We start from the raw sequence: 72,089 nt of genomic DNA on the forward strand, positions 1-72,089 counted from the left end.
CGGCCACATCATTGGAAAACAAAAGAGGACAAGTTTTAATCAACAATTAAAACTTCCTAATTTGTTTCCGGAAATTTTAAAAAATAAAATTTCTCTTTAAAATCTCTTCATGGTTGATAAAAGGAAATTTCTATAATTTTAATTTTATCAACATGTGAATAATTTTTAAAGAGAAAATAAAACATCTCTCCAATCTACAAATAAGGAAAGAGATCTAATCTCTTTCTTTAATCTTTTGTAGATCTTTTACAAGAGAGATATTTTAATTTTAATTCTCTTTTAATTATATCTTCCACATAATAATAAAAATTAAAATTAAAATTCTTTTCAAATATAATAGGGTCGGCCACCTAAGCTTGGGTTCAAGCTAGGGCCGGCCACCCATGGATCAAGGCTTGGCCGGCCCTAGCTTGGTCCTCAAACTAGCTTGGCCGTCCCCTACAACATGGGTATGAAGGTGGGTATAGGTGGGTATAGCACTCTATAAATAAGAGGCTACGATAGGGACCGAGAGGAGGAATTGGTTTTGGTCTCCCGATAAAATTAAGCATCCCGTGTTCGCCCCGAACACACAACTTAATTTTATCAATAACAATTCATTCCACTAGAGAACTCTTATTGAACTACCGCACCAATCCCAAATTACATTTTTGGGCTCCTTCTTATTATGAGTGTGTTAGTCTCCCTGTGTTTAAGATATCGAATGTCCACTAATTAAGTGAGTTACTGACAACTCATTTAATTAATATCTAAGTCCAAGAATAGTACCACTCAACCTTATTATCATGTCGGACTAAGTCCACCTGCAGGGTTTAACATGACATTCTTTATGAGCTCCTCTTGGGGACATTATCAACCTAGTATCTCTAGGACACAGTTTCCTTCTATAATCAACAACACACACTATAAGTGATACCATTTCCCAACTTATCGGGCTTATTGATTCATCGAACTAAATCTCACCCATTGATAAATTAAAGAAATAAATATCAAATATATGTGCTTGTTATTATATCAGGATTAAGAGCACACACTTCCATAATAACCGAGGTCTTTGTTTCTTTATAAAGTCAGTATAAAAGAAACGACCTCAAATGGTCCTACTCAATACACTCTAAGTGTACTAGTGTAATTATAAGTCAAGATAAACTGATACCTAATTACACTACGACCTTCTAATGGTTTGTTCCTTTCCATTTTGGTCGTGAGCTACTGTTTATAATTTATAAGGTACTGACAACATTATCTTCTGTATGTGACACCACATACTATGTTATCTACAGTATAAATTAATTGAACAACTACAACTAAATGTAGACAATTTGACCAAATGTGATTCTTTATTCAAAATGAATGTTTACAAAGCTTAAGCTTTCAGTATACACTCCAACAATCTCCCACTTATACTAATGACTAAGCTGCTATATCTTCTACCATACATCTGATTCTCATTCCCTCCACATGCCGATCAAAAGCTTTTGCCGGAAGGGCCTTAGTGAAAGGATCTGCCTGCCGATGCAATCTTGGCGATGACAACTTCTCCTCGCTTCACGATATCTTGTATCGGGTGGTACTTGCGCTCTATATGTTTACTTGCCTTATGAGCTCGTGGTTCCTTGAGTTGAATCGCTATTATCACAATAAATTGTGATAATTTTTAAACCAGAATCACATCTAAGTCCATTAGAAAGTTCTGAGACTGCTTCTTTAGCTACCTCAGAGGTTTACATACTTCGCTTCCATGGTTGAGTCCGAAACGCATTCGCTAACACTCCTCCATGAAATGGCTCCACCTCCTAAAGTAAACACATAGCCCGATGTAGACTTACTGTTATCCCTATCTGATCTGAATCCGTGTAACCCACAGGGAGCAGATCGTCTGCTTGGTAAACTAGCATATAATCTCTTGTCCTTCTCAGGTACTTTAATATATGCTTTACCGCAGTCCAATGTCCTTGTCCAGGGTTACTCTGATATCTGCTGACCATGCCCACGGCAAAACAGATATCAAGTCTCGTACATAGCATTGCATACATTAGACTTCCTACAGCCGAAGCATAAGAACTGCTTTCATGTCTTCTATCTCCTTTGATGTCTTCGGAGACATCTCTTTAGATAGAGTTATTCCATGCCTAATAGGTAAGAAACCTTTCTTGGAATCCTGCATACTAAAACGAGCAAGGATTGTGTCTATATATGAAGCTTGGGACAGACACAACATTCTTTTCTTGCGATCCCTTATCACTTTGATCCCAAGAATGTGTGCACACTCTCCTAAGTCCTTCATATCAAATTTTTTGGACAACCATACCCTTATACGATAATACCTTGACATTGTTGCCAATTAACAAAATATCATCTACGTATAGTACAAGAAATACCACCACGTTTCCGTTACACTTCTTGTATACACAAGACTCATCCGGACACTGAATAAATCCATACGACTAGATTACTTCATTAAACCGGATGTTCCAAGACCTTGAAGCTTGCTTCAGTCCATAAATGGACCGATTGAGCTTGCACACTAGATGCTCTTTGCCTTTTCAATGAACCCTTCCGGTTGCTTCATATGAATGTTCTCTTCAAGACTTCCATTAAGGAAAGTCTTGACATCCATTTGCCAAATCTCATAATCCATATGAAGAATGGATAAGAGTATCCGGATAGACTTAAGCATGGCTACGGTGAAAAGGTTTCCTCATAATCGATTCCCTCTTTCCGAGTGTACCCTTCGCAACAAGCCTAGCTTTGAAGGTCTCTACATTCCCGTCTGTCCTCTTTTCCTTTGTAGATCCACTTGCATCCAACGGCTTTTATATCATCAGGTGGTTCTAGCTCCCAGACTTTATTAGAGTACATAGACTCTATTTCGAATTCATTGCCTTTTGCCAAGATCTTGCATCTATATCTTGGAGTGCTTCGTCGTATGTTCGTGGATCAGTTCATGTTTAGCAGGATCAAGTCCAAGACTCTCCCAAAACATGAATCTTTCAGTTTGCCGGACAACCCTCCCACGACACAGTCTCGTGGTTGTGTATCATGTGTGACACGTGTTGCAGTCTCTTGTGGTACTTCATCTTGTACTGTTGGTAATGAAGTAGACATGTCCTCTCTAAGTTCTTCTAAAACAACTTTGCTACTGGGCTTGTGATCCATTATATAGTCTTCTTCAAAAACGGGCATTGGTGCTAACAATGACCTTCTGGTCTTTAGGACTATAAAATAAACCACCTTTCGTTCCTTTGGGATATCCTACAAACACGCGAACTTCTGTACTAGATTTCAACACATGCTCTGGACTACCCCAAATCCGAATATGTCTTAACGGGCTTTCGCCCATTCCACAATTCTATGGGAGTAGAAGAAACTGTTAGAAGGTACTAAGTTTAGAACATATATTCTTTCCAGAGCATATCCCCAAAACGAATTTGGTAATTCTGAATAACTCATCATTGATCTAACCATCTCCATAAGAGTCCTATTCCTTCGCTCTGCTACACCATTCGTGTTCCAGGTGCGAACAATTGGGATTGAATCCCTCCGATAAGTAATTCCTAAACTCTCCTAAGAGGTATTCGCCACCACGATCCGACCGTAGTGTCTTGATACTTTACCTAGTCGTTTCTCCACATCACCTTGTATTCTTTGAACTTATCAAAGCACTTCGCATTAGGTAAATATATCCATATCTTGAATAATCGTCTATGAAAGAGACAAAATATTCAAACCCCCTCTTGCCACAGACATAGGACCACACAAATCAAAGTGAACCAACTCTAACACTTCTTTGGCTCTATACCCTTGGCCTTGAACGGCCTCTTGGTCATTTACCTTCAAGCAAGATTCACAAGTTGGAAAATTTTCCAACTCAAATGAACTCAAAGTCCATCGGCTATAAGCCTCTGAATCCTACTTGTTAATATGACCAAGCCTTAGATGCCAAAGATATGCTTGGTTCATTTGAAGGTTCTTTTCTCTTATTAGAGTTAGAAGATGAGTTATAAATTTCCATATTTTGCTTTGTGGAAGAAATTGGATTTAAAGTATACAAATTGCCAACTAATGCACCGAGCGGATAATCACTTTATTTCTTTTAATAACTACATCATTCTTGAAAGAAACGAATATCAATCTAAAAGCAGTTTAGAAACCGAAATTAAATTCTTTCTAAAACTAGGTACATAAAGACAATTTCTTAAAATCAAATTTCTATTTCTACTAAAAGATAAGTAGACGTCTCCCACTGCACCTTAGTAGCATTGCCCATGTAGACGGTAATTTCTCCTTCAGATAGTCGTCGGGTTTCCTGGAACCCCTGCAAGGCATTGCAGACATGATCGATGGCTCCGTATCTACACACCAGGTCTTGGTAGATAACACCGCTAAACATGTTTCAACAACTAGAGTATGAGATATACCTTTGTTTTGGTTCTGCGAGGACAATCCGCCTTCCAATGTCCACCTTGCAGATGAAGCACTTGCCCTTGACTTCTTCATTCCAGCTTTAAATCCCGTACACTGAGATTTATTCACTTTCTTTCTTGAACTTGTTTCTTCTTCTTCTTTCTTTCGGTTTAGAAGTAGAACCATTTTCATAGTGAATTTGAGCATTGTGACGAAATAATCCTTCTCCTGCTTGAAGTAGTTCCGCTAATGAATAAATTCTCTTATTCATATTATAGTTCATGGCCCAAAACTTCTAGGTAGCGTTTGGAGGATATATCGATCTGGGTTTCCCATCAATTTCTCCTCCAAGGATGTATCTCGTTCGGATAAGCCATCATCTTTAGGATATGATCCCTACAGGAGTACCCTCTTGCATGGTGGTCATTATCTTTCTCATGGCTTCTTGCCAGAAGCCCTATCCCGATGACCAAAGAGTTCCTTGAGATTGTTCATAATATCATAGGTCGTTGGTAAATTGTTGATGTTGCAATACATTTGACATTGAGGCCAAAATGTAACACCACGTCATCTCATACGCTTTTACCCATTTCCTATGATATTCAATCTCCTCTTGGTAGATTCACCAGTGGGTGCATCGCTCGGTCGATACATATTTATAGCTTTCAGCAGTAAGAACAAAGTCCAGGTTTCTTTTCCAATCTATGTAGTTTGGTCCAGTAAGTCTATTCTGTTGAAGTATGATGGACAGTGGGTTGAAAGACATCCTAAGAATCACAAATAACTTTTAGTCAGAACTCTAAATTTAGAATAATATTGATTCCTCAAACAATACTATTTTAAATTAACCAACACCTCATAACACCGTAAATTTTGTATGCCACGTTAGTGTGGACGTATACAAATTCAACATTTGTAAAAAGGAGGGTTTTAACCCATTAATTTTATTATCTTGTCAACCTAACTTTTTGACAAATAAAATTAATAGTTGGTATCATTTGGTTACACAAATAATAGCAGTGACTCCGATGGGGAGGATACTATTAGATGTGTCTAAGTGTATACCATTACTTGACACTAAGTCCATTAATAAGATTATGCCCCTTCAGTTGGGGAAGATCACACGCTCTTAATTAACTTCCTGTAGTCATCCAAAAATGGAAGTCTGTTTTAGTGATCCACAAACAAGCTCATCCGTTATGGAGGAAGGCACTCAGAGCCAACGCGCAAGCTTGTTTGCATCACTTACAAACCAGTAATGGAGACCATGGGATTTACTTAAAAATCCCTCTCCCACTTAGTTATTTATAAATGAGGAATTTTAACTATGCTAGCCTACTTTACTTGTAAACTAACATGCACACACAGCATAATATAAAAGCAATAGAGAAACTAATTTTCAACTATTATGGCTTTTATCTCTAGTTGTCCTCCGTGTGTTGTCATCCCAAGCTGCCATATTTGGCCACCGCGCATCCATCTTGCTCCTTGTTCCGTTGCGCCTCTGGTCCTTAGAAGGTTCCACGCTTTGCAAGATTCGATCCGCGACATAAATAGAATTTTACATTTTGATCCTATATTCCATAAAAGGAATGTACATGTATCTAGATCAAAAATAAAATCCTAATAAAACTAAATACAGCTCCTGCTGTATTTTAATACAATCATGCACACACATATAAATGCCCTTGACATGTCCAAGGGTCCAATCACACACATAATAACTAAAAGCCATAATAGTTGGATCCTGCATCCACAAAGTTAGCACATCCTACTATTATCCTGCCTAAATTATGTATGACATGTGCATAATTAAACTAAATACCAAATACACAGAGGCAAAACCCTAGCTCTGATACCAATTGTTGGTTGCTACTCGGAAAACCTATAGGTTCCACTGTACAAAAATTTTGTACAAAGGTCTGAACCTTTTCCTAGCTACCATGTGTTCTTTTAAATTAAATTTTGGATCGCCTGCGGAACTTAACACGTTTGATCCAAAACTTAATCTATTTGTTCTTTTAGGTTTTGACTTGGATCTCCTGCGGAACTTTACACGTTCGACCCAAGTCTCCTTAAGTTATTAATTCCATTAAATATTAATTTCCATAATTGGTTCCCAGTACTGACGTGGCGAGGCACATGACCTTCTTGGATATGGGAGCAACCACCACCGACTAGACAAAACCTTTTATAGAAAGCTAATATTTAATTTCCTAAAATAACTTTAGGTTAACCAAAGAGAACAATCAAATCACAAGGAAAAGAAAAACAAAAGAACACAGCATCGAAAAAAACATATTCGAAATTCTAGAACGTAAGCCTCTTGTATTTGGTATTATTTCCATAAATAACTAGCATGATGCGGAAAGGTAAAATTACTAGTTATACCTTGTAGAAAAACATCTTGATCTTCTACCGTATTCCTCTTCTAACGTTGTGTGGGCAACGATCTACCGAGATGAGAAACCACCAACCACCTTCTTCTCCTCCAAGCAAGGTTCGGCCACAAAGGAAGAACTTCACCAAAGAAGAAAACCAAAATACTAACCAAGCTCCAAGAGATGCTAGCTTTCTCTCCTTCTTCTTCTTCTTCTAAGTAGTATCCGGACACCACAAGAACTCCAAGAGGGATGAAGTATTCGGCCACCACAAGAGGAAGAGAGGGAGAGGATGATGGCCGGCCACAACACCAAGGAAAATAGGGAGAGAAAACAATAGAGGTTGTATCTCATGAAGGCACCCTCACCCCTTCTTTTATATTCCTTGGCCTAGGCAAATTAGGAAATTTAATTACAATAAAATTTCCTCAATTTCCTTGACATGATTTAATTTGAGAAAAATAAAATAAAATTTCTCAAATAAACCAATGGTCGGCCACATCAATGAAGGAAAAAATTAGACAAGTTTTAATCAACAATTAAAACCTAATTTGTTTCCGGAAATTTTAAAAATAAAATTTCTCTTTAAAATCTCTTCATGGTTGATAAAGGAAATTTCTATAATTTTAATTTTATCAACATGTGAATTATTTTAAAGAGAAAATAAAACATCTCTCCAATCTACAAATAAGGAAAGAGATCTAATCTCTTTCTTTAATCTTTTGTAGATCTTTTACAAGAGAGATATTTTAATTTTAATTCTCTTTTAATTATATCTTCCACATAATAATAAAATTAAAATTAAATTTCTTTTTAATTTAATTTGGCCCTACTAGCTTGGGTTTAAGCTAGGGCCATACCTAGGCAGGCCCTAGCTTGTTCCCAAGCTAGCTTGGCCGACCCCTATGGGTAGGAAGGTGGGTATAGGTGGGTATAGAACTCTATAAATAAGAGGCTACGATAGGACCGAGAGGAGGAATTGGTTTTGGTCTCCGATAAAATTAAGCATCCCGTGTTCGAACACACAACTTAATTTTATCAATGATAATTCATTCCACTAGAGAACTATCATTGAACTACCGCACCAATCCCAAATTACATTTTGGGCTCCTTCTTATTATGAGTGTGTTAGTCTCTGTGTTTAAGATATCGAATGTCCACTAATTAAGTGAGTTACTGACAACTCATTTAATTAATATCTAAGTCCAAGAATAGTACCACTCAACCTTATTATCATGTCGGACTAAGTCCACCTGCAGGGTTTAACATGACATTCTTTATGAGCTCCTCTTGGGGACATTATCAACCTAGTATCTCTAGGACACAGTTTCCTTCTATAATCAACAACACACTATAAGTGATACCATTTCCCAACTTATCGGGCTTATTGATTCATCGAACTAAATCTCACCCATTGATAAATTAAAGAAATAAATATCAAATATATGTGCTTGTTATTATATTAGGATTAAGAGCACACACTTCCATAATAACCGAGGTCTTTGTTTCTTTATAAAGTCAGTATAAAAGAAACGACCTCAAATGGTCCTACTCAATACACTCTAGTGTACTAGTGTAATTATACATCAAGATAAACTGATACCTAATTACACACGACCTTCTAATGGTTTGTCTTTCCATTTTGGTCGAGCTACCGTTTATAATTTATAAGGGATAACATTATCTTCGTATGACACCACATACTATGTTATCTGATAAATTAATTGAACAACTACAACTAAATGTAGACAATTGACCAAATGTGATTCTTTATTCAAAATGAATGTTTACAAAGCTTAAGCTTTCAGTATACACTCAACAATCTCCACTTATACTAATGACTAAGTGTCATATCTTCTACCATACATCCGATTCTCATTCCTCCATCATGCCGAGCTTTTAGGAAGGGTCTTAGTGAAAGGATCGCCCAGTTATCATCTGATGCAATCTTGGCGATGACAACTTCTCCTCATTATTTAACGTAGCTCTATATGTTTACTTGCCTTATGAGCTCGTGGTTCCTTCGAGTTTGCAATCGCTATTATCACAATAAATTGTGATAATTTTGGGCAAACCAGAATCACATCTAAGTCCATTAGAAAGTTCACGAGCCATACTGCTTCTCTCAGAGGTCGCTACATACTCAACTTCCATGGTTGAGTCCAAACGCTTCTGCTAACACTCCTCCATGAAATGGCTCCACCTCCTAAAGTAAACACATAGCCGATGTAGACTTACTATTATCCCTATCGATTGGAAAACCCATAAGGAGCGGATCGTCTGCTTGGTAAACTAGCATATAATCTCTTGTCCTTCTCGGTACTTTAATATATGCTTTCCAATGTCCTTGTCAGGTTACTCGATATCTGCGACCATGAAGAAAGGATATCGGTCTCGCATAGCATTGCATACATTAGACTTCCTACAGCCGAAGCATAAGGAACTGCTTTCATGTCTTCTATCTCCTTTGATGTCTTCGGAGACATCTCTTTAGATAGAGCTATTCCATGCCTAATAGGTAAGAAACCTTTCTTGGAATCCTGCATACTAAAACGAGCAAGGATTGTGTCTATATATGAAGCTTGGGACAGACACAACATTCTTTTCTTGCGATCCCTTATCACTTTGATCCCAAGAATGTGTGCACACTCTCCTAAGTCCTTCATATCAAATTGTTTGGACAACCATACCCTTACGTCTGATAATACCTTGACATTGTTGCCAATTAACAAAATATCATCTACGTATAGTACAAGAAATACCACCACGTTTCCGTTACACTTCTTGTATACACAAGACTCATCCGGACACTGAATAAATCCATACGACTAGATTACTTCATTAAATCGGATGTTCCAAGACCTTGAAGCTTGCTTCAGTCCATAAATGGACCGATTGAGCTTGTACACTAGATGCTCGTTGCCTTTTTCAATGAACCCTTCTGGTTGCTTCATATGAATGTTCTCTTCAAGACTTCCATTAAGGAAAGCTGTCTTGACATCCATTTGCCAAATCTCATAATCCATATGAGCAGCAATGGATAAGAGTATCCGGATAGACTTAAGCATGGCTACCGGTGAAAAGGTTTCCTCATAATCGATTCCCTCTTTCTGAGTGTACCCTTTCGCAACAAGCCTAGCTTTGAAGGTCTCTACATTCCCGTCTGTCCCTCTTTTCCTTTTGTAGATCCACTTGCATCCAACGGCTTTTATATCATCAGGTGGTTCTACAAGCTCCCAGACTTTATTAGAGTACATAGACTCTATTTCAGAATTCATTGCCTTTTGCCAAGATCTGCATCTATATCTTGGAGTGCTTCGTCAGATGTTCGTGGATCAGGTTCATGTTTACCCGGATCAAGTCCAAGACTCTCCCAAAACATGAATCTTTCAGTCGGACAACCCTCCCACTACGACGAGGCATGTGTGGTTGTGTATCATGTGACACGTGTTGCGTCTCTTGTGGTACTTCATCTTGTATCGTAGACATGTCCTCTAAGTTCTTCTAAAACAACTTTACTCGGGCTTGTGATCCATTATATAGTCTTCTTCTAAAAGCGGGCATTGGTGCTAACAATGACCTTCTGGTCTTAGGACTATAAAATAAATCACCTTCGTTCCTTTGGGATATCCTACAAACACGCGAACTTCACGGGATTCTAACTTATCAAGATCTGGTTTCAGCACATGTGCTGGACCAAATCCGAATATGTCTTAGACTGGGCTTTCGCCCATTCCACAATTCTATGGGAGTAGAAGAAACTGATTTAGAAGGTACTAAGTTCGGAACATATACTGCTTCGAGCATATCCCCAAAACGATTTGGTAATTTGAATAACTCATCATTGATCTAACCATCTCCATAAGAGTCCTATTCCTTCGCTCTGCTACACCATTCTGGGTGTTCAGTGTGGACAATTGGGATTGAATCCGGCCTCGATAAGTAATTCCTAAACTCTCCTAAGAGGTATTCGCCACCACGATCGAGTAGTGTCTTGATACTTTACCTAGTCGTTTCTCCACATCACCTTGTATTCTTTGAACTTATCAAAGCACTGACTGCGCATTAGGTAAATATATCCATATCTTGAATAATCGTCTATGAAAGAGACAAAATATTCAAAACCCCCTCTTGCCTGGATGACATAGGACCACACAAATCAAAGTGAACCAACTCTAACACTTCTTTGGCTCTATACCCCTTGGCCTTGAACGGCCTCTTGGTCATTTTACCTTCCAAGCAAGATTCATAAGTTGGAAAATTTTCCAACTCAAATGAACTCAAAGTCCATCCTATAAGCCTCTGAATCCTACTTAAGTTAATACGACCAAGCCTTAGATGCCAAAGATATGCTTGGTTCATTTCGAGGTTCTTTCTCTTATTAGAGTTAGAAGATGAGTTATAAATTTCCATATTTTTTTGTGGAAGAAATTGGATTTAAAGTATACAAATTGCCAACTAATGCACCGGAACGTATAATTACTTTATTTCTCTTAATAACTACATCGTTATTGAAAGCTGAATATCAATCTAAAAGCAGTTTAGAAACCTGAAATTAAATTCTTTCTAAACCGGGTACATAAAGACAATTTCTTAAAATCAAATTTCTATTTCTACTAAAAGATAAGTAGACGCCTCCCAATGTGCCACCTTAGTAGCATTGCCCATGTAGACGGTAATTTCTCCTTGAGATAGTCGTTTCTCGGAACCCCAAGGCATTGGACATGATCGATGGCTCCGTATCACACACCGGTCTTGTAGATAACACCGCTAAACATGTTTCAACAACTAGAGTATGAGATATACCTTTGTTTTGGTTCCCGAGGACAATCCGCCTTCCAATGTCCCGGATGAAGCACTTGCCCTTGACTTCTTCATTCCACTTTAAATCCCGTAGACTGAGATTTATTCACTTTCTTTGTTGAACCAGTTTGTTTCTTCTTCTTCTTTCCTTTCGGTTTAGAAGTAGAACCATTTTCAAGATAGTGAATTTGAGCATTGTGACGAAATAATCCTTCTGCTACTTGAAGTTCATCGGTAGTTCCGCTAATGAATAAATTCTCTTATTCATATTATAGTTCAAGGCTCAAAACTTCTAGGTAGCGTTGGAGGATTATATCGATCTGGGTTTCCCATCAATTTCTCCTCCAAGGATCTGTATCGTTCGGATAAGCCATCATCTTTAGGATATGATCCTTACGGGAGTACCCTGGTGGTGGTCATTATCTTTCTCATGGCTTCTTGCCTAGAAGCCCTATCCTGATGACCAAAGAGTTCCTTGAGATTGTTCATAATATCATAAGCTTGATCGATGTTGCAATACATTTGACATTGAGGCCAAAATGTAACACCGCGCCATCTCATCCGCTTTTACCCATTTCCTATGATATTCAATCTCCTCTTGGGTAGATTCACCGATAGGTATGATGGGCATTCGGTCGAAAGACATATTTAGCTTTCAGTAGAAGAACAAAGTCCGGGTTTCTTTTCCAATCTATGTAGTTTGGTCTAGTAAATCTATTCAGTTGAAGTATGATGGACAGTGGGTTGAAAGACATCCTAAGAATCACAAATAACTTTTGGTCAGAACTCTAAATTTAGAATAATATTGATTCCTCAAACAATACTATTTTAAATTAACCAACACCTCATAACACTGTGAATTTTGTATGCCACGTTAGTGTGGACGTATACAAATTCAACATTTGTAAAGGAGGGTTTTAACCCATTAATTTTATTATCTTGTCAACCTAACTTTTGACAAATAAAATTAATAGTTGGTATTATTTGGTCACACAAATAATAGCAGTGATTCCGTTGGGGAGGATACTATTAGATGTGTCTAAGTGTATACCATTACTTGACACTAAGTACATTAATAAGATTATGCCCTTCTGTTGGGGAAGATCACACGCTCTTAATTAACTTCCTATAGTCATCCAAAAATGGAAGTCTGTTCTAGTGATCCGCAAACAAGCTCATCCGTTATGGAGGAAGGCACTCAGAGCCAACGCGCAAGCTTGTTTGCATCACTTACAAACCAGTAATGGAGACCATGGGATTTATTTAAAAATCCCTCTCCCACTTAGTTATTTATAAATGAGGAATTTTAACTATGCTAGCCTACTTTACTTGTAAACTAACATGCACACACAGCATAATATAAAAGCAATAGAGAAACTAATTTTCAACTATTATGACTTTTATCTCTAGTTGTCCTCCGTGTGTTGTCATCCCAAGCTGCTGCCATATTTGGCCACCGCCACCGGGTCTAGCTATCGCATCCATCTTGCTCCTTGTTCCGCTCCGCCTCTGGTCCTTAGAAGGTTCCACGCTTTGCAAGATTCGATCCGCGACATAAATAGAATTTTACATTTTGATCCTATATTCCATAAAAGGAATGTACATGTATCTAGATCAAAAATAAAATCCTAATAAAACTAAATACAGCTCCTACTGTATTTTAATACAATCATGCACACACATATAAATGCCCTTGACATGTCCAAGGGTCCAATCACATATAATAACTAAAAGCCATAATAGTTGGATCCTGCATCCACAAAGTTAGCACATCCTACTATTAACCTGCCTAAATTATGTATGACATGTGCATAATTAAACTAAATACCAAATACACAGAGGCAAAACCCTAGCTCTGATACCAATTGTTGGTTGCTACTCGGAAAACCTATAGGTTCCACTGTACAAAAATTTTGTACAAGGTCTGAACCTTTTCCTAGCTACCATGTGTTCTTTTAAATTAAATTTTGGATCGCCTGCGGAACTTAACACGTTTGATCCAAAACTTAATCTATTTGTTCTTTTAGGTTTTGACTTGGATCTCCTGCGGAACTTAACACGTTCGACCCAAGTCTCCTTAAGTTATTAATTCCATTAAATATTAATTTCCATAATTGGTTCGACGTGGCGAGGCACATGGCCTTCTTGGATATGGGAGCAACCACCACCGACTAGACAAAACCTTTATAGAAAGCTAATATTTAATTTCCTAAAATAACTTTAGGTTAACCAAAGAGAACAATCAAATCACAAGGAAAAGAAAACAAAAGAACACAGATCGAAAAACATATTCGAAATTCTAGAACGTAAGCCTCTTGTATTTGGTATTATTTCCATAAATAACTAGCATGATGCGGAAATAAAAATTACTAGTTATACCTTGTAGAAAAACCTCTTGATCTTCTATCGTATTCCTCTTCTAACCTCGGACGTTGTGTGGGCAACGATCTACCGAGATGAGAAACCACCAACCACCTTCTTCTCCTCCAAGCAAGGTTCGGCCACAAAGGAAGAACTTAACCAAAGAAGAAAACCAAAATACTAACCAAGCTCCAAGAGATGCTAGCTTTCTCTCCTTCTTCTTCTTCTTCTAAGTAGTATCCGGACACCACAAGAACTCCAAGAGGGATGAAGTATTCGGCCACCACAAGAGGAAGAGAGGGAGAGGATGATGGCCGGCCACAACACCAAGGAAAATAGGGAGAGAAAACAATAGAGGTTGCATCCCATGAAGGCACCCTCACCCCTTCTTTTATATTCCTTGGCCTAGGCAAATTAGGAAATTTAATTACAATAAAATTTCCTCAATTTCCTTGACATGATTTAATTTGAGAAAAATAAAATAAAATTTCTCAAATAAACCAATGGTCGGCCACATCAATGAAGGAAAAAATTAGACAAGTTTTAATCAACAATTAAAACTTCCTAATTTGTTTCCGGAAATTTTAAAAAATAAAATTTCTCTTTAAAATCTCTTCATGGTTGATAAAAGGAAATTTCTATAATTTTAATTTTATCAACATGTGAATAATTTTTAAAGAGAAAATAAAACATCTCTCCAATCTACAAATAAGGAAAGAGATCTAATCTCTTTCTTTAATCTTTTGTAGATCTTTTACAAGAGAGATATTTTAATTTTAATTCTCTTTTAATTATATCTTCCACATAATAATAAAAATTAAAATTAAATTTCTTTTTTAATTTAATTTGGCCGGCCCTACTAGCTTGGGTTCAAGCTAGGGCCGACCAATTATACCTAGGCCGGCCCTAGCTTGTTCCCAAGCTAGCTTGGCCGACCCCTATTGGGTGGGTATAGAAGGTGGGTATAGGTGGGTATAGAACTCTATAAATAAGAGGCTACGATAGGGACCGAGAGGAGGAATTGGTTTTGGTCTCCTGATAAAATTAAGCATCCCGTGTTCGCCCCGAACACACAACTTAATTTTATCAATGATAATTCATTCCACTAGAGAACTATCATTGAACTACGCACCAATCCCAAATTACATTTTGGGCTCCTTCTTATTATGAGTGTGTTAGTCTCCTGTGTTTAAGATATCGAATGTCCACTAATTAAGTGAGTTACCGACAACTCATTTAATTAATATCTAAGTCCAAGAGTAGTACCACTCAACCTTATTATCATGTCGGACTAAGTGCAGGGTTTAACATGACATTCTTTATGAGCTCCTCTTGGGGACATTATCAACCTAGTATCTCTAGGACACAGTTTCCTTCTATAATCAACAACACACACTATAAGTGATACCATTTCCCAACTTATCGGGCTTATTGATTCATCGAACTAAATCTCACCCATTGATAAATTAAAGAAATAAATATCAAATATATGTGCTTGTTATTATATCAGGATTAAGAGCACACACTTCCATAATAACCGAGGTCTTTGTTTCTTTATAAAGTCAGTATAAAAGAAACGACCTCAAATGGTCCTACTCAATACACTCTAAGTGTACTAGTGTAATTATATAGTCAAGATAAACTGATATCTAATTACACTACGACCTTCTAATGGTTTGTTCCTTTCCATTTTGGTCGTGAGCTACTGTTTATAATTTATAAGGTACTGATAACATTATCTTCTGTATGTGACACCACATACTATGTTATCTACAGTATAAATTAATTGAACAACTACAACTAAATGTAGACAATTTGACCAAATATGATTCTTTATTCAAAATGAATGTTTACAAAGCTTAGGCTTTCAGTATACACTCCAACACTACCATGCCACAAACACGAAGACTCAAGCATATAAGTGGAAGAGCTTTCACTTTTATTTATCTTGGGCCTAATGGCCATTACATTGAGCTTAAACAGCCCATCAGATACATAGCCTCTTCCTATAAACACTCCATTTTTGGACAATACAACTCTGTCCGACTCAAAAACAATGCCAAAGCCATGCTTGCTCAGCAGTGAGCCGAATACTAGATTCTTTCGAATCTCCGGAACATATAGCACATTGTGTAGAGTGAGATCCTTGCCCGAGGTCATTTTCAGTACCACTTTTCCTTGGCCTATGACGTCCGAGGTTGCTGAGTTCCCCATGAACAGTTTATCTCCAGTGACTTCTTCGAAGTTGTGGAGCAGCTCTTTGTTGCAGCTGTAACGACCCGCCTTCTACTAGCTGAGCTGTAAGGCCGATCGTCACATTATGCTGTGCTAACTATTCCCTGACCATTACTAAAGACATAATGCGGAAGCTGTACCAATTAAAATTTTACTAAACTACTGACATTTCTTGGTTCGATACATGCTAAGGGAGGTAAACTAACTACTCATAACATGTTTCACCTTCCCCATGGCCAAGGAACTGAACTTAGACACTCCCCCACTGATATCAGACCTCCCAATCGATCCACGGATCGATTGGAATAGTCGGATCGATCCAGTGATCGATCCAGCCGGCTACTGTATGCGGGACATAGGTTGGATCGATCCAGTGATCGATCTAGCACGCTACTGTACTCGGGCAATATTCTGGATCGATCGGCTGATCGATCTAGACTGATCAATCGATCCAGTGATCGATCCCAGAGCCTTCTGTTCGCGACGGAATTGGCTGGATCGATCGACCGATCGATCCAGAAGCCTACTGTTCGCGAAACCAGGTGCCCAGTCGATCCTTCGATCGATTGGAAACTCTCGAATCGATCAGCTGATCGATTCGAGTTTCTGATTCCGTGCCAAAGGTCTGATTTCAGCACTGAAACTCTGACTTCAGCACTGTTTCATGCCTCTCAATCACTCCTACAAACTCTACAACAACTGGAAAAACATTGTAACACTATCTGCCAACATTCTAATGTCATGAAAGAAGTGTTCTAGACATAATAAGGACACGATTAACTAACTCATAACGATGAACAACTAGATTGCAAAATGCTAAATCTCTAAACAGTTCTAGTATTTAGATAAAGCTTGTTAAGTTCCCTAAGACCTTCTTCCAGGTTCCATCCACACACATCTTCACCTGCATTGACCTCCAGCCTCCACTACTAGTCCATTTTCCTTTTACCTGTATCTGCAGTATAAGGAAAAATAGTATCTGTAAGCCAAACGCTTAGTAAGAAACCATCTACCTCACTAAAACATGCATACGATGCAAATATGTTTTTAAATCATGCTGTTTAAAGGGATATGCTAAGTACACTGAATAAACTAAACATGGCATGACATATAAGCATACAATCATGACATATCTAAAGTTGATCATGATATCAATCACATGGTATCAATGAAGAACTAAGCTGATACTAAAACTGAGCTAAGCTAATACTGAGCTACTGCTAGGACTGTACTGAATTCACGAACTAATTTGTGGAAGGTTGAAAACCATATACATATAGTAAGTAAAAATACTATACATGCTGCTATGGGCCCTGGCAACTGTACTTGCTGTGCGCGCACCCCTAACTAGACCCGGGATTGCAAGTTCCGAATCTAGTAGGGTTTACTAGGTTAGCTAAACCTAGGGACGACTATGGGAGCCCAACCCAATGGATATCTAATCCAGTACAGTGCCACTGAAAAGTAAAATACTGAAATAACTAATACTATTTTGTTGAATCTAGGTTATCTGAACCTAGAACTAGGTTGTCTGAACCTAGAGGCGACTGTGGGAGCCCACCCATCTGGACATCTAGTTTCATAGAAGTTGAAATAGAACTGATCATGCTAATTAACATGTTCTATGGCATTTAACTAAACGGTCACTGTATCATAAGGCTGTGCTAGGCATTTTGTCGAGCATTTGGCGCTCTCTAACTCTCCTCTCGATCAGGGAGACCACCTCTAGGCACCCAGCAACGTCTAAACCCCTATCTACAGAGGATACACGCGCTCGGCCCATCTAGATATGCTCACTAATCCCTAAATCTGTGAGAAGAATTAAAATACACCCTATATGCTGGCAAAATTCAATAGAACTAATCTAATGCATACAAGAAAACACGCGAGAGCTACTTATACTGCAGGTGAGGGGTTTCTTACCTTGTATGCTAGATTTCTTACAAATCTAATCGCTAGAGATTCCGGTGGAGACGACTTCTCGACGACTCGCTCGCGTCCATGTGCTCTACTCGCGGAGGGGAACGTCCTTGTGCCCGAGATGTCACCGGAATGCACTCCTATGGCCCTAGGGATGAAACCCTAGGCTTGCTTGGGTGTTGGCGCCGAGAGAAAGAGAGGAAGAAGGAATTGGCGTCGGTGAGGGTTTGGAGAGGGAGAAGTTGTCGAACCAAATAAAAGAAATAACCCAAACCAACTTAAGTTTTTAATTTATATTAAGTGGGTAACTAGGCCCAACTCAAATATAAATATAAATGTTTCCCTTCTCTTTCAGCACGGCCCTGCTGGGTTCACCGGTTACTAAGGCTAACTAAAGGTTTAGCGGACCCGAGAGGTCCCGGGTTCGATTCCCGCTTAAACCATTTTACTTTTCTATTTATTTTTGCTACTTCCGATACTCCAAAAATTCCATAAAAATATCTAATAATTCCAGAAAATCATAGAATATTCCTAAAATAGTCTTGAGAATTTTCGGGCGTTACAACAACACACATGTCTGGTGGCTCCAGTATCAATCCACCATTGCCGAGGATTGGAACCTATTAGGTTCACTTCAGAGATCACGGCGCAGAGATCCATATCATATTCTCCTACCAGGTTGGTCTCAGGCTTTTTCTTCTTTGGCCTTTTACAGTCTGAAGCCTTGTGACCCATACGATCACAATTGTAGCATTTCCCTAAGAACTTCTTTTTCATGTTTTGTCCTTTGGGTTGCGTCGTGGAAGATTTTGGATGCTTCCGTTTTGAGCTTTGTCCGTGCTCAACAACATTGGCTTTTACAGTAGCCTGAGAGAACAGTTTTCTCTCCGAATTCTTGTTGTCTTCTTCTATACAAAGGCGAACAACAAGTTCCTCCAGGTTCATTTCCTTCCGCTTGTGCTTCAAATAATTCTTAAAGTCCTTCCAGCCAGTTGGTAGCTTTTCGATGATAGCTGCCACTTGGAAGGTTTCGCTCAGAGTCATACCTTCTGAGTGAATTTCTTGTAAGAGTACTTGAAGCTCCTGGACTTGACTGATTACAGACTTCGAGTCACTCATCTTATAGTCCAGGAAACGACCAACAATAAACTTTTTGGCCCCAGCATCCTCCGATTTATATTTCTTGTCCAGAGATTCCCACAGTTCCTTTGCCGTTTTTATCTCACAATACACAAGATAGAGTGAGTCGGCAAGATTGTTAAGGATGTAGTTTCGACAGAGGAACTCAGACTCGTTCCATTTGTCGAGCAGAAGGAGGGTGTTCACCATACCAAATGCACAAGTACTTACAATCAAGAAGGTTTGAGCAGATAATTTCAAACTGTCGACTCTATTGAGTCGATCCAAGCGCCAAGTAGGTGAGTCGCAGACACCGTGAGTTGTCGAGCAGCGCCAAGTTGCTACCGCGAGTTGTTGACAGGATGTCAGGAGCTGCAACACGAACTCAAAGTGGATGCCGAGTCCACCGCCGTCTCCTTAAAACAGATTCGGCCCCTCCACGGTACTCAGAGGATTAGGTGGACGTCTGTCTCCCAGGATAAAACGACAAGATCACGAACATAACCGAGCACTGGTTGTCGTGACGATCTGAACTAGATCCGAAAACTATCACTATTTTTGTTGAGCAAGAAAATACCCAACAGAAGGGAAGAAAATATGGGGATTCAAAAGAGGAAGGAAAGAGCTCATGCACACAAAGCTTAGTTTTCCACACAAAAACTCACTGAAGCTGTGTCTACGCTCACTTCAGCTTCTGTTGTATCCTCCCTTCATTCCTCTCAATGGTCTTTTATAGACCTTGCAAGCCATCAAGAGCAAGCCTGAGGCTTGCCTGCTTGCTAACAAGCAAGCCACGTTGTGGCTTGCATGCTTGCCAGCAAGCCACAACGTGGCTTGCATGCTTGTGACAAGCTGCATGCTTGCCAACAAGCAAGTCACAGCTTGTGGCAAGCTTGCCAACAAGCCACACCACGTGGCAAGAATGCAAGTTTGCCATGTGGCGAGCAGACAGGCTTGCCACGTGGCGAGCAGACATGCGTGCCATGTGGCGTGTAGGTAAGTTGGTGATTTTTCTTGTCTTGTAGGTCAGACAGAGCTTCTGAGACGATCACAAAAAGATTGTAACGAGTTTATTCCCATCAGATAATTTATATGGTTCTATATTTATAGACGTGTTTGCAGATTGAGCATTTGACCAAGTTTTTTCACATGATTTGTAGATTAATTTTTTTTAGGTATTTTATAAATTTAATCTTGCATACATTTGCTCATCTCGATCATTTTTTTTTATAAACAAATATTTTTATATCAATTAAAAGAGATGCACTATATTCACTTTAAACATCCTATCATATCTAATAGAGTAGAGTGTTAAGTTTGAATAGATATTTTATATTTTAATTATATGCATATATTTATTTTCTTTTAAATATCTTTTATATTTATTTTCTTTCTTGCAAAACCTCTGTTTTTAATCATTCATATATGATGAATTATATATATCATGGTGTTTCGTCCTCATCAAAATTCGAATGTCTTGATATTGATAGTTAAAGACCTTCAAGTATGAAAGGATAATTCATTAAAATATCCTTAATATTTAGGCTGAGTTTGATTATATCCCTAAAGATTTTTCAGCCATTTATATTTTTCATATTTTATAAAGTGTCTCAAATATATCTCCATCACTAAATATGAACCTGTTCCCAAACCTAATTCCCCAATCCTCAATCGCTACTCCTCCTTACTCCTTCATCTTTGGGGCAATGCTACTCCTCTTCTCGTTATTCCATCTCGTCACTTCTTCTCCTTCATCTTTGCGGGCAACGCAAGTGGTGAAGGCTAACTCTTTCATCTTGGAATTCTATCCAAGGCGTATTCCTCGCCACACTCGGATGACGGTGGCACCATGAATACGTACCGATAAGTTATCTATGAACGTGCTTTAATATTTTTCTCATTTGATTCATTCAAATGAGCAAGAACTCATTTCTCTCATGTTTATCTCAAGTTTGATTTTTGTTGAAATATTAGGAATATTTTAATGGATTATCCTAAATGTTTCCCTTTCACTTGTTGCTTTGATATTGAATAAACAAATCTTTGCGTTTTTTTTTTCTTATGGTATTTTTTTTTCAAATATTGATTTTGCTTAATTCGATAATGAAGTTAGAAATTGATAGTGGCATAGCTTGTTTGTTGTCCCTTGAATATGGGTCTAAACTGGACTATATTATACCTTCAGCCATCTGGACTTGGGAATGACTTTCTTTTTTTTTATAACTTAGAGCTTCCCTAATGGGGTATTAAATGGGTATTATAATACCCATTTAACACTCTCTCTATTGTGAGTGGGCATAATAATATCCACTCATAAGAGAAAGCACCTTTGAACACACTCTCTCTCAATTTTTTTTAAATTGTAAAATTTTTAATATCATTTAAAAAAATAGTAAAATTATTTTTTACAAGTAAGATTGTTATTAAAAAAATAATAATAATTTAAATATATTTAAAATATATTTATTTAATATGATATAATTTTAAGATAAGTGAGTGGGCGGTGGAGTCCATAAATAATGAGTGTTAATGTTAAAAGAAATGTATGTTGATCCGGCGGTAAGAACAGGGACCCCCCTCTGGGGGAAGTCAACGTCACCTGGAAGTCAAAGGGTTGAATGACCGACCGGAGAAGGGGAGACCGGTCGGCCGAACGAGATCTCATCGGAGTCAAAGGCACCCGGCGAGAAGTCAGGGTTCCGACGCTCATGTTGAACAGGGTCGTATGGCCGAGCGGGTGGCCCGCTCGGCCGAAGGCATAAAATAACAATACTGCGAACAGTCTCCACAGAGCACACTACCCGAAATCTCCCAAGTTGACCAACACATATGACCGGCCGGATGAAAGGGGACTGCGACCGGCCGGACACTCGGCATGGAGTGAGGAGACAAAAGGACAAGGGAACATCTTCTGACAGCGGGTATGTTCGACGATTGGGCCATACGCAGGATATTATGACAGAGGGTTCCCTTGTCACATCATAGACGTGCTCGGACTGTAGCAGTATGGTGTCAGGTAAGCTTGTCTGACAAGCACATACCGAGGTATGGGCTGAGGACACGTATTCACCTTGGTATGTGTGCATGAGCTCCTTCACAGCTCTATATAAGGAGCCTTATACTTCGCCGGAGGTACGCATTCTACGATATTCGGAGCCACTTCTTTGTTGTCAACTTACCTGACTTGAGCGTCGGAGGGTCGTCGCCGGGAACCCCTTCCCGGCCCTCGCCGGGAACCCCTTCCCGGCCCGACTTCCTTGCAGGTTCGCCGGAGGTCCGTACGACCGGTCGGGGATCTACATCAGCAACGCGGAGAGCACCACGTGCCCAGCGTCCGTTGATTCAGCGTTCGGACAGGATCAATTTGGCGTCGTCTGTGGGAACGCTCCTGTATTCGATCGGAAGCAATGGATGAGGCTGGACGACCGCACTCGGTGATGCTCTCCACAGAGGAGCTCGACGCTTTGATCGAGACAAGAGCCGCTAAGCTTGTGGAACAGAGACAAAAGTCGCAAGCTGAGCGGGTTGAACAGCAAGCAACATCAGCATCAAGGGGCCGAGCGGAAGCACCTCATGCCACGGTTCCATTTCATCGGGCCTTATTCTGTACGCCCCCTGAAGTCACAGCAGTGAATCGTGATCGAGGATCTTCGTTAGATGAAATACCAATACGGGACAACAGAAAAGGCAAGGCCCCCCGAGAGGACGCTTCTCCCAAGCGGATCAATCGACAATTCTCGGAGGCCATTCTACGAGACCCTCTGCCAAAGCACTATGTGCCCCCGGCGATCGGTGAATACAATGGAACCACTGACCCGGATGATCATTTGGGTAAGTTCGACAACACGACTACCCTTCATCAATACACTGATGGGGTGAAGTGTCGGGTTTTTCTAACCACCCTCTCGGGATCGGCTCAACGGTGGTTTCGGAGACTGCCGGACAGATCTATCTCAAGTTTCAAAGACTTTCGAATGACCTTCCTCCACCATTTTACGAGCAGTCGACGCTACCAGAAGACTAGCGTGAGCTTATTCGCCATCAAGCAAGAGCCCAGAGAGTCACTCAGAGCTTATATCCAGCGATTCAACCAGGTGCCCATGGACATTCCAACGTCCACCTCCGAGACAATAATGAACGCATTTACGCAAGGCCTCGTGGACGGGGACTTCTTCCGCTCGCTCATTCGGAAGCCGCCTCGAGACTACGACCATATGCTGCACCCAATATTACGTTGTATGCCGACGGAGAGTCCACCACGATGAAGTTTGCTGTCCGCGTCCTTCTGAGCGGCTCGTCTCCCAGCGAAATGGCCAGCCGGATCTGTCCGACCGGCAGAACTTCGTTGCTCGTAAACCCATAGAGGGGGTTGTCATGGGCAGCAGCTCGGCTCGATCAATTTGCAATTGGTCGAAGGCCTTTTTTAATATAATATTGACCGAGCTTCCTGTGTCAATGAAAACGCAGTGAATAGTGTAGTTGGCTATTACCGCTTTGATGAGGAGAGCGTCGTCATGTGGCACTTCGACTCCCTCCAAGTCCTTGGGCCCGAAACTGATTTCGGGTCCGCTCACCCTTTCCTGGCTGCAACCGACCGCATGGATCTGCAGCTGTCTGACGCTCGCCTTCCTTGCCCTGTTGGAGTCGCCTCTGGTCGGCCCGCCAACAATAATGTTGATTTCACCTCGGGAGGTGTTGTTTCTATTTTCTTCTTCCCGAACCGACGACCTAGGCTGCTCCCTAGACCTCCGGGGATTGTCCTCACGCCTCGGAGTATGGTGCCGCTCGGGAGTTTGTCTTTGTCGCCTATCAAATATCATCCGATCGGCTTCACGAGGGGGTTGTCGCCTGTCGGATGATGGTGATCGATGGCCACCACTCCTGGGAACAGGGTGAGCGATCAGGGGAAGACTTCGGCAATCTCTTGTATTGTGCATGTCCGTCCGGTGGAATGAGCAGAACATAGGCGTCCATTTCTTTTTAGGCTTGGGCCGCTCGGCAGACACTTCTTGAATGGCGTGGGATCTTACATGTTGCAGGGGGCGAGCTGCTTCAGCTCGCGGTCCTCTGGGTGGCTGATGAGCCGTGTGCGACTTCCGCTCGGCCATGGGAGCCCGCTCGGTTGGAGTTTCCTTCCTTCGGGCTGCTTGAGCTTCCTCCACATTGATGTATTCATTGGCCCGACTTTCAGTGAATTCCGAGCGGTCGTCTCCACTTTCCACCAGAAGATCAAGTTCCCGGTCGAAGACAAAGTGGGAGAAGTATGAGGAGATCAACTGGCAGCTCGGCGATGCTACGTCGAGATGGTACGAGAAGAAGCCAATTCTGCTCGGAAGGCGCCCCGGATTGAGGTAAACGCCATAACTAAAAAATCTCCCTCTTTGGTGTATGAAGAAAAAAAGGAAGTACAGATCCATCCGACCCGATCGGAGGCCACCACATTCATTGCGGCCGATCTGGAGGCAAGCCAGAAAGAGGAAGTGATCAAATGCCTCCAGCGAAACTGTGATGTCTTCGTCTGGTCGACACATGAGCTGCCCGGAATTTCACCGAGTATAGCGCAGCATGAGCTCCACGTCCGACCGGACGCTCGGCCAGTGAAGCAAAGAAAAAGGGATTTCAGTGCTGAGCAGAATGCCATCATCCGAGCGGAGGTTGAGACGCTCCTGGAGGCCGGCCACATACGCGAGGTTCAGTTTCCGAGCTGGCTGGCGAACGTTGTACTAGTCTCCAAGCCGGGCAACAAGTGGAGAGTGTGCATCGATTTCCAGGATCTCAACAAAGCGTGCCCGAAGGATTTTTATCCTCTGCCCCGGATCGATCAACTGGTGGACTCCACAGCCGGCTGTGAGTTGATATGCATGCTCGATGCTTATCAAGGATACCATCAAGTACCGCTCGCCCGAGAAGATCAAGAGAAAGTTAGCTTCGTTACAGCCGACGGCACGTACTGCTACAATGTGATGCCGTTCGGACTGAAGAACGCGGGAGCAACTTACCAACGCTTGATGAACAAAGTGTTCAGGGAGCAGATCGGAAGAAATTTGGAAGTTTACGTGGATGATATTCTCACCAAGTCCGTCCGAGAGGCCGATCTCTTTAAAGACATGGAGGAGACTTTCCGAACGCTGAGAAGGTATGGAGTTAAGCTCAACCCTCAGAAGTGTCTGTTCGGAGCAAAGGGCGGGCGTTTCTTGGGATACATAGTGACCGAGCGGGGCATCGAGGCAAATCCCAGCAAAGTAAAAGCACTACAAGATATGTCGCCCCCAAGAAATCTGAGGGAAGTGCAGCACTTGACCGGTCGGATAACTGCTTTGTCCAGATTCATCTCCAAGACTGCCGATCGGAGCCTCTCTTTTTTCAAAATCTTGCGCAAAGCCACTAAGTTTCACTGGGACGAAGAATGCGATCGGGCGTTCGAAGATCTGAAAACATACTTGAACTCTCTGCCTGTGCTAGCCAAGCTAGCTATGGGTGAGCCACTTTGTATCTATTTATCTTCAACTGAGCAAGCAGTCGGCTCGGCACTAGTAAGGGCGAGCGGAGAAGAACCTGTATATTTTCTAAGCCATATTTTAAAAGATGCTGAATCTCGCTACACTGGGCTCGAGAAGCTGGCTTTTGCTTTGGTCCTCGCCGCTCGGCGCCTCCGTCGCTATTTCTTGGCTCATACTATCATCGTCCGGACGAATAGTCCATTGGGAAGAGTGCTGTTGAATCCAGAAGCGTCCGGGCGGCTCATCAAATGGACAACGGAGTTGAGCGAATTTGACATTCAATACCAGCCCCGTTCGGCGATAAAGGCGCATTCCTTGGCGGATTTTGTCACCGAAGTACAAAGGCCAGAACCCAAAGCCATGTGAAAAATATTTGTGGATGGATCGCCCACTCGGCTTAGAAGCGGGATTGGTATGTTATTACTCTCTCCCCAAGGAGAAAAGATGCATCTACCCGTCCAGCTGGATTACAGAGCCACAAACAACGAAGCAGAGTATGAGGCCCTTATAGCCGGGTTGCAGGCTGCCCGGCATGTGGGGGTCGGACGGGTGACGCTGCATTCAGACTCTCAGTTGGCCGCTCAGCAGCTCTCTGGTACTTTTGAGATTAACAACGCTCGGCTCAAACTCTACGCTGAAGCCTTCGAAAAGCTCAAGGCCAATTTCAGAGAAGTCATTATCCAGAAGATACCCCGAGCGGAAAATCAGGCGGCAGATGAGTTAGCCAAACTCGCAAGTTCAATAACGCCGGTCGTCATCCAGCAGCCAATTGAACAAGTATCTTTGGTGGCGCACGTCGACCGGATGGAAGGCCTCGCGTTTCCGAGCGATTGGAGGACACCCATCATGGAGTTTCTCCGCTCGGGCGCTACATCGTCCGATCGGGATAAAGCCCAGCTGTTAAGAAGGAGAGCCGGTCGGTTCACGCTTATTGGAGACCAACTCTACAAGAAGGCTTTCTCTCGCCCGCTTTTGAAATACGTGAGCTCGGAAGACGCGGCGTACATCCTCCAAGAAGTACATCAAGGATCGTGCGGAGGGCATCCGGGCGGACGGTCGTTGGCTAGGAAGATTTTGTTAGCCGGATACTTTTGGCCAACTCTGCAAGCAAACGCCGCTCGTACAGTCGCGACGTGCCTTTCCTGCCAGAAGTATCACAACTTCTCTCACCGACTGGCGGAGGAAATGAAAGCAGCTACCGTATCCTGTCCGTTCGACCAGTGGGGAATGGATATCGTGGGTCCATTTCCTATGGCGACCGGTCAGCGGAAGTTTTTGCTGGTGGCTGTCGACTATTTTTCCAAATGGGTGGAAGTCGAGCCGCTAGCCAAGATCACCGAGCAGATGGTCAAAAAATTTATTTGGCAGCATATAATTTGTCGGTTCGGCATCCCTCGCCGGCTAGTATCAGATAACGGACGACAGTTCATCGGGAAGCAACTCAAAGATTGGTGCAAAAGTTATGACATTGAATAGCACTTCACTTCCGTGGCGTATCCTCAAAGCAACGGCCAAGCAGAAGTAACCAACAGAGAAATCCTTAGAATTCTTCGAGCCCGACTGGACCACATGGGAGGAAGCTGGGTGGACCAGCTGCCAGGCGTTTTATGGGCTATCCGCACGACCCCAAAGGAAGGAACGGGCGTAACGCCTTTCCATTTGGTGTATAGCGGCGAAGCGGTTATTCCGGTCGAAGTCGGCGTCGAGTCCGTCCGGATCCAGAATTATGATGATGATAATAATGCCGAGCGGAGGAACATGGAGCTTGATATGGTCGACGAAGAGCGAGCCAAGGCGTCCGTCCGGCTGATGGCATACCGGCAACGGATGAAGCAAAACTACAACCGGCGCGTAATCCCCAGAGCATTCCAGGTTGGCGACCTTGTCTGGAAGAAAGTAAAGCCGATCGGCGACGTTGGCAAGCTGGAAGCTCCTTGGGCGGGCCCCTTCAAAGTCATCGAGAAACTCCGCTCGGGCGCTTATTATTTGGAGGATGAAGACGGACGGCGGCTGGACCGACCATGGAGCGCGAATCATCTCCAGCCGTACCGAGCTGGATGAGAGGTGCGCTAAATGTAATTTTATATATGTTGTGGGTCGTCCATGTCCTTGTAATGCAGGAAGCAAAATGATAAAAGGATGGCAAATAACTTCGTCGAACGGCAGTGTCAAAATTAGCCTTAAAGGTCGTCGAGCTCCGACGTTAAAAATCGAGAGACGAGCCGGCGTCTATAAATCCCCCGAGCGGAAGACCGTCGAGCTCCGACGTTAAAAATCGAGAGACGAGCTGACGTCTATAAATCCCCCGAGCAGAAGACCGTCGAGCTCCGACGTTAAAAATCGAGAGACGAGCCGGCGTCTATAAATCCCCCGAGCGGAAGACCGTCGAGCTCCGACGTTAAATATCGAGAGACGAGCCGGCGTCTATAAATCCCTCCGAGCGGAAGACCGTCGAGCTCCGACGTTAAAAATCGAGAGACGAGCCGGCGTCTATAAATCTCTCCGAGCGGAAGACCGTCGAGCTCCGAAGTTAAATATCGAGAGACGAGCCGGCATCTATAAATCCCTCCGAGCGGAAGACCGTCGAGCTCCGACGTTAAAAATAGAGAGACGAGCCGGCGTCTATAAATCCCCCGAGCGGAAGACCGTCGAGCTCCGACGTTAAAAATCGAGGAGGCGCCTATAAATCTCCGAGCGGAAGACCGTCGAGCTTCGACGTTAAATATCGAGAGACGAGCCGACGCCTATAAATCCTCCGAGCGGAAGACCGTCGAGCTCCGACGTTAAAATCGAGAGACGAGCGGCGTCTATAATCTCTCCGAGCGGAAGACCGTCGAGCTCCGTTAAATATCGAGACGAGCGAAAAACCCTCGAGCGAAGACCGCCGAGCTCCGACGTTAAAATAGAGAGACGAGCCGGCCTATAAATCCCTCGAAGGCGGAAGACCGTCGAGCTCCGACGTTAAAAATCGAGAGACGAGCCGACGTCTATAAATCCCCCGAGCGAAAGACCATCGAGCTCCGACGTTAAAAATCGAGAGACGAGCCGGCGTCTATAAATCCCTCCGAGCGGAAGACCGTCGAGCTCCGACGTTAAAAATCGAGAGACGAGCCAGCGTCTATAAATCCCCCGAGCGGAAGACCGTCGAGCTCCGACGTTAAAAATCGAGAGACGAGCCGGCGTCTATAAATCCCTCCGAACGGAAGACCGTCGAGCTCCGACGTTAAAAATCGAGAGACGAGACGGCGTCTATAAATCTTCCGAGCGGAATACCGTCGAGCTCCGACGTTAAATATCAAGTCGCGTTGACTAAGACAATAAAGTCGAATGAGGGATCGTTTTGCCGAGCGGCCAAGTAACCAAAGGTACTTAGCGAACAGCTTGCGAAAAATTCCATTTGCAAAAAAGTATACCTTCAGCCGAGCAAACTAGTCACGCAAAATACTTCGTAAAAACCCCTTTCGAACACAAGAAGGGTGGGATGAAGGGAAAACTACGAGGTGAAGCAGGCGAATATAAACGGTAGTTAGTGAGCCGAGCGGACAACACGCATATGGATTAGCAAAGGGAAAGGCAGCGTTATAGAAAATAAGGACGAACGGCCTAGTTACAAAAAGTGATAGTTTTTTAGCCGAGTGGCTGGATTACATATAAACTACTCCAAATAATCATAAAGCGTCGTCGGGATGTTGTTGAGAAGTGTTGCCTGGTCCTTAGCCGGGATGACTGCGGACTCGGGAAGTTGCCCCTTGGACTTCAAGTATTCCGTCGTGGCATTCATGGCAAGCTCGAAGGCCATGTACATCCGCTCACAGACCTTCTCCGAAAATTCGGCCGAACAGATGTATTTCTGTTTCAAGACAGCGACCCGGCTTGGTTCGGCCTCCTGGTACTCTTTAAAGGCCGCTTGGGAAGCATCGGCGGCTGCCATGTGTTCTTGTACGGCAGTCTCGAGCTTTGCCACCTCGTCTGTTCGGGCAACCTTCTCGTTAGCCAGTTGGTCAATCAGCTCTTTAACCTTCTCCTCCAAGCCCCGAGCCTCAACATTCTTCTTCTCTAGGTCGGAGATAGCTGTGTTCTTCCGCTCGGTCGCCAGGCTTATCTTGCGATCTAGAGATTTATTCACGCGCTTGAGCTTGACCAAAGCGTGGGCCTGATCGACCGTCTTCTTCTGCTCGGCCACCAACAAATCTTGAGCCTTTTGAGCTCTTTTTGCAGCTCGGCGTATGATGGACTGTTGGAGTATATACTGAAAGCCTAAGCTTTGTAAACATTCATATTGAATAAAGAATCACATTTGGTCAAATTGTCTACATTTAGTTGTAGTTGTTCAATTAATTTATACTGTAGATAACATAGTATGTGGTGCCACATGCAGAAGATGATGTTATCAGTACCTTATAAATTATAAACAGTAGCTCACGACCAAAATGGAAAGGAACAAACCATTAGAAGGTCATAGTGTAATTAGGAATCAGTTTATCTTGACTGTATAATTACACTAGTACACTTAGAGTGTATTGAGTAGGACCATTTGAGGTCGTTTCTTTTATACTGACTTTATAAAGAAACAAAGACCTCAGTTATTATGGAAGTGTGTGCTCTTAATCCTAATATAATAACAAGCACATATATTTGATATTTATTTCTTTAATTTATCAATGGGTGAGATTTAGTTCGATGAATCAATAAGCCCGATAAGTTGGGAAATGGTATCACTTATAGTGTGTGTTGTTGATTATAGAAGAAAACTGTGTCCTAGAGATACTAGGTTGATAATGTCCTCAAGAGGAGCTCATAAGGATTGTCATGTTAAACCCTGCAGGTGGACCTAGTCCGACATGATGATAAGGTTGAGTGGTACTACTCTTGGACTAAGATATTAATTAAATGAGTTGTCAGTAACTCACTTAATTAGTGGACATTCGATATCTTAAACACAGGGAGACTAACACACTCATAATAAGAAGGAGCCCAAAAATGTAATTTGGGATTGGTGCGGTAGTTCAATAATAGTTCTCTAGTGGAATGAATTATTATTGATAAAATTAAGTTGTGTGTTCGGGGCGAACACAGGATGCTTAATTTTATCGGGAGACCAAAACCAATTCCTCCTCTTGGTCCCTATCGTAGCCTCTTATTTATAGATACTATACCCACCTATACCCACATTTTATACCCACCTAAAGGGGGCCGGCCAAGCTAGCTTGGGAACCAAGCTAGGGCCGGCCTAGGTATAAATTGGGTACCCAAGCTAGAGGGGCCGACCAAATTAAATTAAAAAAAGAATTTTAATTTTAATTTTAATTATGTGGAAGATATAATTTTTTAAAGAGAATTAAAATTAAATTATCTCTCTTGTAAAAGATCTACAAAAGATTAAAGAAAGAGATTAGATCTCTTTCTTTATTTGTAGATTGGTGAGATATTTTATTTTCTCTTTAAAAATTATTCACATGTTGTAAAATTAAAATTATAGAAATTTCTTTTTATCAACCATGAAGAGATTTTGAAGAGAAATTTTAATTTTAAAATTTCCGGAAACAAATTAGGAAGTTTTAATTGTTGATTGAAACTTGTCTAATTTGATTTCATGATGTGGCCAGCCATTAGAATTTAATTGGAGAAATTTTATTTTATTTTTCTCAATTAAATCATGTCAAGGAAATTAAGGAAATTTTATTGTAATTAAAATTCCTAATTTGCTTAGGCCAAGGAATATAAAAGAAAGGGTGAGGGTGCCTTCATGAGAGACAACCTCTATTATTTCTCTCCCTCTTTTGTTCCTTGGTGTGGCCGGCCATCATCCTCTCCCTCTCTTCCTCTTGTGGTGGCCGAACCTCTCTCTCCCCTTGGAGCTCTTGTGGTGGCCGGATACTACTTGGAGAAGAAGAAGAAGAAGGAGAGAAAGCTAGCATCTCTTGGAGCTTGGTTGGTGTTTTGATCTTCTTCCTTGGTGAAGCTTCCTTATTGTTGGCCGAACCTAGCTAGGAGGAGAAGAAGGTGGTTGGTGGTTTCTCATCTCGGAAGATCGTTGCCCACACAACGTCCGAGGTTAGAAGAGGAATACGGTAGAAGATCAAGAGGTCTTTCTAGAAGGTATAACTAGTAATTTTTCCTTTTCGCATCATGCTAGTTATTTATGGAAATAATACCAAATACAAGAGGCTTACGTTCTAGTATTTCGAATATGTTTTCTTTTCTTTTGTTTTTTTCCCCTTGTGATTTGATTGTTCTTTTTGGTTAACCTAAAGTTATTTTAGGAAATTAAATATTAGATTTCTATAAAAGGTTTTGTCTAGTCGGTGGTGGTTGCTCCCATATCCAAGAAGGTCATGTGCCTCGCCACGTCAGTACTGGGAACCAATTATGGAAATTAATATTTAATGGAATTAATAACTTAAGGTGATTTGGGTCGAACGTGTTAAGTTCCGCAGGAGACCCAAGTCAAAACCTAAAAGAACGAATAGATTAAGTTTTGGATCAAACGTGTTAAGTTCCGCAGGCGATCCAAAATTTAATTTAAAAGAACACATGGTAGCTAGGAAAAGGTTCAGACCTTTGTACAAAATTTTTGTACAGTGGAACCTTTAGGTTTTCCGAGTAGCAACCAACAATTGGTATTAGAGCTAGGGTTTTGCCTCTGTGTATTTGGTATTAGTTTAATTATGCACATGTCATACATAATTTAGGCAGGATAATAGTAGGATGTGCTAACTTTGTGGATGCAGGATCCAACTATTATGGCTTTTAGTTATTATGTGTGTGATTGGACCCTTGGACATGTCAAGGGCATTTATATGTGTGTGCATGATTGTATTAAAAATACAGCAGGAGCTGTATTTAGTTTTATTAGGATTTTATTTTTGATCTAGATACATGTACATTCCTTTTATGGAATATAGGATCAAAAATGTAAAATTCTATTTATGTCGCGGATCGAATCTTGCAAAGCGTGGAACCTTCTAAGGACCAGAGGCGCAGTGGAACTAGGAGCAAGATGGATGCGACAGCTAGACTCAGTGGCGGTGGTCAAATATGGCAGCAGCTTGGGATGACAACACACGGAGGACAACTAGAGATAAAAGCCATAATAGTTGAAAATTAGATTTTCTATTTATTGCTTTTATATTGTGTTGTGTGTGTATGTTAGTTTACATGTTTAGTAGGCTATCATAGTTAAAATTCCTCATTAATAAATAACTAAGTGGGAGAGGGATTTTTAAGTAAATCTCATGGTCTCCATTATTGGTTTGTAAGTGATGCAAACAAGCTTGCGCGTTGGCTCTGAGTGCCTTCCTCCATAACGGATGAGCTTGTTTGTGGATCACTAGAACAGACTTGAATTTTTGGATGACTATAGGAAGTTAATTAAGAGCATGTGATCTTCCCCAACGGAAGGGGCATAATCTTATTAATGGACTTAGTGTCAAGTAATGGTATACACTTAGACACATCTAATAGTATCCTCCCCATCGGAGTCACTGCTATTATTTATATGACCAAAAGACACCAACTATTAATTTTATTTATCAAAAAGTTAGGTTGACAAGATAATAAAATTAATGGGTTAAAACCCTCCTTTTACAAATGTTGAATTTGTATACGTCCACACTAACGTGGCATACAAAATTCACGGTGTTTTGAGGTGTTGGTTAATTTAAAATAGTATTGTTTGAGGAATCAATATTATTCTAAATTTAGAGTTCTGACTAAAAGTTATTTGTGATTCTTAGGATGACTTTCAACCCACTGTCCATCATACTTCAACAGAATAGACTTACTGGACCAAATTACATAGATTGGAAAAGAAACATAGACATTGTTTTTACTACTGAGGGCTATAAATTTGTACTGACTGAGGCTTGCCCTGAAGCACCTACTGGTGAATCAACCCAAGAGGAGATTGAATATCATAGGAAATGGGTAAAAGATGATGAGATGGCGCGGTGTTACATTTTGGCTTCAATGTCAAATGTATTGCAACATCAGCATCAAGATTTACCGACAGCTTATGATATTATGAACAATCTCAAAGAACTCTTTGGTCGTCAGGATAGGGCTTCTAGGCAAGAAGCCATGAGAAAGATAATGACAACCACCATGCAAGAGGGTACTCCTGTGAGGGATCATATCCTAAAGATGATGGCTTATCTGAACGAGATACAGATCCTTGGAGGAGAAATTGATGGGGAAACCCAGATCGATATGATCCTCCAAATGCTACCATGAAGTTTTGAGCAGTTTCGCCTGAACTATAATATGAATAAGAGAATTTATTCATTAGCGGAACTACTGACAGAACTTCAAGCAGCAGAAGGATTATTTCGTCACAATGCTCAAATTCACTATGCTGAAAATGGTTCTACTTCTAAACCGAGAGGAAAGAAGAAGAAGAAACAAGTCGGTTCAGCAAAGAAAGTAAATAAATCTCAGAGTACGGGATTTAAAGCTGGAGTGAAGAAGCCGAAGGGCAAGTGCTTCATCTGCAGGCTGGACTTACCACAAGACATGTCAGCAATACACAATGTGTTTCATGTCTCTATGCTAAAGAAGTGTCTCCATGACCCGAGCCAAGTGATTCAGCCTCAGTCGGTGCAGATCCAAGAGGATCTTAGTTATGAGAGCAGACCTACACAGATAGTGGACAGAGCAGTCAAGAGATTGAGAAATAAAGAAGTACCACTAGTGAAGGTCATCTGGCAGAACCAGAAGCACGAGGAAGTCACTTGGGAGCAGGAGGACAGCATGAGACAAAAGGATCCAAAGCTATTCTAAGTTCGAGGACGAACTTTTTATAAGGTATGGGGGATTGTAACGACCCAATTTTCCCTATTCTGAGTTTCAAACGTCCATAAAAATGTTTGAAAATACTGTTAAAATATTCTAGAGATTTTTAGAAATTTTTAGAGTATTTTTGCGTAATTTTTGGAGGTCGTTTAGCATTTTTACAAAACCAAAGAAGTTTAGGCAAAAAGCGTTGGAAGTGAGGTTTGAACCTGGGACCTCGGGTCGGACTGAACCAAGCCAAACCGGCTTGACCAGCTGGGATAAGAGATTTATGTTAATCTCATATAGAGTTAAATAAGGTTATAGTATAGTTGGGTTATATCCGAATACTTATAAAAGGAAATAAGTTTTGGGATTTTAAGGAAAACCGAACTTTTTCTCCCGAAAACCTAATCTCCTTCGCTCTTCTCCCTCGCGACGGCGCAAAGCTGCGGCGGAAACCTAGAGCGAGCTAGGGTTGGAGATTCCGGCGCCGGCGAGACTTGATTCCAGCCGTCCCTCATCCACGGTGGCTGTTCCCGACAGAGAGAAGCCCGAGAGCTCCGAGAACACGCCGGAAAAGCTGCTACCCGAGCCCTAGAAGCCCTCCTTCCCTTCTTCTCGGTTGTAAGTCCAAGAAAGCAAGTAAGTACTACTCACCTGTGGTAGGAGTTGCTCCGAGCTTCGATTTGTGTTCTTTGCTTTCGGATTGTAGTGTACAGCATGCGTTCTTGGCTTTGGGTGTTCTGCCGTGGGCTTCACAAAGGGATCAAGAACTAGTTTAGTTTAATCGAGCATGTAGGATAGTTTTGCGCCGAATCTAAGCTTGCTAGGGATTAAGTTTTGTTTCTCCTTGTCCTTTTGAATCTGCCGTGGCCTTCAGGAAGGAGAAAGGGCTTAATGGATTTAACCTTGATTAATGATGCTTTAGCTTTTGTTGATTCTGTAATTTCTGGACAGATATATTGGCTTGGGTCATTTTCTTTATGCTGCTGTGAGTTGATTAAGAAGAGGAGAAGGGATTTAAATTGTCACAGCAATCACCCCTTTTAATAGCATATTCTTAACAGAATAGTTGATTTCCTTTGCTACCGTATCAAGCTTTGCATAGGTGTAAGCCTCAGCAGATTATAGCCTGGTTGTAAGGATTCGGGTTAGCTTATTTTGCTACCATATCTAGCATTCCAGTGTTCAGTTCCTTTGCATTTTAACATGCAATTTAGTTTTAGAATTTCTTAGCTTTGCTCTATGTTGTAGCATGTTTAGAAAGCTTAAAGTTGCATTCTTTTGCCTAGTTTTACAGCATGCTTAGAAGCACTGAAGTAGCATTCTATGCCCTGTTTTTACAGCATGTTTAGAAGTATTAAAGTAGCATTCTTTGCCTATTTTTACAGCATGTTTAGAAGCCCTAAAGTAGCATTCTATGCCATGTTTTTACAGCATGATTAGAATCATTCCATACTTGATTTTACAGCATGTTTAGAAGCACTAAAATAGCATCCTTTGCCATGTTTTCACCGTATAATTCAAAGGCTTTAAATTGCTTTCTTTAGTTTAGCTTATAGCATGATCAGTAAGCTTTAAGTTACTTGTTTTATTCTGTTATATAGCATGGTTAGTTGATTATACACCCATACTTGTTAAGTATATTTAAAGGACTCCCACAATCTTTAATAAAAGATTATAAGGAAGATAAAAGAATAAGAAAGATAACAAGTAAGTCAAGCAAGAGGCTAATACCCGACATCCAAGAGCTTGTCGTTAAACAAATCCAGGTGACCATTTCCGAGGTCTTGGCCCTGGTAGACCGAGGTCTGCTCTTTTAGGATTGGTGGCTCGCAACCCCAACCTATTAGGGAACGCGCATGAGATGGTACTAAGCCTGGGCCCAAAGTAAAGAAAAGTAAAGAAAAGTAAAGAAAAGTAAAGAAGTAAAGAAAGAAAGAAAAGTAAAGAAAGAAAGAAAGAAAGAAAGAAAGAAGAAGAAAGTAAAAGATAGAAATTAAAAGATTAATTTCTAACACAAGGATACAAGAAATGAAATAAGTTCCAAGCTTAGAATAAATAAGAATGGTTAGTTTTCTTTGATTCTAAGTTTACATTGTTAGTTTCTTGTTATCCTGCTTGATACTGAGTATGATTTGTATCTAGTTCATTTTCTGTATACCATGAGCATATGCAGATAGTTTTAGTATTTCAGTTTCAGTACTTATGCATTTCATTTATGCATTTCGAGTTTTGTGAGATAGATTAGTACTTACTAAGCTTATAGATCTTGTTTTCTTTCCTCCTATTGCAGATAAAGGAAAAGCTAAGATATGAAGGGAGGCGATAGGGTGGTGGTGATGATGGATGTGTGTGGTGGCTGAACTATGGAGGGATCCAGAGGGGACTAGCAAGACTTATTCATTTAGAGTTTATGTCTAGTTCATTTTCCTTATTTCCATTATGAAATCATGAGTTTATGCTTGAGTTCGAAGTGCATTGTAGCTTGTTATGCTTTGTTCTGAGAGTTTTGAGTTTAATTCTTATTGCTAGTTTAGTTTTGATTAGAATATGATTTATTAATGCGTGGTTGTGAAGAATATTGTGATCCAGCCGCATGTGGCTGTGTATATCTTTTATGTATTGTGGATTTGGTCACCGGTACAGGGGAGATTCTGCCGAATTTTTCGATGGGAATTCCTCTGAACCGTGATAAATCTAAGTGTCGCTAATAATAGCATAAGTGACACTAGTAAGTAGAGTAGGAGTTAGGTAACGGTCGCCCTTAGAGAGTAGTAGTAAGAAGGGTGGTCGTTACAGTTGGTATCAGAGCCAAGTTCCATTCTCCAGCATCACACACACATCAGCATCATCCTTGCCGTCTCCAAGTAAGAACACACATCAGCATCATCCTTGCCGTCTCCAAGTAAGAAAGTATTTAAATTCTTTCTTTATTCTGCTTTCCCTATTATTAACTGCAGTATAGAGTACTTTTTTTTTTGAGTACTAAAGTAAGATAGGAGATTTAGTTTCCCTTTTCTTTATTCATATTTATGTATGTTTAGAAAGGATAGAGAAATGTTTAGAAGTACCTACTCATAGGTGTTGAAAGTCAAGAATCATGTATAAGTAAGATATATCTAGAAAGTATAGTGATAATTGTAAGTTTTCTTTTCCTCTGCCTGACTTGATGTCAAGAAGAGGACGTCCTCGTACCGCTCGAACCAAGATCAGGAGAACGAAGAGCTTAGATCAATTGAGCCAATCTCTCTGAAGTTGTTGCCTAACTCCGGAGACAAGTAGCAGCAGTAAGTGATTGCCAATCTAATGGCCAATCAGCAACTACTCCCACTCCCCAACCATTAATGTGGAAACTCCAGTGGTCTTATCAGTTGCCCTGGAGACGCCACAACACCTAGAAGACAAGAAGCATACCTTATCCAATGGCTGAAGCTGAAACCGGAAAGATTCCCTTGGGATGCCCAGACTTGGTTCAAGACACTTGAGAGCACAATGGAGCTTCCGCCAAGTCGAGAAGGTCAAGTGCGCCTCTTTCTGCCTGTCTGGAGATGCTCGTATGTGGTGGGAGAGGATAAAGACCAAGAGAGCAGCCGATCAGATGAGCTGGGCAGATTTTCAGTTAGAGTTCTATGAAGAGTTCTATCACCAACAAGCACTAAGAGGAGTTTATAGAGTTCAAGTCAGCCAAGATAGAAGACAAGACAGTGGGAAAACAGAGACCCCAGTCAAGTAAGTGTAGAAGAACAGAAAGAAGGTAAGACAGAGAGGGGTTTGGGTGGTTTGCGAATATCCCGAAGTGTTCTCAGCAGATCTACCTGGACTACCTCCCAATAAATGAGTGGATTTGAGATTGAATTGGTTCCTGGTGTTGGAATGTATACTGAAAGCCTAAGCTTTGTAAACATTTATTATGAATAAAGAATCACATTTGGTCTAATTGTCTACATTTGTTTGTAGTTGTTCATTTAATTTATATTGTAGATAACATAGTATGTGGTGTCACATACAGAAGATGATGTTATCAGTACCTTATAAATTATAAACAGTAGCTCACGACCAAAATGGAAAAGGAACAAACCATTAGAAGGTCGTAGTGTAATTAGGTATTAGTTTATCTTGACTATATAATTACACTAGTACACTCAGAGTGTATTGAGTAGGACCATTTGAGGTCGTTTCTTTTATACTGACTTTATAAAGGAACAAAGACCTCAGTTATTATGGAAGTGTGTGCTCTTAATCCTAATATAATAACAAGCACATATATTTGATATTTATTTCTTTAATTTATCAATGGGTGAGATTTAGTTCGTTGAATCAATAAACCCGATAAGTTGGGAAATGGTATCACTTATAGTGTGTGTTGTTGATTATAGAAGGAAACCGTGTCCTAGAGATCCTAGGTTGATAATGTCCTCAAGAGGAGTTCATAAAGATTGTCATGTTAAACCCTCGCAGTGGACTTAGTCCAACATGACAATAAGGTTGAGTGGTACTACTCTGACTTAGATATTAATTAAATGAGTTGTCGAACTCACTTAATTAGTGGACATTCGATATCTTAAACACGGAGACTAACACACTCATAATAAGAAGGAGCCCAAAATGTAATTTGGGATTGGTGCAGGTTCAATGATAGTTCTCTAGTGGAATGAATTATCATTGATAAAATTAAGTTGTGTCGGGCAACACGGGATGCTTAATTTTATCGAGTCCAAAACCAATTCCTCCTCTCGGTCCCTATCGTAGCCTCTTATTTATAGAGTTCTATACCCACCTATACCCACCTTCTATACCCACTCAATGGGCCGCCAAGCCAGCTTGGGAACCAAGCCAGCCGCCAGGTATGTACGGTCCCTAGTGAACCCAAGCTAGTAGGGGCCAAAATAAATTAAAAAGAAATTTAATTTTAATTTTTATTATAATGTGGAAGATATAATTTAAAGAGAATTAGAATTAAAATATCTCTCTTGTAAAAGATTTACAAAGATTAAAGAAAGAGATTAGATCTCTTTCCTTATTTGTAGATTGGAGATGTTTTATTTTCTTTAAAATTATTCACATGTTAATAAAATTAAAATTATAGATATTTCCTTTTATTAACCATGAAGAGATTTTAAGAGAAATTTTATTTTTAAAATTTCCGGAAACAAATTAGGAAGTTTTAATTGTTGATTAAAACTTGTCCTCTTTGTTTTCCAATGATGTGGCGGCCACTTGAAATTGATTTGGGAAATTTTATTTCTCTCAATTAAATCAAGTCAAGGAAATTAAGGAAAATTTATTGTAATTAAATTTCCTAATTTGCCTATGCCAAGGAATATAAAAGAAGGGGTAGGGTGCCTTCATGACACACAACTATTGTTTTCTCTCCCTTTTTCCTTGGTGTTGTGGCCATTCATCACCCTCTCCTCTTGTGGTGGCGAATACTTCATCTCTCTTGGAGTTCTTGTGGTGTTGGATACTACTTGGAGAAGAAGAAGAAGAAGGAGAAAGTTAGCATCTCTTGGAGCTTGGTTAGTATTTTGATTTTCTTCTTTGGTAAAGTTCTTCCTTTGTGGAACCTTGCTTGGAGGAGAAGAAGGTGGTTGGTGGTTTCTCATCTTAGTAGATCGTTGCCCACACAACGTCCGAGGTTAGAAGAGGAACAGTAGAAGATCAAGAGGTTTTTCTACAAGGTATAATTAGTAATTTTTATTTCCGCATCATGCTAGTTATTTATGGAAATAATACCAAATACAAGAGGCTTATGATCTAGTATTTCGAATATGTTTTTCGATGTTGTGTTCTTTTGTTTCTTTCTTTTCCTTGTGATTTGATTGTTCTCTTTGGTTAACCTAAAGTTATTTTAGGAAATTAAATATTAGCTTTCTATTAAAGGTTTTGTCTAGTCGGTGGTGGTTGCTCCCATATCCAAGAAGGCCATGTGCCTCGCCACGTCAGTACTGGGAACCTTTTATGGAAATTAGTATTTAATGGAATTAATAACTTAAGGAGACTTGGGTCGAACGTGTTAAGTTCCGCAGGAGATCCAAGTTAAAACCTAAAAGAACAAATAGATTAAGTTTTGGATCAAACGTGTTAAGTTCCGCAGGCGATCCAAAATTTAATTTAAAAGAACACATGGTAGCTAGGAAAAAGGTTCAGACCTTTGTACAAAATTTTTGTACAGTGGAACCTCTAGGTTTTCCGAGTAGCAACCAACACCTGGAACCGGTCCAATTTCAAAAGTTCCGTATCGCATGTCTCCAGCAGAGCTGAAGGAGTTACAAGAGCAACTACAGGAGTTACTGGACAAAGGCTTCATTCGCCCTAGTCACTCACCTTGGGGAGCTCCTGTGTTGTTTGTCAAGAAGAAAGATGGGACAATGCGGATGTGCATAGACTACAGAGCTTTGAATCAAGTGACAATCAAGAACAAGTACCCCCTTCCCAGGATCGATGACTTATTTGATCAGTTAAGAGGAGCGACGGTGTTCTCGAAGATAGACCTGCGCTCTGGGTATCATTAGTTAGAAGTGAAAGAAAGTGATACATCCAGAACAGTTTCCAGGACCAGATCTAGACACTACAAGTTTGTAGTCATGTATTTTGGTGTGACTAATGCACCAGCGGTCTTCATGGACTTAATGAACAGAGTGTTCAGAGAATATCTTGACAAATTTGTCATCGTATTTAGCGACGATATTCTGGTCTATTCAAGGACCCCAGAGGAGCATGACACGCACTTGAGGATAGTACTGCAGACTCTTCAGCAGAAGCAACTTTATGCTAAATTCTCAAAGTGCGAGTTCTGGTTAAATCAGGTGGCGTTTTTAGGTCGCATTATCTCTAAAGAAGGTATTCAAGTGGATCCAGCCAAAGTGGAAGCGGTCAACAACTGGAGTAGACCCAAGAACGTCAGAGAGATCAGAGGTTTAGCTGGGTACTATAGGAAGTTCGTGGAGGATTTTTCCAGGATAGCTTCTCCGCTAACACCCTCACCGGAAAGAACAAGAGATTCGAATGGTCGGATAAATGTGAGCAGAGCTTCCAAGAGCTAGAGAAGAGATTGATCAGTGCTCCCATTGACTGCTCCACAGAGCGACAAGAGTTTCGACATCTACGGTGATGCTTCCAAGATGGGCTTAGGAGCTGGACTCATGCAAGAAGGAAAAGTCATAACTTATGCTTCCAGACAACTCAAGGATTATGAGAAGAATTACCCTACTCATGATCTCGAGTTGGCAGCTGTAGTTTTGCACTTAAACTCGCGACATTATTTGTATGGAGTCCAGTAGAATTTTCACAGATCATCGTAGTCTTAAGTACTTCTCTCGGAAGGACTTAAACATGAGACAACATAGGTGGCTGGAGTTGGTCAAAGATTACGACCGTGAAATCTCTACCACCCGTGCAAAGCTAACAAAGTGGCAGAGGCACTCACAGAAAATCTAGTGTATCACCGATGTCTTTTCATCACCGCCCGCCACCGCATGAGTTGTCGATTTTGACTTGAAATTATCGAGGACAGCTCTCCGATTGACCTTAGAGTCCACATCTTGTGGAGATACAGAGAAAGCCAAGTGAAGATCCGGATATCCGGAAGATCAAGGAACAAGAAGATAAGATAGAGTATGCAGGGGCCAGAATTTTATCGGGAGTCATTTGCGTGCCCAATGATGAGGAACCGAGAAAGAAGATCTTAGAGGAAGAAGAACGACACCATACTCCATGCATCCTGGTTCTTCCGAGATGTACCAAGATGTAAAATGAGGTTTTGATGGTCGGACTCAAAAAGATGTAGCTAAGTATGTCAAGACTCGCTGACATGCCAGAGTCAAAGGTAACACCGAGACCAAGAGGAGTTCTTCACCTCTTCCAATACCGAATGGAAATGGGAAGACATTTCCATGGACTTATAACAGTCTTCCAAGAACCACCAATGGGTATGATGCGATATGGGTAATAGAGGATCGATCAAGTTCCCACTTCCTAGCCATCAAGGTGTCCCACTCCATAGAGCCCAGTTATATGTTAAAGAGGTAGTCGACTCATGGGGTTCCTAAATCTATCATTTCGATAGAGATGGGTGTTTCACCTCACACTTTTAGAGTGCGTTCGAATGCACTAGGCACCAAACTCAAGTTCAAGATGAATCAGTCCTGATGGGCGGACAGAGCGAGTGAATCAGATTTTAGAAGACATGCTCGAGTTTGTGCGCTAGATTTCAAAGGAAGTTGGTGCAAGTATTTGTGCTTAGCTGAATTCGCCTACAACAATAGCTATCATGCCACCATCAAGATGGCACCTTTTGAGGCATTATAAATGCAGATCACCATATCTGGCAAGAAGCGAGAGAGAAAAGAAATGGAAGTAGAGCCGGGTATTGAGACAGATGAGACGAGACCACCAGCGATCCAAAAATCGAGATAGAGAATGAGACCGCCCAGAGCAGCATGTAAGAGTTATGACACACTTAGTAGGCTATTGGAATTCCAAGTAGGAGATTCGCTTTTCTCAAGGTCGCTCCTGAAGGGAGTGATGAGATTTGGCAAGAAGGGCAAATTAAGTCCTCGCTATGTAGGACCTTACCCGATCATAGAGAGGATTGGGAAAGTAGCTTACAGCTGGACTTACCACAAGACATGTCAAGAATACAAATGTGTTTCATGTCTCTATGCTAAAGAAGTGTCTCCATGACCGAGCCAAGTGATTCAGCCTCATGCAGATCCAAGAGGATCTTAGTTAGAGCAGACCTACACATAGTGGACAGAGCAGCCAAGAGATTGAGAAATAAAGAAGTACCACTAGTGAAGGTCATCTCGAGAAATACGAGGAAGTCACTTGGGAGCAGGAGGACAGCATGAGACAAAAGGATCCAAAGCTATTCTAAGTTCGAGGACGAACTTTTTATAAGGTATGGGGGATTGTAACGACCCAATTTTCCCTATTCTGAGTTTCAAACGTCCATAAAAATGTTTGAAAATACTGTTAAAATATTCTAGAGATTTTTAGAAATTTTTAGAGTATTTTTGCGTAATTTTTGGAGGTCGTTTAGCATTTTTACAAAACCAAAGAAGTTTAGGCAAAAAGCGTTGGAAGTGAGGTTTGAACCCGGGACCTCGGGTCGGACTGAACCAAGCCAAACCGGCTTGACTAGCTGGGATAAGAGATTTATGTTAATCTCATATAGAGTTAAATAAGGTTATAGTATAGTTGGGTTATATCCGAATACTTATAAAAGGAAATAAGTTTTGGGATTTTAAGGAAAACCGAACTTTTTCTCCCGAAAACCTAATCTCCTTCGCTCTTCTCCCTCGCGACGGCAGAAACCTAGAGCGAGCTAGGGTTGGAGATTCCGGCGCCGGCGAGACTTGATTCCAGCCGTCCCTCATCCACGGTGGTTGTTCCCGACGGAGAGAAGCCCGAGAGCTCCGAGAACACGCCGGAAAAGCTGCTACCCGAGCCCTAGAAGCCCTCCTTCCCTTCTTCTCGGTTGTAAGTCCAAGAAAGCAAGTAAGTACTACTCACCTGTGGTAGGAGTTGCTCCGAGCTTCGATTTGTGTTCTTTGCTTTCGGATTGTAGTGTACAGCATGCGTTCTTGGCTTTGGGTGTTCTGCCGTGGGCTTCACAAAGGGATCAAGAACTAGTTTAGTTTAATCGAGCATGTAGGATAGTTTTGCGCCGAATCTAAGCTTGCTAGGGATTAAGTTTTGTTTCTCCTTGTCCTTTTGAATCTGCCGTGGCCTTCAGGAAGGAGAAAGGGCTTAATGGATTTAACCTTGATTAATGATGCTTTAGCTTTTGTTGATTCTGTAATTTCTGGACAGATATATTGGCTTGGGTCATTTTCTTTATGCTGCTGTGAGTTGATTAAGAAGAGGAGAAGGGATTTAAATTGTCACAGCAATCACCCCTTTTAATAGCATATTCTTAACAGAATAGTTGATTTCCTTTGCTACCGTATCAAGCTTTGCATAGGTGTAAACCTCAGCAGATTATAGCCTGGTTGTAAGGATTCGGGTTAGCTTATTTTGCTACCATATCTAGCATTCCAGTGTTCAGTTCCTTTGCATTTTAACATGCAATTTAGTTTTAGAATTTCTTAGCTTTGCTCTATGTTGTAGCATGTTTAGAAAGCTTAAAGTTGCATTCTTTTGCCTAGTTTTACAGCATGCTTAGAAGCACTGAAGTAGCATTCTATGCCCTGTTTTTACAGCATGTTTAGAAGTATTAAAGTAGCATTCTTTGCCTATTTTTACAGCATGTTTAGAAGCCCTAAAGTAGCATTCTATGCCATGTTTTTATAGCATGATTAGAATCATTCCATACTTGATTTTACAGCATGTTTAGAAGCACTAAAATAGCATCCTTTGCCATGTTTTCACCGTATGATTCAAAGGCTTTAAATTGCTTTCTTTAGTTTAGCTTATAGCATGATCAGTAAGCTTTAAGTTACTTGTTTTATTCTGTTATATAGCATGGTTAGTTGATTATACACCCATACTTGTTAAGTATATTTAAAGGACTCCCACAATCTTTAATAAAAGATTATAAGGAAGATAAAAGAATAAGAAAGATAACAAGTAAGTCAAGCAAGAGGCTAGTACCCGACATCCAAGAGCTTGTCGTTAAACAAATCCAGGTGACCATTTCCGAGGTCTTGGCCCTGGTAGACCGAGGTCTGCTCTTTTAGGATTGGTGGCTCGCAACCCCAACCTATTAGGGAACGCGCATGAGATGGTACTAAGCCTGGGCCCAAAGTAAAGAAAAGTAAAGAAAAGTAAAGAAAAGTAAAGAAGTAAAGAAAGAAAGAAAAGTAAAGAAAGAAAGAAAGAAAGAAAGAAAGAAGAAGAAAGTAAAAGATAGAAATTAAAAGATTAATTTCTAACACAAGGATACAAGAAATGAAATAAGTTCCAAGCTTAGAATAAATAAGAATGGTTAGTTTTCTTTGATTCTAAGTTTACATTGTTAGTTTCTTGTTATCCTGCTTGATACTGAGTATGATTTGTATCTAGTTCATTTTCTGTATACCATGAGCATATACAGATAGTTTTAGTATTTCAGTTTTAGTACTTATGCATTTCATTTATGCATTTCGAGTTTTGTGAGATAGATTAGTACTTACTAAGCGTTTTCGCTTATAGATCTTGTTTTCTTTCCTCCTACTGCAGATAAAGGAAAAGCTAAGATATGAAGGGAGGCGATAGGGTGGTGGTGATGATGGATGTGTGTGGTGGCTGAACTATGGAGGGATCCAGAGGGGACTAGCAAGACTTATTCATTTAGAGTTTATGTCTAGTTCATTTTCCTTATTTCCATTATGAAATCATGAGTTTATGCTTGAGTTCGAAGTGCATTGTAGCTTGTTATGCTTTGTTCTGAGAGTTTTGAGTTTAATTCTTATTGCTAGTTTAGTTTTGATTAGAATATGATTTATTAATGCGTGGTTGTGAAGAATATTGTGATCCAGCCGCATGTGGCTGTGTATATCTTTATGTATTGTGGATTTGGTCACCCAGACAGGGAGATTCTCGCCAATTTTCTGGGAATTCCTCCAACCGTGATAAATCTAAGTGTCGCTAATGATAGCATAAGTGACACTAGTAAGTAGAGTAGAGTTAGGTAACGGCCCTAGAGAGTAGTAAGTGAAGGGTGGTTACATTTCGAGGCGAATAAAGAAGCAAGATGGCTCAGAACTTCTAATGGACTTAGATGTGATTCCGGTTTGCCCAAAATCATCACTATTTATTGTGATAATAGCGTGCAGTTGCAAACTCCAAGGAACCACGAGCTCATAAGGCAAGTAAACATATAGAGCGCAAGTACCACCGATACGAGATATTGAAGCGAGGAGAAGTTGTCATCGCCAAGATTGCATCAGGATAACCTGGCATCCTTTCACTAAGGCCCTTCCATCAAAAGATTCGCATGTGGAGGAATGAGAATCGGATGTATGGTAGAAGATATGGCAGCAGTCATTAATATAAGTGGGAGATTGTTGAGTGTATACTAAAGCCTAAGCTTGTAAACATTCATTATGAATAAAGAATCACATTGGTCAAATTGTCTACATTTAGTTGTAGTTGTTCAATTAATTTATCGTAGATAACATAGTATATGGTGCCACATGCAGAAGATGATGTTATCAGTACCTTATAAATTATAAATAGGAGCTCACGACCAAAATGGAACGGAACAAACCATTAGAAGGTCGTAGTGTAATTAGGTATCGGTTTATCTTGATTAGATAATTACACTAGTACACTTAGAGTGTATTGAGTAGGACGTCGTTTCTTTTATACCGACTTTATAAAGAAATAAAGACCTTATTATGGAAGTGTGTGCTCTTAATCCTAATATAATAACAAGCACATATATTTGATATTTATTTCTTTAATTTATCAATGGGTGAGATTTAGTTCGATGAATCAATAAGCTCGATAAGTTGGGAAATGGTATCACTTATAGTGTGTGTTGTTGATTATAGAAGGAAACTGTGTCCTAGAGATACTAGGTTGATGATGTCCTCAAGAGGAGCTCATAAGGATTGTCATGTTAAACCCTACGGTGGACCTAGTCCGACATGATGATAAGGTTGAGTGGTACTACTCTTGGACTAAGATATTAATTAAATGAGTTGTCGAACTCACTTAATTAGTGGACATTCGATATCTTAAACACAGTGAGACTAACACACCTATAATAAGAAGGAGCCCAAAATGTAATTTGAGATTGAGTGCGGTAGTTCAATAATAGTTCTCTAGTGGAATGAATTATTATTGATAAAATTAAGTGTGTTCGGAGCACGGGATGCTAATTTTATCGAGAGACACAATTCCTCCTCTCGGTCCCTATCGTAGCCTCTTATTTATAGAGTACTATACCCACCTATACCCACCTTTTATACCCACCTAAAGGGGGCCGGCCAAGCTAGCTTGGGAACCAAGCTAGGGTCGGCCTAGGTATAAATTGGGGTGGCCGGCCCTAGCTTGAACCCAAGCTAGAGGGGCCGACCAAATTAAATTAAAAAAAGAATTTTAATTTTAATTTTTATTATGTGGAAGATATAATTTATTAAAGAGAATTAAAATTAAATTATCTCTCTTGTAAAAGATCTACAAAAGATTAAAGAAAGAGATTAGATCTCTTTCCTTATTTGTAGATTGGTGAGATATTTTATTTTCTCTTTAAAAATTATTCACATGTTGTAAAATTAAAATTATAGAAATTTATTTTTATCAACCATGAAGAGATTTTCAAGAGAAATTTTAATTTTAAAATTTCCGGAAACAAATTAGGAAGTTTTAATTGTTGATTGAAACTTGTCTAATTTGATTTCATGATGTGGCCGGCCATTAGAATTTAATTGGGAAAATTTTATTTTATTTTTCTCAATTAAATCATGTCAAGGAAATTAAGGAAATTTTATTGTAATTAAATTTCCTAATTTGCTTAGGCCAAGGAATATAAAAGAAGGGGTGAGGATGCCTTCATGAGAGACAACCTCTATTATTTCTCTCTCTCTTTTGTTCCTTGGTCATCATCTCCTCCTCTTCCTCTTGTGGTGGTCGAACCTCTCTCTCCCCTTGGAGCTCTTGTGGTGGCCGGATACTACTTGGAGAAGAAGAAGAAGAAGGAGAGAAAGCTAGCATCTCTTGGAGCTTGGTTGGTGTTTTGATCTTCTTCCTTGGTGAAGCTTCCTTATTGTTGGCCGAACCTAGCTAGGAGGAGAAGAAGGTGGTTGGTGGTTTCTCATCTCGGAAGATCGTTGCCCACACAACGTCCGAGGTTAGAAGAGGAATACGGTAGAAGATCAAGAGGTCTTTCTAGAAGGTATAACTAGTAATTTTTCCTTTCCGCGTCATGCTAGTTATTTATGGAAATAATACCAAATACAAGAGGCTTACGTTCTAGTATTTCGAATATGTTTTTCGAAGTTGTGTTCTTTTATTTTTTTTCCTTTGTGATTTGATTGTTCTTTTTGGTTAACCTAAAGTTATTTTAGGAAATTAAATATTAGATTTCTATAAAAGGTTTTGTCTAGTCGGTGGTGGTTGCTTCCATATCCAAGAAGGTCATGTGCCTCGCCACGTCAGTACTGGGAACCAATTATGGAAATTAATATTTAATGGAATTAATAACTTAAGGTTATTTGGGTCGAACGTGTTAAGTTCCGCAGGAGACCCAAGTCAAAACCTAAAAGAACGAATAGATTAAGTTTTGGATCAAACGTGTTAAGTTCCGCAGGCGATCCAAAATTTAATATAAAAGAACACATGGTAGCTAGGAAAAGGTTCAGACATCTGTACAAAATTTTTGTACAGTGGAACCTTTAGGTTTTCCGAGTAGCAACCAACATGGACCTTGTGAGCCGGACGGACCGGCTGCAGCCTTCAGTATCCTTAATTCTTCGTCCACCATCGCCAGGCGGTTGGAGACAGCTTTCTCCTCCACCCATCTCTGACGAAAAAGAAAGAAAATAGAAGTTGTTAGTGGCCGATCGAAAGAAATGCATACAAAACTTAGAAGAAAACGAACTTACCCCCATGGCCTCTTACATATGGCTGTTAGCCAAATTGCGGAGGGGGATCATCGCGACGCGCGCCCGAGCATCGGCCCACATCTCGACTAGGGGCCCCTTCAGGGTGATTGTGTGCTCGGGCGCGGTTGGGCGATCGGCCTCGGGTAGCAATTCTTCAGTCGGAAGGTGAAGTGTGACCCTAATAGTGCGGCCATGACCGGGGGTCGTCCAGGCGGAGGTTGGAAGAGGATCGGAGGCCGGCGCCGAAAATTGAGATAAAATTGTTGAACGCTGGACTTGGTGGGGAGCAGGCGAAAGAACGCTGACGGGGACGACCTCAAGAGGATCTGCCGGTGCGTCCAATTGAGATGGGGTCCGGTCGGACGAAATAGCCTCGACCTCTGCAGCCTTTCCGTGAGCGCTTGCAGTGGGTCGGGCGGACGGCTGAACCGCGGACGTGGCTGACCAAAGAGGAGTCTCCACTCGGCGCCTCTTTTGTTGGAGAGGCCGCTCTTCTTCCGGAACGGAGCCTTCTCCCCGAGCGGAAGGCTCTTGGCTAGCACTTGCGCCAGCCGCTGGCTCTGGGAGAGAAGCCTGAGCGGCCGACTCCCCAGCATTTGTCCCGCTCTCTTCTTCATTAGAGCCGACCGGCTGGATGCCGAGCGTGTCCATTTCCTTGGCCGCCACGGCTTCAAGTGTCGCCGCCTTCCTCTTCAGAATACCAGCCATTACCGACTCCATGATAATGTTTGCTGCAAAGGAAAAAGGAGGAAATCAGTTAGCAATCAAAGTGAATGCACAAGTAAAATTCTTACTGAAGCCGCTCGGAAGGGGCGTTCTGATCGGACTCAAGCCGAATATGTACATAACCCCTTCTGGGAGGAATTTGTTGATGTCGAAACGAAGACCGGCAAGCATATTGGCAGCGTGTAGATAATCCGGCCGGGTCTTGAATCTTTTGAGCTGTGGGGAGGTTGGTGGTCCGATCTGCCACTTCGTCGGGAAGGGGGCCCGCTCGGGCATGCGGAGGTAGAAATAAAATTCTTTCCAATGCTTATTGGAAGAAGGAAGTTTATTGAAGAAAACTAGACCGGGCCGAGCCTGGAACATATAGGTGCCCAGCTCGGACTGTTTAGGGTAATAAAAATAATAGAAAACCTCCGGTCAGAGGGGGATATTGTGGATTTTGAACAGGACAACGACGCCGCATAAAAGGGGGAAGGTATTGGGGACTAGGCTTCCAAGCGGAATGGCGAAAAAGTTACAGACGTCAACAATGAAAGGATGAATGGGAAATCACAGACCGGCTGTGAACTGGTCGCGGAAAACACAAAAGGCTCCGCGCGGCGGTTTATGAGGTCGAGCAAAGGGACCGGGTAAAATGACTTCAAAATCAGAAGGGATGTCAAAATTTTCTATCAAAAGATCGGCGTCGCGCCGATCGAAGCGCGACTCCATGGTAGTATACCATGGGCCGAGGGCTTGGTCTTGTGGTTGGGAAGAGCTAGCCATGGTCCGAGCGGATGAAGTCAAAAAAGGCGAAGAGAAGATGGCAACGAAACAGTACTTCGCGAGCGAAAACTTGGGAAAGAAATGCAAAGAAAACGCTAGAACCAAAGAGAGAAAGAAGAACCTTACAACGAAGAGGAGGATCGAGGGAAGAGCACCGGAGATCGTTGGAAACAGAAGCGCAAGATCGCCGGAAGTCTGGAACGCAAGAGGAATCGGGAGGCACGCGACAACAGATGTGAGGCGAAGGAAAGAAAACGAAGCTTTTATAGGGTGGAGCCCGAGCGGCCTCCACCGTTGGATCCAGGTCGCGAGAATCGAAGCACGCATCGCGCCGTTCATTTCGAACCGCCTAAATCCCATCAGAACACCACGTCGCCACCGTACGATGACGCCAGCACCGCCACGTGGCATTCAACCACTGGAACGCATTTAATGAGCGCGTGCTAGACCTTAATGATGGAGATTGGCGAAAAATTCGAAGAGAGGCTGAGTAATGGTGGAGTTGACTGACGTTTTGGCTGCCCCTGGTTTCTGAGCGAATGGTAGTTGCGGTACGCCGCTCAGCCCAACTGATGGTCCAGTCAGTCGGACTAATCGCCTCCTTCGACTAGACTTGAAGGGGAGGCAAGTGATCCGGTGATAAGAACAGGGACCCCCCTCTGGGGGAAGTCAACGCCACCTGGAAGTCAAAGGGTCGAATGACCGACCGGAGAAGGGGAGACCGGTCGGCCGAACGGGGTCTCATCGGAGTCAAAGGCACCCGGCGAGAAGTCAGGGTTCCGACGCTCATGTTGAACAGGGTCGTATGGCCGAGCGGGTGGCCCGCTCGGCCGAAGGCATAAAATAGCAATACTGCGAACAGTCTCCACAGAGTACACTACCCGAAATCTCCCAAGTGGACCAACACATATGACTGACCGGATGAAAGGGGACTGCGACCGGCCGGACACTCGGCATGGAGTGAGGAGACAAAAGGATAAGGGAACATCTTCTGACAGCGGGTATGTTCGACGATTGGGCCATACGCAGGATCTTATGACAGAGGGTTCCCTTGTCACATCAGAGACGTGCTCGGACTGTAGCAGTATGGTGTCAGGTAAGCTTGTCTGACAAGCACATACCGAGGTATGGGCTGAGGACACGTATTCGCCTCGGTATGTGTGCGTGAGCTCCTTCACAGCTCTATATAAGGAGCCTTATACTTCGCTGGAGGTACGCATTCTACGATATTCGGAGCCACTTCTTTGTTGTCCACTTACCTGACTTGAGCGTCGGAGGGTCGTCGCCGGGAACCCCTTCCCGGCCCGACTTCCTTGCAGGTTCGCCGGAGGTCCGTACGACCAGTCGGGGATCTACATCAGCAACGCGGAGAGCGCCACGTGCTCAGCGTCCGTTGATTCAGCGTTCGGACAGGATCATATGTGAAAGAGATATATTATTATAATGAGTATGTGACAGTGGACCTCATGTTTTTTGATGAGATGGTAAGTGTTATAATAACGAGGCATTGTGGATGCTCTTATAGTGCTTATGGGTCTATACACTTTCTGGGATATGATTCTTAGTCATAGGCAAATATGTTTACATTATCAAAAGAACCAGCTTTAGTAGTTGGGTGTGAATCTGCATATTTTTTATGTTTGCTTGTGTGAATGTCTTTAATTGCATCTTGATTTAGAGGAGTTGAGAATGTAGAACCAGATTTGATGGGCTAACAAGTTATAGTATTCGAAAATTCAATTGTTCAATTAAGAGAGTTTATTTGATTAGTTTAGATTTAATTAAAAATTAGTTTAATTTAATTTATTCAGTGAGCCCAAAATTATGAAAATTAGATGAATCAATTATGGTGATCCTGCCCCGAAATTAAGGAGATGGTAGCGGGGAAGTAACGCTGACATGGCTCTTCGTTTTCACTGATGATCCTATACTCCAGCAATCACAAGTTGTTAGTGCCAAACCGGGAGGGGGTTCCCAGCAACGACCCTCCGACGCCCAAGTCACACACCGACAAGTAAAGATAGGAGCAAAAAGAAAGTGATGAATAGTGGCTTCAAGAGATGTATTCTGCGTACCTCCGCGAAGGGTGATCTCCCTTCTTATATAGAGCTTCGCTGGGTAGACTGCACGCTTCTTGAATGGACACGCTTCCCCAAGCTTTCCCCAAAAGCTCGCATCGAGAAGGTGTCCCTGACATCTTACCATAACGGGGCAAGCATATCTCTGCAGAGGCGGCGGAAGCTTCTCCCATACGATTCTCTGTCTTGCCGTTCGATTTTCTGTCCATCTGTGCCGATCGTCGGCGACACTAACTCCCAAAAGGATATAGGCCCGTGTCCCCCCTATCCTGTTTTGTCGGCTACTAGTCTGACTGGGCTCCCCTCGATTGGTTCGGTCGGTCGATTCTTTAATCTTATATGTTGTGCTGCGGCTGATCGACTAGAGTATCCTTTGCCTTTGTGCGCTGCAAGCTGGGCCATCTCTCGCCTAACTCTTCCGGCCGATCGGGGATGAGAGCTTTCCGATTGGCTGGTCACTTAGTTGACCCCCACTGACCTTGACGCCTACCGAAGCCCCGAATTTCCTCGGAGGTGGTCCCTCCTGAGTCATCATCGGATCACACATGCCTCCCCTTTAAGTCTAGTCGAAGGAGACTGCAAGTCCGACTGACTAGACAAAATGGTGCGAAAATATTACTCTCTGATTGCCGTTTCGATCGACTATGCCTCTTTGCTAGAGCTCCGTCGATTGGCCTCAGTTTTCTTCTCGAGGTGATGCCTTCAGCGGACTGATCGGTCATTATGAGGGAGCGTCTGACCACGAGTCTGCTATTCTTATTCGCTCAGCTCGTAGAGTCGTTACCTTGGCACTTCCCCTTTCCTGTCAGCAAAATCTCTTGGAATCCACACCAATCCGAGGCGTTAACACGGAGCATGCCTCCTTAATTATTCTGACCACCGCCCTATGAGCGCACGCCACATGTCAGTGCCCATCACCACATGCTTGAGGTGACAGGATGGGGCGTGCCCCTTGGCAATTTGAATTCGACGACCAGATTTGCCTCTAAGTATTTGTTCTACCGATCGGACGACTTAGCCTTGCCTTTTTATGTTTATAAGCTCACAGTCGCCGCCTTCCCCCCTCCTTTACTCAATGTTCTTGTTTTCGACGATTTTCTCAGCATTCCTCGGTGAATCCTTCTGCTTCTCTCGCTGTTCCCGCTCCCGGTGAGTTCGTTACCTTCTTCTGTAGCCCTTTTCTATTCTGCCATCTCCGACGCCCCTCCGGCGAACTCTTTTACCTACCCTTTACCCCTTTTCCTTCGCTTCTCCCCGGCTCTTCTCAGTTATTTCTTAAACCATGGCCAGTACCTCGCAGCTCTCGATCCCTGCCTCGGATCCTTGGTATAACATCATGGAGTCCAGGTTCGACGAGGGCGATGCTCGGACTCTAGCGAATACCTTTGAATTTCCTCCCGGCTATGAGATCCATGTTCCGTTGGCCATCGATCGACCATCCACTCCGCCGAGAGGCTATGTTTGCTTCTTCCGGGACCAGTTCGTTGCTGGCCTGCGGATCCCCCTCCATCCCTTTTTTGTAGATGTTTGTAAATATTTTGGCTTATCCCCTTCCCAGTTAGTCCCAAATTCTTTTCACCTTTTGTGCAGGGTAATTATCTTGTTTCGCTTGCATCGCATCCCTTTGACCCCTTCGGTTTTCCACTATTTTTATTACCCAAAGCTTTTCGATCAGCCAGACACCTTCCTCTTGCAGGCTCGCCCTAGCCTGGTCTTTTTTGACAGGATGCCTTCCTCCAATAAGCATTGGAGAGAGTATTTCTTTTTTGTTTATGATCCTGTCCGAACGCTGAATCGATGGACGCTGGGCATGTGACGCTCTCTCAGGTGATGACGTGGATCTCCGACCGGCCGTAGGGTTCTCCGTCGAACTTGCAAGGAAGTCGGGTCGGGAAGGGGTTCCCAGCGGTGACCCTCCGACGCTCAAGTCAGGCAAGAGGAAACTATGAAGTGGCTTCGAATATCAGAGAATGCGTACCTCCGGCGAGGTCTGGGGGCTCTTATATAGAGCTGCGAAGAGGCTTATGCACATATACCAAGGCGAACACGTGTCCTCTTACCACACCTCAGTATGGGCTTGTCAGAGGAGCTTGCCTGACACCATACTGCTACAGTCCGAGCACCTCTCTGATGGGACGGCAGAACCTTCTGTCGTAAGGTTCTACGTATGGCTTGGTCGTTGGACATGCCGGTTGTCAGAATATGTTCCCCGATGTTTCCCCTGTCCTTTTGTCTCTTCTGTCCCTGCGCCGAGCATCCAGCCGCTCGGCAGGCTCATCACGTCCGACCGGGGAAGATGCCCGGTCGCGTGCTCGGCTAAGACTTCCTTCACAGCATTGCTGCTTTATGCCTCGGCCGAGCGGACGGACGCTCGGCCCGGCCTATGTTCACCATCAGCGTCGGAAACCCGAGTCTGCGTCGGGTTGTCTTTGATTTGTTAGAGTGTATACTGAAAGCCTAAGCTTTTGTAAACATTTATTATGAATAAAGAATCACATTTGGTCAAATTATCTACATTTGTTTGTAGTTGTTCAATTAATTTATATTGTAGATAACATAGTATGTGGTGTCACATACGGAAGATAATGTTATCAGTACCTTATAAATTATAAACAGTAGCTCACGACCAAAATGGAAAGGAACAAACCATTGGAAGATCGTAGTGTAATTAAGAATTAGTTTATCTTAACTAAATAATTACACTAGTACACTAAGAGTGTATTGAGTAGGACCATTAGAGGTCGTTTCTTTTATACTGACTTTATAAAGAAACAAAGACCTCAGTTATTATGGAAGTGTGTGCTCTTAATCCTAATATAATAACAAGCACATATATTTGATATTTATTTCTTTAATTTATCAATGGGTGAGATTTAGTTCGATAAATCAATAATAAGTTGGGAAATTATATCACTTATAGTGTGTGTTCTTGATTATAGAAGGAAACTGTGTCCTAGTAATCTAGGTTGATAATGTCCCCAAGATGAGCTCATAAGGATTGTCATGTTAAACCCTGCAGGTGGACTCAGTCCGACATGATGATAAGGTTGAGTCGTACTATTCTTGGATTAAGATATTAATTAAATGAGTTGTCAATAACTCACTTAATTAGTGGGCATTCGACATCTTAAACACAGGAGACTAACACACTCATAATAAGAAGGAGCCCAAAATGTAATTTGGGATTGGTGCGGTAGTTCAATAATAGTTCTCTAGTGAATTGAATTATTATTGATTAAATTAAGTTGTGTCTAGGCGAACACGGATGCTTAATTTTATCGGAGACCAAAATCAATTCCTCCTCTCGGTCCCTATCGTAGCCTCTTATTCATAGAGTACTATACCCACCTATACCCACATTCGTACCCATGTGAGGGGCCAGCCAAGCTAGCTTGTGGTTCAAGCTAGGTCCGACCAAGCCTTTGGGTGGCCGACTATAGCTTGAACCCAAGCTTAGGTGGTCGCCCCCATTAAATTTAAAAGAATTTTAATTTTAAATTTTTCTTATGTGAAAGATATAATTTAATTGGAGAGATTAAAAATTAAAATATCTCTTTAAAAGGATCTACAAAAGATTAAAGAAAGAGATTAGATCTCTTTCCTTATTTGTAGATTGGAAAGATATTTTATTTTTTCTCTTTGTAAATTATTCACATGTTGAAAAATTAAAATTATAGAAATTTCTTTTATCAACCATGAAGGGATTTTAAAGGAAAATTTTATTTTTAAAATTTCAAGACAAATAAGGAATTTTTAATTGTTGATTAAAAATTATCTTGTTTGATCTCCATGAGGTGGCCGACCATTACAAGATTAATTGGGAAATTTTATTTTATTTTCTCAATTAATTCATGTCAAGGAAAGTTAAGGAAATTTTATTATAATTAAATTTTATTTTCCAAAGCTAAGGAATATAAAAGAGGGGTTGGGGTGCCTTCACAACTTATTATTTCTCCTCTCTTCTTCCTTGGTGTGGCCGGCCCCTTCAAGTTCTCTCTTCTCCTTGTTGTGGCCGAACCTTTTCTTACTCTAGGAAATCAAGTGGTGACGGATTCAAGCTTGGAGAAGAAGGAGAGAAAGCTTTATCCCTTGGAGCATTGGTGGTGTTTTCTCTTCATCCTTGGAGGAGCTATTGACTTGGCCGAACCTTGCAAGGAGGAGAAGAAGGTGTATTGGTGGTTTCTCATCTCGGAAGATCGTTGCCCACACAACGTCCGAGGTTAGAAGAGGAATACGTAGAAGATCAAGAGGTCTTTCTAAAAGGTATAACTAGTATTTTCCTTCCCGCATCATACTAGTTATTTTGGAAATAATACCAAATACAAGAGGCATGCGATTCTAGTATTTCAATTTATTTTCGATGTTGTGTTCTTTGTTTTTATTTTCCTTGTAATTTGTTCTTTTCGGTTGACCTAAAGTTATTTAGGAAATTAAATATTAGCTTTCCTTAAAAGGTTTTGTCTAGTCGGTGGTGGTTGCACCCATATCCAAGAAGGTCGCGTGCCACGTCAGAACTGAAGCCAATTTTGGAAATTAATATTTAATAGAATTAATAACCTAGGTGATTTGGATCGAAAGTGTTAAGTCTGTAGGAGATCCAAGTCTAAACCTAAAAGAACAAATAGATTAAACTTTGGATCAAACGTGTTAAGTTCCGCAGCGATCCAAGTTTAATTTAAAAGAACACATGGTAGCTAGGAAAGGTTCAGATCTTGTACAAAATTTTGTACAATGGAACCATTAGGTTTTCCAAGTAGCAACCAACAATTGGTATCGAGCTAGGGTTTCCTCTGTGTATTTAGTATTAGTTTAATTATGCACATGTCATACATATTTTAAATAGTAGGATGTGCTAACTTTGTGGATGCTAGATCCAACTATTATGGCTTTTAGTTATTATGTGTGATTGGACCCTTGGATATGTCAAGGGCATTTATATGTGTGTGCATGATTGATTGTAAAATAACAGCAGGAGCTGTATTTAGTTTTATTAGGATTTTATTTTGATCTAGTTACATGTACATTCCTTTTATGGAATATAGGATCGATGGATGTAAATTTTATTTTATGTTCGATCTAGTTTACATATTCCTTCGAGGAATATAGGATCGAAAATGTCAAATTCTATTTGTGTCACGGATCAAATCTTGCATGGAACCTTTAAGGACCAGACGCAGGAACAAGGAGCAAGATGGATGCGACAAGAAGACCAAAGGGTGGCCAAATACGGTAGAATTGGGATGACGAATTACGGAGGATAACTAGATAAAAGCATAATAGTTGAAAATTAGATTTTCTATTTATTGCTTTTATATTGTGTTATATGTGTATGTTAGTATACATGTTTAGTAGGCTAGCATAGTTAAAATTCTCATTTATAAATAACTAAGGGAGAGGGATTTTAAATAAATTCCATGGTCTCCATTGGTTTGGAAGTTTGATGCAAACAAGCTTGCACGCTGGCTTTGAGTGCCTTCCTCCATATCGGATGAGCTTGTTTGTGGATTAAACTTCCATTTGGGATGACTATAGGAAGTTAATTAAGAGCGTGTGATCTTCCCATGGAAGGGGCACAATCTTATTAATGGACTTAGTGTCAAGTAATGGTATACACTTAGCACATCAAGTATCCTCCCCATCGGAGTCACCGCTATTATTTGTGTGACCAAAGGATACCAACTATTAATTTTATTTGTCAAAAGTTAGTTGACAAGATAATAAAATTAATGGGTTAAACCTCCTTTTACAAATGTTGAATTTGTATACGTCCACACTATCGTGGCATACAATATTCATGGTGTTTTGAGGTGTTGGTTAATTTAAAATAGTATTGTTTGAGGAATCAATATTATTCTAAATTTAGAGTTCGACCAAAAGTTATTCTTAGGATGACTTTCAACCCATCGTCCATCATACTACAACAGTATAGACTTACTGGTCCTAACTACATAGATTGGAAAGGAACCTGGACATTGTTCTTCTGCTGAAAGGTATAAGTTTGTACTGACCGAGCCTTGTCCTGATGCACCCACTGGTGAATCTACCCAAGAGGAGATTGAATATCATAAGAAATGGGTAAAGGCGTATGAGATGGTGCGGTGTTACATTTTGGCTTCAATGTCAAATGTATTACAACATCAGATCAAGAATTACCATTTTATGATATTATGAACAATCTCAAGAAACTCTTTGGTTCAGGATCGGGCTTCTAGACAAGAAGCCATGAGAAAGATAATGACACCACCATGCAAGAGGGTACTCCGTGAGGGATCATATCCTAAAGATGATGGCTTATCCGAACGAAATATGGATCCTTGGAAGAGAAATTGATGGGAAACCCAGATCGATATGATCCTCCAAACACTACCTAGAAGTTTTGAGTAATTCATTCAATTACAACAAAAGGGTATATTCATCATGGACTACCATCGTGTAACTTGAAAGTGCAGAAGGATTGTTTCCACAATTCTCATATTCACTATGCTGAAACTCTCAACCGAAGGAAAGAAGAAGAAGAAACAAGTTGGTTCAAAAAGAAAGTGAATAAATCTCAGTACAATACCTAAAGTCTGAAGAAGTCGAGGGGTGCTTCATCCGCAAGCGCCGTGGCATGGAAGGCTGACCGTCCTCGTAGGAATCGAACAACAAAGGTATATCTCATGCTCTAGTTGTTGAAACATGTTTAGCGATGTTATCTACCAGACCGGTGTGTAGATACGGAGCCATTGATCATGTCCGCACCTTGCAAGGGTTCCAGAAACCCGACGACTAGCTGAAGGAGAGATTACCGCTCATGGGCAATGCTACTAAAGTGGCAGTTGTTGTGGGAGATGTCTACTTATCTTTTAATAGGAATAGAAATTTGGTTTTAAAAATTGTCTTTATGTACCAGTTTTAGAAAGAATTTAATTTCAGTTTATAAACTGGATTGGATTAATATTCTTTTAGTAATGATGTAGTTATTAAGAGAAATAAAGTGATTATCTGCTCGCATTAGTTGGCAATTTGTATACTTTAAATCCAATTTCTCCCACAAAGCAAAACATGGAAATTTATAACTCATCTTCTAACTCAAATAAGAGAAAAGAACCTTCGAAATAAACCAAGCATATCTTTGGCATCTAAGGCTTGGTCATATTAACAAAGTAGGATTCAGAGGCTTATAGTGATGGACTCTTCGGTTCATTAGAGTTGGAAATTTTTCGACTTGTGAATCTTGCTTGGAAGGTAAATGACCAAGAGGCCTTTTAAGGCCAAGGGTATAGAGCCAAAGAAGTGTTAGAATTGGTCCATTCTGATTGGATGCAGGCTGTGCAAGAGGTGATTTTGAATATTTTGTCTCTTTTATAGACGATTATTCAAGATACGGATCACATTTACCTAATGCGCCGCAAGTCCCAGTGCTTTGATAAGTTTAAAGAGTACAAGGTGATGTGGAGAAACGACTAGGTAAAGTATCAAACACACGACGATCCGATCGTGATGGCGAATACCTCTTAGGAGAGTTTAGGAATTACTTATCGAGGCGATTCAATCCCAACCGCTCTGCACCTGGTACACCCCAACAGAATGGTGTGGCGTAACGAAGGAATAGGACTCTTATGGAAATGGTTAGATCGATGATGAGTTATTCGCATCACCAAATTCATTTGGGATACGCCTGAAACAAAGAAGCAGGTTACTCCGAACTTAGTACCTTCTAAATCAGTTTCTTCTACTCCCACAGATGGGCGAAGGCCCAGTCTAAGACATATTCGGATTGGGGTAGTCCCAAGTCATGAAACTATATACGATAAGTTAGAATCTCACAGTAAGTTCGCTGGGGTATCCCAGGAAGGAAAGGTGGTTTATTTTATAGTCCTAAGACCGTAAGGTCATTGTTAGCACCAATGCCCGCTTTTTAGAAGAAGACTATATAATGGATCACAAGCCCAGAGTAAAGTTGTTTTAGAACAACTTAGAGAGGACACGCCTACTTCAGTACCAACAATACAAGATGAAGTACCACAAGAGACTAAAAGACGGTCACACGTGTCACACATGATACACAACCACTGAAAGTGCCTCGTCATAGTGGGAGGGTTGTAAGGAAGCCCGAAGATTCATGTGGGAGAGTCTTCGGACTTGATCCTGTAAACATGAACCCGATCCCCGAACATACTAAGCACTCCAAGATATAGATGCAATCTTGACAAAAGGCAATGAATTCAAATAGAGTCTATGTACTCTAATAAGGTGCGGGAGCTTGTAGAACCACATGATGGTAAAAGTCGTTGGATGCAAGTGGATCTACAAAAGGAAAAGAGGGACAGACGGGAAGGTAGAAATCTTCAAAGCTAGGCTTTGCGAAAGGGTACACTCGGAAAGAGGGAATCGCCTATGAGGAGACCTTTTCGCCAATAGCCATGCTTAAGTCTATCCGGATACTCTTATCCATTTCAGCTCATATGGATTATGAGATTTGTCAAATGGATGTCAAGACAACTTTCCTTAATGGAAGTCTTGAAGAGAACATCCATATAGCAACCAGAAGGGTTTATTGAAAAGGCAAAGAGCATCTAGTGTGCAAGCTAAATCGGTCCATTTATGGACTAAAGCAAGCTTCAAGGTCTTGGAACATCCGTTTAATGAAGTAATCCAGTCATATGGATTTATTCGGTGTTCGGATGAGTCTTGTATACAAGAAGTGTAACGAAAACGTGGTGGTATTTCTTGTACTATAGATGATATTTTGTTAATTGGCAACAATGTCAAGGTATTATCGGAGGTAAGGGTATGGTTGTCCAAACAATTTGATATGAAGGACTTAGGAGATTGTGCACACATTCTTGAAAGTTATAAGGATCAAGAAAAGAATGTTGTGTCTGCCCCAAGCTTCAGATATAGATACAATCCTTGCTCGTTTTAGCATGCAGGATTCCAAGAAAGGTTTCTTACCTTTAGGCATGGAGTAGCTTTATCTAAAGAGATGTCTCCAAGACATCAAAGGACATAGAGGACATGAGAGCAGCCTTATGCTCAATGTGGGAAATCTAATGTGCAATGCTGTATGTTAGACCCGATATCCGCTTTTACCGTGGGCATGGTTAGCATATATCGAGTGACCTCGACAAGGGCATTGGACTACGATAGCATATATTAAAGTACCGAGAAGGACCGAGATTATATGCTAGTTTATATGCTCCAATTTTCTATCATTGCATCATTCCAATCGAGATAGGGACAACAAGAAGTCTACATCGGGCTATGTGTTTACTTTAGGAGGTGGAGCCATTGCATGGAGGAGTATTAAGGAAATCGCTTCGGACTCAACCATGGAAGTCGAGGATGTAGCAGCCTCAGGCAGCTAAAAGAAGCTGATGACGAGAACTTTCTAATGAACTTAGATGTGATTCTTGGTTTGCCCAAAATCATCACAATTTATTGTGATAATAGCAATTGCAAACTCGAAGGAACCATGAGTCCATAAGGCAAGTAAACATATAGAGCGCAAGTACCACGATACGAGATATCGTGAAGTGAGGAGAAGTTGTCATCGCCAAGATTGCATCGTCAGATAACCTGGATCCTTTCACCAAGGCCCTTCCGATAAAAGCTTTTGATCGACATGTGGAGGAATGGGAATCATGCATGGCAGAGATATGACTTAGTCATTAGTATAAGTGGAGATTGTTAGAGTGTATACTAAAAGCCTAAGCTTTTGTACACATTTATTATGAATAAAGAATCACATTGGTCAAATTATCTATATTTTTCAGTTGTTCAATTAATTTATATTGTAGATAACATAGTATGTGGTGTCACATATGGAAGATAATGTTATCGATGCCTTAAATTATAAACAGAGCTCACGACCAAAATGGAAAAGAACAAACCATTGGAAGGTAGTGTAATTAAGAATTAGTTTATCTTAACTAAATAATTACACTAGTACACTAAGAGTGTATTGAGTAAGAGAGGTCGTCTTTTATCTTGACTTTATAAAGAAACAAAGACCTCGCTTATTATGGAAGTGTGTGCTCTTAATCCTAATATAATAACAAGCACATATATTTGATATTTATTTCTTTAATTTATCAATGGGTGAGATTTAGTTTGATAAATCAATAAGCCCAATAAGTTGGGAAATGATATCACTTATAGTGTATGTTGTTGATTATAGAAGGAAACTGTGTCCTAGTAATCTAGGTTGATAATGTCCCCAAGATGAGCTCATAAGGATTGTAATGTAAAACCTTGCAGGTGGACTCAGTCCAACATGATGATAAGGTTGAGTGGTACTATTCTTGGATTAAGATATTAATTAAATGAGTTGTCAGTAACTCACTTAATTAGTGGACATTCGACATCTTAAACACAGGGAGACTAACACACTCATAATAAGAAGGAGCCCAAAAATATAATTTGGGATTGGTATGGTAGTTTAATAATAGTTCTCTAGTGGAATGAATTATTATTGATTAAATTAAGTTGTGTGTTCGGGGCGAACACGGGATGCTTAATTTTATCGGGAGACCAAAATCAATTTCTCCTCTCGGTCTCTATCGTAGCCTCTTATTCATAGAGTATTATACCCACCTATACCCACCTTCATACCCATGATGTAGGGGCCGACCAAGCTAGCTTGTGGTTCAAGCTAGGGTCGGCCAAGCCTTGGTTCATGGGTGTCCGGCTTGAACCCAAGCTTAGGTGGCCGACCCCATTAAATTTAAAAGAATTTTAATTTTAAAATTTTCTTATGTGAAAGATATAATTTAATTGGAGAGATTAAAAATTAAAATATCTCTTTTTAAAAGGATCTACAAAAGATTAAAGAAACAGATTAGATCTCTTTCCTTATTTGTAGATTGGTAAGATATTTTATTTTTTCTCTTTGTAAATTATTCACATGTTGAAAAATTAAAATTATAGAAATTTCTTTTTATCAACCATGAAGGGATTTTAAAAGGGAAATTTTATTTTAAAAATTTCTGAAGACAAATAAGGAATTTTTAATTGTTGATTAAAAATTGTCTTGTTTGATCTCCATAAGGTGGTCGGCCATTACAAGGTTAATTGGGAAATTTTATTTTATTTTTCTCAATTAATTCATGTCAAGGAAAGTTAAGGAAATTTTATTATAATTAAATTTCCTTATTTGCCAAAGCTAAGGAATATAAAAGAGAGGGTTGGGGTGCCTTCATGACACACAACTTTTATTATTCTTCTCCCTCTCTTCTTCCTTGGTGTGGTCGGCCCCTTCAAGTTCTCTCATCTCCTTGTTGTGGCCGAACCTTCTCTTCCTCTAGGAGATCAAGTGGTGGCCGGATTCAAGCTTGGAGAAGGAGAGAAAGCTTTATCCCTTGGAGCATTGGTGGTGTTTTCTCTTCATCCTTGGAGGGGCTATTGACTTGGCCGAACCTTGCAAGGAGGAGAAGAAGGTGTATTGGTGGTTTCTCATCTCGGAAAATCGTTGCCCACACAACGTCCGAGGTTAGAAGAGGAATACGGTAGAAGATCAAGAGGTCTTTCTAAAAGGTATAACTAGTATTTTTCTTTCCGCATCATACTAGTTATTTTTGGAAATAATACCAAATACAAGAGGCATATGATTTTAGTATTTCGAATTTATTTTCGATGTTGTGTTCTTTGTTTTTCTTTTCCTTGTGATTTGATTGTTCTTTTCGGTTGACCTAAAGTTATTTAAGGAAATTAAAGACTTTATCTAGTCGGTGGTGGTTGCTCCCATATCCAAGAAGGCCATGTGCCTCGCCACGTCAACTGGAAGCCAATTTTGGAAATTAATATTTAATAGAATTAATAACCTAGGTGATTTGGATCGAAAGTGTTAAGTTCCGCAGGGATCCAAGTCTAAACCTAAAAGAACAAATAGATTAAACTTTGGATCAAACGTGTTAAGTTCCGCAGGCGATCCAAGTTTAATTTAAAAGAACATATGGTAGCTAGGAAAAGGTTCAGACCTTTGTACAAAATTTTTGTACAGTGGAACCATTAGGTTTTCCGAGTAGCAACCAACATGATTCCGCATAGACCCCGTTCGGCCGGTCGGTCCCCCCTCTCCGGTTGGTCGTTTGACCTTTGACCTCCACGTGGCGTTGACTCCCCTCAAAGTGGGTCCCATGTCCGTACCGTCAGATCACTTGTCTCCCCTTCAAGTGTAGTCGAAGGAGGTGATTAGTCCGACTGACTGGACGCCGTAGCGCCGAGCGGCGCATCCATGAAACCATCCTCCGCTCGGCCCGTGTGGAGGTGGATACGGCCTCAGTCAATGCCAACATTCCTCAGATGTCGACGGTTTACAGTCGCCGGTCGGAGGGTTTATAGTCGCCGGTCCGACTCTCGATTTTTAACTTTGGAGCTCGACGGTATTCCGCTCGGAGGGTTTATAGTCGCCGACTTGACTTTTGATTTTTCGACTTTTGTCCAGGGTTTATAGTCGCCGCTCGACTTTTTAACCCGGAGCTCGACGGTCTTCCGCCGGAGGGTGTATAGTCGCCGGCTCGACTTTAACGTCGACTGTCTTCCTTTTACCGCTTTCTTTTTTAATCAATGCGTACTGTCCGCTCAGCTTGCCAACTGCCGATGTTTATGTTCCTCCACTTCTCCTCGTTATTCGCCTCTCATCCCCCCTTTCTTGTGTTCGAAAGGGGTTTTTTTACGAAGTATTTTGCGTAGCTAGTCCGCTCGGAGGAATATATCTTGTTTCGCAAACGGGATTTTCGCCATATGTTCACGAAGTACTTTTGGTTGCTGGGCCGCTCAGCAAGACGACTCACAAGTTGACTTCTTTATTGCCTTATTCCGCCAGAGGGTTTATAGTCGCCGGCGCGACTCTCGATTTTTAACGTCGGAGCTCGACGGTCTTCCTCTCGGAGGGTTTATAGTCGCCGTCTCTTGATTTTAATGTCGGAGCTCGATGGTCATCCGCCTCGGAGGGTTTATAGTCGCCGACTCTCGATTTTAACGCTGAGCTCAACGGTTCTTCCGGAGGGTTTATAGTCGCGGTGCTACTCGATATTTAACGCCTGAGCTCGGCGGTCTCCGCGAGGGTTTATACGCGCGACTCGATTTTAACGCTGGAGCTGACGGTCTCCGCCGGGAGGGTTTAAAGTCGCCACCGACTCTCGATTTTAACGCCGGAGTCGACGGTCTTCCGAGGGTTTATAGGGCCGACGACTCGATTTTAACGCCGAGCTCGATTCCTTCCGACGGAGGGTTTATAGTCGACTCGATATTTAACACATCGAGCTCGACGGTCTTCCGCAGGTTAAGTCGCCGGCCCGACCTCGATTTTTAACGTCGGAGCTCGACGGTCTTCCGCCGGAGGGTTTATAGTCGCCTCGACTCGATATTTAACGCCGGAGCTCGGCGGTCTTCGCCTCGGAGGTTATAGTCGCCGGCTCGACTCGATTTTTAACATCGGAGCTCGACGGTCTTCCGCGGAGGGTTTATAGTCGCCGCGACTCTCAATTTTAACGCCGGAGCCGGTCTTCCGCCGAGGGTTATAGTACGCCACCGATTTTAACGTCGAGTCGGCTTCTTCCGACCGAGGGTTTATAGCCTGCGCGACTCTCGATATTTAACGCCGGAGCTCGACGGTCTTCCGCCGAGAGGTTTGCGTCGACTCTCGATTTTTAACGCCGGAGCTCGACGGTCTTCCGGTAGTCGCCACGACTCTTGATATTTAACGCCGGAGTCGGCGGCTTTCGCCGGAGGGTTTATAGTCACCCGCACCTCTATTTTAACGCCGGAGCTCGACGGTCCCCGCTTGAGGGTTTATAGCCGCACTTACTCGATTTTAACGCCGGAGCTCGACGGTTCTTCGATCGAGGGTTTATAGTCGCCCCGACTTCAATATTTAACGCCGGAGCTCGACGGTCTCCGCCCGAGGGTTTATAGTCGCCGGCGTGACTCTCGATATTTAACGTCGGAGCTCGACGATCTTCCGCTCGGAGGGTTTATAGTCGCCGGCTCGACTCTCGATATTTAACGTCGGAGCTCGACGGTCTTCCGCTCGGAGGGTTTATAGTCGTCGGCTCGACTCTCGATATTTAACGTCGGAGCTCGACGGTCTTCCGCTCGGAGGGTTTATAGTCGCCGGCGTGACTCTCGATTTTAACGTCGGAGCTCGACGGTCTTCCTACCGGAGGGTTTATAGTCGCCGGCGCGACTCTCGATTTTTAACGTCGGAGCTCGATGGTCTTCCACTCGGAGGATTTATAGTCGCCGGCTCGACTCTCAATTTTTAACGTCGGAGCTCGACGGTCTTCAAGGTTAATTTCAACACGGATGATATACGCCCTGCCGATCGACACGGGGTCTTCGTGTAGTTATCCGTTCGGCGAATATTGCCAAATGCATTTTATCACTTTGCTTCCTGCATTAAAAGGACACAGGCGACCATACATAAAATGAAATACATCGGCGCACCTCTCACCCAGCTCGGTACGGCTGGAGATGATTTGCGCTCCACGGGTGATCCAGCTATCGTCCGTCTTCACTCTCCAAATAATAGGCACCCGAGCGGAGCTTTTCGATGACTTTGAAGGGTCATGGAATGGTCTCGGGATCACACGGCAAGTGGTGCTTCCCTTTGAATGCCGACCGGATCTTTATCTCGGCCCCATGCTGAAATGTTCTCCGCTCGGCCTGCTGATGCTGGCGTCGCCTGCTGCTCTAGGCGCTCGGCTTGCGCCTTTTGTTTCTGCCACTCCACGAGCTTAGCTGCTCTTGCCTCAATTAGAGCGTCGAGCTCCTCCTGGGAGAGCATTACGGTGTGAGGTCGTCCAGCTTCATCCATCTCTTCCGCTCGGATGCAGGTGCATTCCCAAAGACGGCGCCAATTTGATCCTGTCCGAACGCTGAATCGATGGACGCTGGGCACGTGGCGCTCTCCCAGGTGATGATGTGGATCTCCAACCGGCCGTAGGGAGCTCCGGCGAACCTGCAAGGAAGTCGGGCCGGGAAGGGGTTCCCGGCGACGACCCTCCGACGCTCAAGTCAGGCAAGAGGAAACTATGAAGTGACTCTGAATATCAGAGAATGCGTACGTCCGGCGAGGTCTGGGGGCTCTTATATAGAGCTGCGAAGAGGCTTATGCACATATACCAAGGCGAACACGTGTCCTCTTACCACACCTCAGTATGGGCTTGTTAGAGGAGCTTGCCTGACACCATACTGCTACAGTCCGAGCACCTCTCTGATGGGATGGCAGAACCTTCTATCGTAAGGTTCTACGTATGGCTTGGTCGTTGGACATGCCTGTTGTCAGAATATGTTCCCTGATGTTTCCCCTGTCCTTTTGTCTCTTCTGTCCCTGCGCCGAGCGTCCAGCCGCTCGGCAGGCTCATCACGTCCGACCGGGGAAGATGCCCGGTCGCGTGCTCGGCTAAGACTTCCTTCACAGCATTGCTGCTTTATGCCTCGGCCGACCCGATGGACGCTCGGCCCAGCTATGTTCACCATGAGCGTCGGAAACCCGAGTCCGCGTCGGGTTGTCTTTGATTCCCCATAGACCCCGTTCGGCCAGTCGGTCCCCCCTCTCCGGTCGGCCGTTTGACCTTTGACCTCCACGTGGCGTTGACTCCCCTTAAAGTGGGTCCCATGTCCGTACCGCTGGATCAGTTCACTGTCCCGATTGGCCATCCTTCCAAACCACATGGCAACTTTCGTTGGGTCCCCAACCTCCACTGCCCCGTTATAAGAGCACTCCGGCCTACTTACATGCTACCTCCATGTTGGCCGGTCAGAAGTTCAACATTCACAAGTTGCTGGAGGAAGGGGTCCTGGCACTCTTCGGCCTTAGCCCGATCAACCCATCCGAGCCGGTCAACTTAGGTAAACTATTCACCCGCTTCTTTTCCTTTTGTCTAACTGTTTTCTTTCTTTATTTTGCAGCCGACATCATGATGAGGGCACACTTGGTTGGGCAATCGAAGCAAAGTAGTGGTCGAAGTTTTGGCTGAGTGCGGATTCCGACCAGACGATCTTCCAGAGCAGACACCCACCGAGTGCGGGCTTGTTTTCACTCAAGAGGTCGGTGGGGAGTCGGGTCATGTGCCAATCGAAGGGGCGGCGATTGGTGCGCCGATCACAGAACTTCTGGCCACTCAGTCAACTCCAGAAGAGGGCTCACTATCGGAGACGCCGCTTGAGAATACGCGCAAGAGGCGCCGATTAGAGAAAACTGCTCGTTCAGCTTCCTCAGGGGCAAGGATCGCCGATCGGACTGGCATTCCAGGGCTAGATGTGCCAGAGGCCGCCAATGTCTCCTCCGATTTGACACCCTCCGACCCTCTTGTCGCCTCTCCAATCACCAACTTGTCGTCGTCATCAGGTCAGGGTCGTCTCTTAAGGTCAAGCATTCAACCCGTGCCCTCTTCTTCCCGCACCGGCCGGTCAGCTTCCTCTCACTCAGCCCCGCCCGGTCGAAGACGCGTCAATGCCACCCTCCATCTTCCTACCGAAGAGCTTTCGAAACCGGGGGGTTTGGCGGGTCAGACTGAGCACCGGATCATCATTCGAGGTCACCTGGCAGAAGTGTGGGAGGATGCACGCGCCCGAGCGACGGCTGCGCCCCCGGGCGTGCTAGCGGATAGCCACACTAGGCAACTCACCGGCGTGAGTTTTTCTTTCAGCTCTTGCACTAGTCTGACCTCGTCTCTGATCTACTCCAGGTTCTTGTTTCTGCAGTTTTGGGTGGACGGCCTGGCGATGTGCCAGAGGCTTTCTTTTGTGGAGGATGAGCTGAAACGGCTGAAGGAGGCTCCGGCCCAGTCGGGGACCACTCACGGTCTGAATGACACTCAGGTGGCTCAACTGCAGGCCGACTTGGCCAAGAGTGAAGAGTTGCTAACCGCCAAACGGGGTAAGAGCACCGAGCAGACCGGGTACATCGACCGATTCAAAAAAGAGATCACTACCTTCGAGAGCAAAATCACGCTCGCCACCACCCGCAAGCAAAGGGTCGTTGATGATCTAGAGAAGAAGAATGTGGAGGCCCGAGCTCTCGAGCAGAAGCTGAAATAGACAGAAGACGAGCTGAAGAAGGCAGAGGACCTCCTGGTGTCCGAGCGGCAAACCCGTGAGTTTGAAGAAGCCCCTTTAAGGAGCCAGCTGTCTGATAAGGATGCCAATCTCGCGGTGGTGAAGGCGGACCTAGAGAGCGCCCGATCGGCCCTAGAGGCGCATAAAGAAAGCGAGCAGAGCCGCTTCGAGGAGATGAAGGTGGTCTACATCCGATCTGACACCTTCGTTGACAAGTTCGTTGCCCGGGTTCTTAGACTCTTCGGCTGCGTCGTGGACAACATCTTTGATCAACTCAAGAAAAAGGGACACCTGCTTGCCGATCTACCCGACACTATCATTGACCGTGATCAGCTCAATGACTTTATCCCTGACGATGCTCTGGCATATTTGGAATGAACCCTTAAGAACCTTTCCTTTTGCTCGCGTTACTATGTAATCTTTGAACTGTACTTTTGTTTGTCCTGTAAGTACCCAATCGGCAGAAACTTTAAGGCACAAATCGGGTTTGCTTCATATTCGACATCTTTCTCCATTTTTACGGTGGCTTTTGAATATGACAAGGCGATCGTCTAGACCCATACATATCCGACCGACGATTTAGGTGCAATTTTGATGAGCGGGGGTTTAAGGTCGCCGCTCGACCGTCAATGACGCGAGGGTTTAAGGTCGTCGCTCGACCGCTGATGACGCGAGGGGTTTAAGGTCGCCGCTCGACCGTCGATCACGTGAGGGTTTAAGGTCGCCGCGAGGGTTTAAGGTCGCCGCTCCACCGCCAATGACGCGAGGGTTTAAGGTCGCCGCTCGACCGCTGATGACGCGAGGGGTTAAGGCCGCCGCTCGCCCGCCGTTGCTGCGAGGGTTTGAGGCCGGCGCTCGCCCACCGATGACGCGAGGGTTTAAGGTCGCCGCTCGACCGTTGATGACGCGAGGGTTTAAGGTCGTCGCTCGATCACCAATGACGCATTGGTTAGACGGGGACTTGAGGAAACTCTGAGTTGTTTTCTTCCTGCATTCAACAAGGATATATAAATGAAGGGATACATGAATTCATTCTGCACCTCTTCACCTAGCCTTATAGGGTTGGAGGTGGTTAGCACTCACGGTCGATCCGACTTTCTTCCCTCCGTGTCTTCTAAATAGTAGGCGCCTGAGCGTAGCTTTTCCAACACCTTGAATGGGCCTACCCATGGAGCTTCCAACTTCTTGACATCGCCGACTGGCTTGACCTTCTTCCATACTAAATCGCCCGGCTGAAAAGATCTAGGGATTACCTGTCGATTATAGTTTTGCCGCATCCTTTGTCTATACTCTGTCAGTCGGGCGGCTGTCTTATCACGAACCTCATCGACCATGTTGAGTTCCATCAGCCTCTGATCCTCATTTTCTTCGTCGTAATACAACACCCGATCAGACTCGACTCCGATTTCAACTGGGACTATCGCTTCCCCACCGTATACCAGATGAAACGGAGTGACACCAGTTCCCTTTTTGGGTGTCGTACGCAGCGCCCATAATATACTGGGCAGCTCATCCACCCAACTACCTCCCATGTGATCGAGTCGGACGCACAGTATTCTGAGAATCTCTCGGTTGGTAACCTCTTCTTGTCCATTTCTTTGGGGGTAGGCCGCGGAGGTGAAGGCTTGCTATATGTCATAGCCCTCGCACCATTCTTTCAGCTCTTGGTCGGTGAACTGTCTTCCATTATCCGAAATAAGCCGGCGTGGAATGCCGAACCGGCATATGATGTTCTGCCATATGAACTTCTTGACCATACTCTCTGTTATCCTTGCTAGCGGCTCGACTTCCACCCATTTGGAGAAGTAATCCACAGCTACCAGCAAGAACTTTCTTTGACCAGTCCCCATAGGAAAAGGGCCGACTATGTTCATACCCCATTGGTCAAACGAGCAGGTCACAGTGGATGCCTTCATCTCTGTGGTCGATCGGGGTGTCAAACTGTGATACCTTTGGCAGGACAAGCAGGTGGCCACTGCTTGGTTTGCATCTTCCTGGAGCTTGGGCCAGAAATATCCTGCCAGGATGACTTTCCTAGCCAATGATCGCCCGTCTGAATGTCCCCCGCAGGAGCCTTGATGCACCTCTTGGAGGATGTATTCGGCGTCTTCCAAGCCCACACATTTAAGCAGAGGGCGGGAGAATACCCTTTTGTATAGTTGCTCGCCTACCAGTGTGAACCGGGTGGCTCGCCTCCTTAAACGCCGATCGACGTCGTGATTTCCAGTCGGAACTCCCGATTAGAGGAACTTCACGATGGGTGCCCTCCAATCCTCCGGAAATGGTATTCCTCCTGCTCGGTCCACGTGTGCCACTGGGGAGACCTGCTTAATTGGACAATTGGTGACGATCGGCGTTAGTGCACTAGCCAACTTTGCCAGTCCATCTACCATCTGGTTCTCCGATCGGGGAATCTTGCGTACGATGACCTCTTGGAAGCTC

The sequence above is a fragment of the Zingiber officinale genome, chromosome 2A (genome assembly GCF_018446385.1).
Source record: "Zingiber officinale cultivar Zhangliang chromosome 2A, Zo_v1.1, whole genome shotgun sequence".
Lineage (NCBI taxonomy): Eukaryota > Viridiplantae > Streptophyta > Magnoliopsida > Zingiberales > Zingiberaceae > Zingiber > Zingiber officinale.